This window comes from Lactuca virosa, chromosome 2 (genome assembly GCF_052849685.1).
Source record: "Lactuca virosa cultivar CGN04683 chromosome 2, Lactuca_virosa_CGN04683_v6, whole genome shotgun sequence".
NCBI lineage: Eukaryota > Viridiplantae > Streptophyta > Magnoliopsida > Asterales > Asteraceae > Lactuca > Lactuca virosa.
This window is the reverse complement of record NC_136427.1, coordinates 252,745,405-252,817,298: the sequence shown is the minus strand read 5'-3', so window position 1 is coordinate 252,817,298 and position 71,894 is coordinate 252,745,405. Positions and strand designations below refer to the sequence as shown.

Below are 71,894 nucleotides of genomic sequence, written 5' to 3'. Positions count from 1 at the left end.
CCAAATAAGGAAAGATTCTCATCACCCAAGGTTCAATTGGACCGAAACTTGGAATCATGCAAGTTGTATAGTATGATGAATGAGAACTTTCAGCTTGGAAAATTAAGACTAATTCCTTATGTGAATAAGGAAAGGACTAAGGAATCGAGTACACATTCTTGTGCACTGGTCAAGTCCACCACAAAAGATCAAGAAGACTATTCGTCATGATTTACTTAAGTTCAGTAAATATGATTATACTTATAAGTTTAAGTATAAGTCTGTAACATTGGAGAAGTTTCAATGTGAGACAGAACGAATAAGAAGAATCAAAGTATGGCAGAAAGATAAAAGTTTCTCACATCTGAAAAGATGGGTGAGTACTTTAGTATCATGTTTATGATCATCTTAATGATTAAGATACCATATCACAATTGGTCCTCTAAAGTCATCTTAGTGCATTCTTATGACTAAGAAGAGGAGTCATGAATTGTTGAAATGGTTAAATCAAAAAGATGAGTCATACTTCGTTCCAAAACAATTCTTAGAGTCATACTCCAAGATTGTAACTTGAGTGACATATCTTAAAGAGGGTTTGTTAACACTAGTCAAATGTAAGAGTAAAAGGTTATCTACTCTTGTACATTTGAAATTGGTAAGTTGTGATGTTTTGGATAAAAAAGAGACCAACTTAGGCCAATTGTGTAAAGTGTTAGTCTTGATAAAGAATCCGCACTATCTCTTGAATATTTGACAAGGGAGTCTTATATGTCAAGAGGACAGTGGGAGTCTTAAAGCTCTTGAAAGTTTCAAGACTTAATCAAGAATAAAACCTAAAGTCCTTCACTAGCACACGACTTGAGGTTTATAACCTATCGTGTTGAAATTTTTGTGCCTATTCAAGTTGGCTTTGCATAGGAGTTCTGAGAGTTCTCAATTGGTTGCACAACTACTTGGAAGCAATGGCAGGCACCTGAGCTGCCAAATGGCAAGAATTTAAGATTGCACAAGTTTAATCAATATGAGTTTGGATTTGTCACTAACCTTGTCTTGTGATCATGGTTTTGACAAATTCACATGGATAAGAACACATACACTATTAAATCTAAGTGTCATAAGGTTTCTCTCCGATTCATGAAAATGATGGTGAGGAAACACTTTCACTAAGTAGATTTTAGCTAGATAGCAATTGTGATATTGGCATTCTCAAAGTCGTTAGTGGAGCGTGTGTGGTTTACCGGCACACTAACATGGACTTGTGAAAAGTGGCAAAGGTCTAAACAATTGAGACTATGATTACGACATCCCTTTTCATAGTTCTAAAATTGTTTAGACACATATGTGAGCTATATAAGAGAGGTGTATGATTTTGATAAAGTTTTATCAAAACAATCTAGTATCAGAAATCTGAACTTTGGTAAGAAAGTCAGCTGATTTCTGAGTACATGTCAAAGCTAGTGGGAGCATAAGTGTTATGCTAATAATCATCATGTTAGTGGGAGCATGATAATTATGACAAAGGTTGCAAGTTAGCAATGTTAATTATAGAAAACAATAGTTTCAATTCGTGAGGTTGCAGGGGTTGAAAAAGTTGTTTTGCTATAATTAAGGGAGAGGAAATTATACTTCATTTCAATTCTAAAAGCTTAGATTGAGATTTTAATCGTATTTAATCAAGGATATATATATATATATATGAATTTCATGTTGGAATGGCTCAACATAAGGAAATTCTATATATGGGTCCATTATTTGCGTTCTAAAATTCGATTATGATTACGGCATCCCTTTTCATAATCTGAATTTTGAGAACTTGGCAAATTGAAATGGAAATATTATAGCAAAAGACTGGTTTAGTCTTTATGTGAGACATCATGAATCGTGTCCCATATGCTTCGGATATAGGATCGATTACATGTGCTATATTCATCCTTTCTAAAATTTTCCAAATGCCTGGGGCATTATGAAGGGAAAAGGTCTAGAATTGGATATGACTAAAATGATTAAGCGATTGTCGAGGACAATCTAAGGTTTACCAAAGATTGGTTGCTCAAGGACAGTTGGAAGTATAATGTTAATTCTGGAAGGACCATATTGACATAATCTGTAAGGAGGCAACTCTTGTTCAGAAGTGATAGTCAAAATGGAATATGGAAATGTTTCAAAGTTAGAAATTATTCAATCTGTGTAAGATTAGGAAACTTAATGAAAGAAGGATGTTTCCAAGGAGCTGATCTCCTTTGGAATGCTCTGTAATGATTGTTGTCAAGTCTTTCTGACTTTGTGCATAATCATTAAGAGGATCAATGCATATAAGTTTAGAATCTAACAGATTTCAGTAAATGACATGAATTTGGAATTCTTGCATTTGCAGTAAGGATTTGGGACTGTGAAAAGAGGATCATTGGAGTGATGTTCAATTGATCTATTTTACAAAGTAAAGATCATACACAAACATAGTATGCATACTTGGTGTATGACATGACTAGTGTTTAGAAAACATAGTGTACATGCTTGGAGCATGGGACAACTATTGTTTTAAATTCAAGTATAAAGTTGATAAAACCGAAACAATGAATAATGAGTAATCAGTATGGTGATAAATAAAAGTGTTTATTTATATTCATAGGGTTTGATACCATATTTGATTCATTTATTCTTGTGTTTCACTTTGCATGTTTTGACTTCCAGAATAACTAAGTCGCTCTTCCTGAATGATTAAGTTATTCAAACCATCCACAGTCGATCATATGTTGGAAGTAGATATGAATCAAGACTGTCATGGGTTGGTTTGTAGAGGTCCAAGTTGGTGGATAAAGTGGTGCTATAACACTCATGAGTGCTCATAAGTTCTGAGTATTGGATTCAACCCGCGCTCATTTGAATCACTTCATGGATTTTATCACGAGTGATCATGAGACGATAATATCTTATATTCTTCAAACCTAGAGATATGAGTTGTTACTATGAGTTGGTTATACATTGATTGCACGAAAACGCATTGGTAACTCGATGTTATAAAACGTGCCTTTGTGTATGATTCAACAAGTAGTAGAACAAGCCATATGAGTCGAAGTTTATCCATTCCTTTTACATTCGGGATAAAAGCGATATCTGTGGGCCCCTCGATGATTTAAAGATGATACATGTGAGTGCTTGGCCAAGCCAGGACTGATTTGATTTGTTCAATCAGTCAGTCATCATGAATCGGAAATCGGGAAACAACAAATGGACAGAGAGAATGATTGATAATCCGTCTCAGTCCATATGATATCTAGAATGGAGGAATATATGATCCCTTATCTAATGGACAAGTCATTGACAAAGGTCAGAGTTCATCGACAAGGTCAGAGTTCGACAGAAGCTTTTGAGAGCTACGATTGTTGATCGGTTCCTGAAGTCATACGCAATAATAGTTTTAGACTTATCCAAGTGGGAGACTGTTGGATTAATGTCTAAGTCCATAACTATAATTGGTAAGACTTGACCCGACCCGGCATGGTCCATTTGGGTTGCATGGCATCATGCATTTGGATAGACTATAATGAGAGAAATAACACTTAAGGTTGGTTAATATATTATAAGTTCTAATATATTAATAAGGTTGTTTAATTAGTATTGATCAAGAATTAATTTGGAATTAATTAAGTGATCAAAAGGAGACTAATTAAATATATGGGTTGATTGTGTAAATCATTCATTCTTATATATGTGGGCTTGTGATCCAAGATTCCTTATGTTGGACTAAGTCCATGGGGTGACCCATGGATACTCCATGGAGGTTAAAATCCATGGAGCATAAGGAATGGGTAAAGTTATGAGTTACATGGTGTAACCCTAATAGCCACCATATAAAAGAATCCCATGGCTCAAGAAATCGTGCACTAATGTGTGAGTGTGAGGGCTAGACGATTTCAAGGAGTGTTCAAGTTTCTCTCAAGTTATTCCAAGTGTATTTGGTGTTGTGTGAACCATTTGAGGTGTCACACTTGGGGCACTAGGCACTCAAGCTTCATGAAGACATTCTACATCAAAGAGGTATGTATTCTATCTTATATTTATTATTTTGTATGCTAGATTAGGATAATACCTTGGATGTTCATAATTGTATGTATAATAGAGAAAACATAGATCCAAGGTATTTAGGGTTGCATGTACACTTAGGAGTGTTAGAATGCTCATAACCCAACAGTGGTATCAGAGCCTGGTTTTTTTTGTTATACTTGCAAAAGTAGCTGAAAAAATCGAGTTGGATGCATATATTCGATTGTTTTGGCTGGAATTGGACTAGGAACATTACCCTAAGATGTTTTTGGACTTATAAACTTGTTTTTGATGTGGTAATGTTCATGCTAATCCAATTTCTAAGATAATTGTCATAGTTTCAAGATTTGTATTAGTTTGTATGTTCATGCTAATTTCTTGAAGATTGATGATTTGAATTATCTTGTTCTTATGAGGTTCTTAGATTAATAGAAAAGTTGTGTGAAATAGTTGTTTTCAATCCATTTTAATCTAAGAGTTGATTCCAAAGTGTGTTTTTGTAACTTGTCCTCAAGTTATATGAAAAGTCACATTTAAGAATCATAAAACTCATAAAAGTTGGCAAAGGTTACAAAATGAAGAGTCTAGTTCTAATTAAATGGTTTTATGACTCCATAACTTGTCCTCAAGTTATGGAGGTTCAAGAGTACATTGCGGCGAGCGAGGACATGGAAAAGTTCCAAGCAAGAAACCGTAGCTGATTCAACGTGCGAATCAGAGTACATTGCGGCGAGCGAGGCGTCAAAGGAGGCTATATGGTTGAAGAACTTCATTGGAGACCTTGGAGTTGTGCCATCCATAAAAGAGCCCATGGAAATTTTCTGTGATAATGAAGGAGCGGTTGCCTTAACCAAGGAACCAAGGGATCATGGCAGATCTCGTCATATCGACAGGAAATACCATTTTATTAGACATCGAGTAGAAGAAGGACTCCTCGTTGTGAAGAGGGTATCGTCAGAAGATAACCCAACAGATCCCCTCACGAAGGGACTGAGTAGGGTTAAGCATTTGCAGCACGCTAGGAGCGTAGGGCTGAAGGACGATATTAGTTTAGATTAGATAGGTAGGAAACTTGTAATGGATGATCATGTATTCAACATTTGATGATTAAATAAAGGTGTGTTGTTTATAAGAAAGCTTCTATCTTGTGTTGATTATTTATCTATTGTTTCAATTTTGCATGTTTTGACTTCCTGAATAATAAGATTATTCGAACAGTCCACAATCGTTCATATGTTGGAAGTAGATATGAAGGAAGATTGTCATAAATTTGTTTGTAGATTGTCTGAAAAGTTTTAGACATAGCAAAGGTTTGCTGCAAAGTTTATGAGTGCTTATGAAATTTGTATTGAGCATTGGAATAGACCCACACTTGCTGGTATCACTTCATGAATGTTATCACAAGTGATCGCAAGATGATAATATCATATAATCTTTAAACCTAGAGATATGATTATTGTTTGCTAGTTGATTATACATTGATAATGCGAAAACGCATCAGTAACTTGATGTTATAAAACGCATTATTGTGTGTGGTTTAACTAGTAAATGATAAAGGCATATTAGTCGACGTTTTTCTGTTCCTTTTATTCTATGAGAATAAAAGCGATATCTTGGCCACTTGATGATTTGGTTTGACTTATGTGTCGGGCCCGGTCAGGATGAAGTTGATGTGTTCAACTGAGTTCTATGTCGAACAAATCAGAGATCAAGAAATAAAATGCTAAACAATAAGTATTGTTAGCATGATATCTAGAACAGAGGATTATACGATCCCTTATCTGAAGGACAGATTATTGGTCAGAGTTGACAGCGGCTATTGAAAGCTACGATTGCTAATCGGATACGGAAGTCATATGTGAGATGTAGTTACTAGACTTATCTAAGTGGGAGACTGTTGGATTAGTGTCTAAGTCCGTAACTATATTTGGTATGTACTTGACCCGAGTGTGCATGGTCCTTTTGGGTTGCCTTCACCAAAGCAACTTGACAAGGTAATTTGATATGAGAGAGAAGATATTATGGTTTATTAATATATTATAAGAATAATATATTAAAGGAGAAATCATATTTATTTAATTAGTATTAGTCATAAATTAATTAGGAATTAATTTGGTGACTAAAAGAGATTAATTAAATAAAGGGGTATAAACTGTCAAATGTGTGATAGTTGAGTTTTGGACTGGGAAACCTAATGGACTAAGGGGGAACGAAATTATGATGAGGGATCATCATATTTTCGTCCAAGGGCCTCATTCCAGAAGGTTCCTTGGGCTGCTTGGTGGCTAAGCTATCCATTAGGGTTTAGACTGAAACCCTAGCACCCTACAGTATAAATAGATGCCCTATGCTTCAATTTTAGGCCACTTGATTCCAAGGGAAACCCTAGGGCCGAAATTAGCATCCTTCCCCCCTCTCTCTCTTAATTGCCTTCTTGCTTCAAGGTGTTTGTGAGCCATTAGAGGCACTACAATTGTGGTGCTTGCTTTCAAGAGTTCAAGAGATCAAGGAAACTAGTTGTTATTGCAATATAACAACAAAGGTATGTCTACTACACTTCTATATGTTTTTTTCGAAAATTATAGAAGCATCCTAGGGTTTATTTTGTGTTCATATAGTTGTATGTCTTATAGTGAAAACATAGATCCAATCTAGGGTTGCATGCACACATAGGATTGTTTGTATAAAACCCATCAGTGGTATCAGAGCCTTTGGTTTTTGTTTTCAATTTGATTTGATACATATTATGAATTTGACAAATTAGGGTTTATGGCAAGTAAACCCTAAGGCTTGGTGTTTTTCGAAAATAGGGTTAAGAAACCCTAGTTGGCGATTTTTTGTAGGGTTCTTAAACCCTTTTTGCCTAGCCTCCAAATTTCGAAATTAGGGTTATGAAACCCTATGGATTTCGAAAATCCCTTGCCCCCCAAGACAAGATCCCAAAATTTTAGGGATTTGGATAATGCCATCTTTGTGATTATCAACTTAATTGTTTGAACTAGATAATTGAAGATCTTGAATTATCCTTTCCATAAATTTCGAAATCTAGGGGATAAAAAGGATTAGGATAAATTAATTGTTTAATTTTATGATAATCCTTCATGATTTAATAATTTAAATTAATTGTTTAATTTTGATAATTATTAAATCAAAGATTTTTGGTGTTTAAAATTTTAAATTAAATTGTCTAATTTTCGAAAAATTTTAAATGCAACAAAGACACTAGTATTTTAAAATGTTTTAAAATACACCCTTATACAATTATGATATTATAAGATTAATTATTATATATATGTATAAGAATAAGCTAGTCTTATCGCTAGTAGGCCTCATTCACGAAGCCAGTCTATAAGGTGGGTATAAGGTTGCTGCCTATAAAATGACGCTTAATGGATGTACACTCACATCTACCGCTTGCTTGACTGGTGGAGGGTCGTTAGCCGAACGGATAGGATAGGGCACTTAATTCCTCATTATAAGTATAATGGAAATATTAAAGTAACTACATTGTTTTACAAATTCCCACTCTTAGTTACTTTAGGGTAAAATGTGAAAATGATGCTATTCCATGGAATTACACTTTGTACCCCTGTCAAACGTTAGTGGAGCGTGCGTGGTTAACCAGCACACTAATTTGGGATTGACATTGGTGACAAAGGGTGGCTCGATGTCTTATCATAGATCAATGGAGCGTGCGTGGCTAACCAGCACATTGATTAGGTGATGAAGACATTGAGTGCACCATGATGATTCGCATGGTTATTCACAAACTTGTTTGCGATCCTCGGCATCCCAGTCGCAAATTTGAAGTGCATATCGAGATTTAAACATGCCATTGAAATGTTCAATGAATCTCAAAAATAAATCTAGGAATTTTCAAATACATTTAGAACTTAACCTCTTTCGTTTTTCATGGTGAAAATTAGTGAGTCGTCATTCACTTACCTTCAAATTATTTACTTTTAGATTACGGCATCCCTTTTCTAAGTTGTAAATAATGTTGTTGGATCCTAGCCCTAATTTCTCATGTGGGTGTTTAATTAGGGATTCATTCTAATCAAACTTTGTTCCTTTCTATTTCAGATGTCAAACGCAAACGCAAACAACAACACTTCTGGGTCATTCTCGTTGATGAACCTGTGTCAAAAAGTGACATTTGATGGTTCGAACTTCAACGAGTGGATGAGATACATTCGCATGATAACTCGTTATGAGGACAAAGAATATGTCCTAGACGAGAAGCTTGAAAGGATCAACCCAGAAGAAGCTACTCCTGAAGAGATGGCCGCCTTTGAGGCCCACGAGCGTGATGCAACGAAAGTTCATTGCATCATGTTGGCCACCATGAACCTCGAACTCCAAAAGTCCTATGAGGACATGTATCCATATGAGATGCATCAAGATTTGCTGGACAGGTACCACCAGAGCGCGAGGCAAGAGCGCTATGAGATCATCACCAACATGATCACCGCTAAGATGGGGAGTGGAGAATCCCTAACTGCTCATTTGCAAAGAATGCAAAGATATGTTGATCGTCTTCTCAAACTTAATGTTAAGTTTGATGAGGATTTGGCTATCGACATCATCCTCCACTCCTTGCCTTCCTGCTACAGCCAGTTCAGAATGACCTACCACATGAATAAGGAAGAGGTCACCCTAAGTAAGCTTCAAGGGCTCCTGAGGACAGCTGAGAGCAACCTCAAGGACAAATCTGTTGCATCATCCTCTACTGTAGCTGCTCCTGTGTTGGCAATTGGCCAAGGAAAGGGAAAGAAGAGGAAGGCTCCTTACAAGAGCCACCATAAGGGTAAGACCCAAGATGGTTCTTCTTCTAGTGGGACCAAAGCAGGTTCTGTTAAGCCCTCTTCTGACCCCAAGGAAGCAGAGTGCTTCTATTGCCACCAGAAGGGCCACTGGAAACGAAGCTGCCCTAAATATCTGCAAGATATTAAGGATGGGAAGATAAAACCCACCTTCGCAGGTATGTATTTAATTAAATCTAATAACTCATCATTTGCTACTTCATGGGTTCTTGATACAGGGTGTGGTTACCACATTTGTTCTGATATGCAGGGCCTAAAAAGAAGTAGGGAAGTGGAGCATGGAAGGATAAGCTTGATCATGGGAAACAAGAAGTCTTCACCAGTAACCAAGATCAGAGTTTATTCCTTAGTGTTGAGTAATGGGTTAGGGCTAGATTTAAATAATTGTTGCTATTCGCCAGATATGGCAAGAAACATCATTTCTTTTCATGGTTTGTTTAGACAAGGTTTCAGATATTCATTTGATAATAGTAATGGTTCTATTAATGCTTATTTGAATGGTGTCTTTTATTTCAATGCATTACCTTGTAATGGGATTTATGAATCTGTGTTAGTTATTGATAATTTAGGAAATGATGTTTTGAATATTGATTCGTCCACAAGTTTGGACAAAGCATGCTTGTGGCATTGTCGCCTTGGCCATGTGAACAAGAAACGCATAGCCCAACTCCAAAAGGATGGAGTCTTGGAGTCTTTCGACCTTAGGGACGATGACGTGTGTGAGTCTTGTTTACTTGGGAAGATGACCAAGTCACCCTTTACTGGCACATGTGAAAGGGGTGAGGGTGTATTGGATCTCATACACACAGATGTATGTGGACCCTTTAGATCCACCACAAGGGACGCTTGTCGCTTCTACGTGACTTTTACAGACGATTATATCAGATATGGATATATCTACTTAATCAAGCAAAAGTCAGAAACTTTTGAAAAGTTCAAAGAGTTCAAGAATGAAGTGGAGAATCAGTTGGGCAGGAAAATCAAGATGCTTCGATCTGATCGAGGGGGAGAGTACCTAAGTCTTGAGTTTCACGACTATCTGAAAGAGTGTGGAATAGTTTCACAATTGACGCCTCCTAGAACGCCACAATTGAATGGTGTGGCTGAGAGACGTAATCGAACCTTGTTGGACATGGTTCGCTCTATGATGAGTCGTGCTTCGTTACCAATCTCATTCTAGGGGTATGCCTTGGAGACTGCCGCCCATATCCTTAACTTAGTTCCCACCAAGAAGGTTACCAAAACGCCTCACGAGATGTGGACAGGGAAAGCTCCCTCGTTAGCACATATCAAGGTTTGGGGTTGTGAAGCTTTCGTAAGACGAGAGACTCACGACAAGCTAGAACCTCGTAGTGAGAAGTGTTATTTCATCGGCTATCCACAGAAGTCTTTTGGTTATCTCTTCTATAGACCAAATGACAATGTTGTCTTTGTTGCTAGGAGAGGGGTTTTCAGATAAAGAGAACTCATAAGCCAAGGAGACAGTGGGAGTCAGATTGACCTTGAAGAGCTTCAAGAGTCAGGAGAAGAAGGAACCTCTGACACTGGCATGCAACCTGAGGAGGAAACTCCTGTTGAACCTATTGACCAGTCCTTACCTCTTAGACGTTCAAGTAGAGTTGTTGTTCCACCCCAGTTTTATGGTTTCCATATTACTACTGACGGGGATACGTTTATTAGTGATAGTACACTAGTAAATCTGGACGAACCTAACAGCTACAAGGAAGCCATGGCAGGCCCAAAGTCTGTTAAATGGAAAGAGGCAATGGATAGCGAGATTCAGTCCATGTATGACAACCAAGTTTGGAATTTGGTTGACAATGTGCCAGGTCGTAAGACGGTCGGGTGCAAGTGGATCTTCAAGAAGAAGACAGACATGGATGGGAAAGTGCACACTTATAAAGCGCGATTGGTCGCGAAGGGCTTTACTCAAACTCCTGGAGTTGACTATGATGAGACCTTCTCACCAGTTGCGAAAATAAAGTCTATTAGGGTAATGCTTGCGATAGCTGTGTTTCATGATTATGAAATTTGGCAGATGGACGTAAAAACCGCTTTCCTAAATGGGAAGTTGGCTGAGGATGTTTACATGAATCAGCCAGAGGGTTTTGTCGATGCAAAGCATCCAAATAGAGTGTGCAAGCTTGAGAAATCCATTTATGGATTAAAGCAAGCGTCTCGCAGATGGAATCTTTGTTTTGACGAGAAGGTCAAAGAGTTTGGCTTTCTGCGAAATGAAGATGAGTCATGTGTATATGTCAAGGCCAGTGGGAGTATAGTGAGCTTCCTCGTATTGTATGTCGATGACATACTACTCATAGGAAACGACATCCCAACATTGCAGGAGGTCAAGTCCTGGCTTGGGAAGTGTTTCGCTATGAAGGACCTCGGAGAGGCTGCATATATTCTGAGAATAAGGATAGTGAGAGACAGAAGTAAGAGACTGATAGGACTCAGTCAGGATACATACTTGGAAAGGGTACTAAAACGTTTTAGTATGGAAAATTCCAAGAAAGGGGAGTTACCAATCCAATGCAATACCAAACTGAGTAAGACTCAGAGCCCGAGTACAGAGGCATAAATAGTTGATATGAGCCGAGTACCTTACGCTTCCGCAGTTGGCTCAATTATGTACGCTATGACCTGTACTCGCCCTGATGTGGCTTTCGCTTTGAGCATGGTCAGCAGATATCAAGGGAATCCTGGTAGGGCACATTGGATTGTTGTCAAGAATATTCTTAAGTACCTACGAAGGACTAAGGAATGGTTTCTAGTCCTGGGTGGGAGTGATGACTTAAGGGTGCGAGGGTACAGTGACGCTAGTTTCCAGACAGATCGGGATAATTACCAATCGCAGTCGGGCTGGGTCTTTACCCTGAATGGAGGAGCAGTGACTTGGAAAAGTTCCAAGCAAGAAACCGTAGCTGATTCAACGTGCGAATCAGAGTACATTGCGGCGAGCGAGGCGTCAAAGGAGGCTATATGGTTGAAGAACTTCATTGAAGACCTTGGAGTTGTGCCATCCATAAAAGAGCCCATGGAAATTTTCTGTGATAATGAAGGAGCGGTTGCCTTAACCAAGGAACCAAGGGATCATGGCAGATCTCGTCATATCGACAGGAAATACCATTTTATTAGACATCGAGTAGAAGAGGGACTCCTCGTTGTGAAGAGGGTATCGTCAGAAGATAACCCAGCAGATCCCCTCACGAAGGGACTGAGTAGGGTTAAGCATTTGCAGCACGCTAGGAGCGTAGGGCTGAAGGACGATATTAGTTTAGATTAGATAGGTAGGAAACTTGTAATGGATGATCATGTATTCAACATTTGATGATTAAATAAAGGTGTGTTGTTTATAAGAAAGCTTCTATCTTGTGTTGATTATTTATCTATTGTTTCAATTTTGCATGTTTTGACTTCCTGAATAATAAGATTATTCGAACAGTCCACAATCGTTCATATGTTGGAAGTAGATATGAAGGAAGATTGTCATAAATTTGTTTGTAGATTGTCTGAAAAGTTTTAGACATAGCAAAGGTTTGCTGCAAAGTTTATGAGTGCTTATGAAATTTGTATTGAGCATTGGAATAGACCCACACTTGCTGGTATCACTTCATGAATGTTATCACAAGTGATCGCAAGATGATAATATCATATAATCTTTAAACCTAGAGATATGATTATTGTTTGCTAGTTGATTATACATTGATAATGCGAAAACGCATCAGTAACTTGATGTTATAAAACGCATTATTGTGTGTGGTTTAACTAGTAAATGATAAAGGCATATTAGTCGACGTTTTTCTGTTCCTTTTATTCTATGAGAATAAAAGCGATATCTTGGCCACTTGATGATTTGGTTTGACTTATGTGTCGGGCCCGGTCAGGATGAAGTTGATGTGTTCAACTGAGTTCTATGTCGAACAAATCAGAGATCAAGAAATAAAATGCTAAACAATAAGTATTGTTAGCATGATATCTAGAACAGAGGATTATACGATCCCTTATCTGAAGGACAGATTATTGGTCAGAGTTGACAGCGGCTATTGAAAGCTACGATTGCTAATCGGATACGGAAGTCATATGTGAGATGTAGTTACTAGACTTATCTAAGTGGGAGACTGTTGGATTAGTGTCTAAGTCCGTAACTATATTTGGTATGTACTTGACCCGAGTGTGCATGGTCCTTTTGGGTTGCCTTCACCAAAGCAACTTGACAAGGTAATTTGATATGAGAGAGAAGATATTATGGTTTATTAATATATTATAAGAATAATATATTAAAGGAGAAATCATATTTATTTAATTAGTATTAGTCATAAATTAATTAGGAATTAATTTGGTGACTAAAAGAGATTAATTAAATAAAGGGGTATAAACTGTCAAATGTGTGATAGTTGAGTTTTGGACTGGGAAACCTAATGGACTAAGGGGGAAAGAAATTATGATGAGGGATCATCATATTTTCGTCCAAGGGCCTCATTCCAGAAGGTTCCTTGGGCTGCTTGGTGGCTAAGCTATCCATTAGGGTTTAGACTGAAACCCTAGCACCCTACAGTATAAATAGATGCCCTATGCTTCAATTTTAGGCCACTTGATTCCAAGGGAAACCCTAGGGCCGAAATTAGCATCCTTCCCCTCTCTCTCTCTTAATTGCCTTCTTGCTTCAAGGTGTTTGTGAGCCATTAGAGGCACTACAATTGTGGTGCTTGCTTTCAAGAGTTCAAGAGATCAAGGAAACTAGTTGTTATTGCAATATAACAACAAAGGTATGTCTACTACACTTCTATATGTTTTTTTTCGAAAATTATAGAAGCATCCCAGGGTTTATTTTGTGTTCATATAGTTGTATGTCTTATAGTGAAAACATAGATCCAATCTAGGGTTGCATGCACACATAGGATTGTTTGTATAAAACCCATCATTTTAATCTAAGAGTTGATTCCAAAGTGTGTTTTTGTAACTTGTCCTCAAGTTATATGAAAAGTCACATTTAAGAATCATAAAACTCATAAAAGTTGGCAAAGGTTACAAAATGAAGAGTCTAGTTCTAATTAAATGGTTTTATGACTCCATAACTTGTCCTCAAGTTATGGAGGTTCAAGAGTCTCTTCATTAAATTAAAAAAAAAAAGTGTAACCTTACTTAGTTCCATAAGTTACAATAAAAAAAGTTATTTTTTTTAATTAGTTTAAAGTCTTCCATAACTTGTTCTCAAGTTATGGAACTTGAAGAGTTTTTTTTTTTTTTTTTTTTTAAATTAAAACTACTTTAAACTCATAAGTTATGGAATTAATTAGTTTTGAATAGTTTCAAAACTTGCCCTCAAGTTTTGGAATTTGAAAAGTTTTCACTTATGAATACTTTAATTCCAAGTTAGCCCTTAGAATTTTAAAAGTTAAAATTCAACCCTTATACTTTATAATATTATAAGTTAATAATATTTATATATATGTATAATAGTAAAGTCAGTCTTACCGTTAGTAGGCCTCATTCACGAAGCCGGTCTATAAGGGGGGTATAAGGTTACTGCCTATAAAATGGCAGTTTAATGGGTGTCCACTCTCACCCACCGCTTCCTTGACTGGTGGAGGGTCGTTAGCCGAACGGGTAGGACAACGACTATAATTCTCCTTTCATTAAAAGTATTAATGATAAATACTAAGTAACTAAACTCTTATTAATACCCAATCTTAGTTACTTAGGAAAATGTGAATTTGGTGCTAACCCATGAATTTACACTTTGCACTTTGCTTAAGTCGTTAGTGGAGCGTGTGTGGTTAACCGGCACACTAACCTGGACTTAACAAGGTAGGCAAATGGTAACTTAATATTTATCATAGTATCGGTGGAGCGTGTGTGGTTAACCGGCACACTGATTAAGGGTAAATATTAAGGGTACCAAGTATATTTGCATGGTTATTCACACCTTGTTTTGTGATCCTCGGCATCCCAGTCACAAAACCTGAAGGGCACACTCGAGATTGAAACATGCCTTTGAACAGTTCAATGAATCTCAAAGATCTAGGACTTTCAAATCCAATTAAAACCTAATAAATTATTTCGTTTTTCATGGTGGAAATTGGTGAATCGTCATTCACCTACCTTCAAATATTTTATAGCTTGGATTACGGCATCCCTCTTCTAAGTTATAAAATAGTTTGTTGGGTCCTAGCCTTAATATTTCATATTGGGTGTCATATTAAGGACTTTAAATCAACTATCTTGAATATCTCCCAAAAAGATGTCTGGTCTAGACATTTATGATCTTCCCAAATCTCTTGAAACAAGCTTTCCTAAATGAAGATGATGTCCCATGGATATCATACTTCTTTCACCTCCTCCAATTATTCTCCCTAACCCACAAGTTCCTAAAAATTTTAAGGTCACTCAAGCCAAAGTGTGTTTTAATCCATTTTAATCCATTTTAATCTAAGAGTTGATTCCAAAGTGTGTTTTTGTAACTTGTCCTCAAGTTATATGAAAAGTCACATTTAAGAATCATAAAACTCATAAAAGTTGGCAAAGGTTACAAAATGAAGAGTCTAGTTCTAATTAAATGGTTTTATGACTCCATAACTTGTCCTCAAGTTATGGAGGTTCAAGAGTCTCTTCATTAAATTAAAAAAAAAAGTGTAACCTTAATTAGTTCCATAAGTTACAATAAAAAAAGTTATTTTTTTTAATTAGTTTAAAGTCTTCCATAACTTGTTCTCAAGTTATGGAACTTGAAGAGTTTTTTTTTTTTTTTTTTTTTTTTTTTTTTTTTAATTAAAACTACTTTAAACTCATAAGTTATGGAATTAATTAGTTTTGAATAGTTTCAAAACTTGCCCTCAAGTTTTGGAATTTGAAAAGTTTTCACTTATGAATACTTTAATTCCAAGTTAGCCCTTAGAATTTTAAAAGTTAAAATTCAACCCTTATACTTTATAATATTATAAGTTAATAATATTTATATATATGTATAAGAGTAAAGTCAGTCTTACCGTTAGTAGGCCTCATTCACGAAGCCGGTCTATAAGGGGGGTATAAGGTTACTGCCTATAAAATGGCAGTTTAATGGGTGTCCACTCTCACCCACCGCTTCCTTGACTGGTGGAGGGTCGTTAGCCGAACGGGTAGGACAAGTTCCTAAAAAGTTTAAGGTCACTCAAGCCCTATTGGCAAGGCAAGGTCTAGGTGTGATCACATCTTGGAGATGTAGTCACATATTGACAAGCCGGGAGAGTTGGGTGTCAAAGTCTTGAGAAAGTTGGTGGCTCAACTACTTTCTAAGTCACATAGTGAGTTCTTTTGGGAATCCTATGAAACAGACTAAGACAAGACCCTTAATGATCTTATCTATTTGCTAAGATCAACTTCCTAAAACGCTATGGACATTGACAATGATGACATTGGATATCCAGTAAAGCTCTCTCTTCCCAATGGAAAGGGATCGGCTATAGTCAACTCGGTTGACCCAATGGTAAAGAGAGAGGCGAAGTCTGAGATAGTCCCATTATCAAGGGTCCATAGGTAACTATTGCCAAAGGAAGGGGCATTGGTTACGAAGCTGCCAAATTTACCTAAGGATGTTAAAGTCAATAAGTTTGGCTCTACTTCAGGTAAAGTCCATTGTCTAACTCTATTAAGTACATGCTGATTCTGATCGCGAAGATGGATTTCAATCGCATGGTTCGGTGATCAGAATTTTGGGCTATTACTTAAGAGTTATGATATTTATATTGCTTAGGAATAGATAACAACAAGGTTTTCATATGGATTGTAAGGATAAGTTTTTCCGCAAAGTTTTAAAATAAAAGAAAAAGGTTTTGATTTTATTTATTTTAAGTATCCTTACAATGGCATTTGTGAAAAGTTGTTGCTTATAAGATTTCATTGATAGCAATATTGGAAAAATGGATTTGATTCTTTCGGTTGTGGTAGTGTCTAATATTACCAAATAAGGAAAGATTCTCATCACCCAAGGTTCAATTGGACCGAAACTTGGAATCATGCAAGTTGTGTAGTATGATGAATGAGAACTTTCAGCTTGGAAAATTAAGACTAATTCCTTATGTGAATAAGGAAAGGACTAAGGAATCGAGTACACATTCTTGTGCAATGGTCAAGTCCACCACAAAAGATCAAGAAGACTATTCGTCATGATTTACTTAAGTTCAGTAAATATGATTATACTTATAAGTTTAAGTATAAGTCTGTAGCATTGGAGAAGTTTCAATGTGAGACAGAACGAATAAGAAGAATCAAAGTATGGCAGAAAGATAAAAGTTTCTCAAATCTGAAAAGATGGGTGAGTACTTTAGTATCATGTTTATGATCATCTTAATGATTAAGATACCATATCACAATTGGTCCTCTAAAGTCATCTTAGTGCATTCTTATGACTAAGAAGAGGAGTCATGAATTGTTGAAATGGTTAAATCAAAAAGATGAGTCATACTTCGTTCCAAAACAATTCTTAGAGTCATACTCCAAGACTGTAACTTGAGTGACATATCTTAAAGAGGGTTTGTTAACAATAGTCAAATGTAAGAGTAGGAGTGTTAGAATGCTCATAACCCAACAAGGTCCCGTAGCGTACAAACTCCAGCGCTTAGCAGCGTTCATCCCATCTTCCGCATGTCGAACCTAAAGAAGTATCTGTCCGATGAGACACTTGTGATTCCACTCGATGAGATCGAACTACACGACAGCTTACACTTCGTGGAAGAACCCGTAGAAATCATGGATCGGGAAGTCAAACGAACAAAACAAAGTCGCATCCCGATAGTTAAGGTTCGCTGGAATGCCAAGCGGGGACCTGAATTCACTTGGGAGCGCGAAGATTCAATGAAGCAGAAGTACCCCCATCTCTTTCCAAGTTCATGATGGTACTCTATTCTTGAATTTCGGGACGAAATTCTCTCTAACGGGGGGATGATGTGACAACCCGATTTTCCTATCTTGTTCAACCATTCAATTCAGTCAAAGTCAGGCTTGTTTAGCTAACTTTTAGCACTGTTTAGAGTCTGTTTGAGCATTCTAAGCCTAGTATATCAAAGGGTTAAGTGTTAGGATATAGCTACTGAAGTTCAAACCATCAAGCAAAGCCATAAACTCCATCATGTGGAGTTTACGGCCGTAAACTCAACCATGGCCGTAAACCCTTCCTATATATATAAGAGCACTTCATTTTCCTCATTCTCTTCCTTCCTTGGCCGAAAACTCTTCAAACTCTCTCAAGTATCATCAATTTCTTCATCTAGATCTTCACATATGTAAGTGATCCCTTCCATCTATGTGTTAATACATCTCTTATTCTTGAATCTCCTTTGAATTCACCCATGAATTCCATCTTTTGAGTCTAGATCTTCAAGATCCTCAAGAACACCAAGAACACCCTAGTGTTTTGGGCCGAAATCAACCATTTCAAGCCTCTATATCATAAGTACTCTCTCCTTAGCTTGTTATCTAGTTGAAACACCTGGTTAGAACCTTAAAATCATCAAGAATGCATGAACAAAAGGAGTTTACGGCCAAGCAATCTCCCTTGGCCGTAAACCCTAGTATGAAGTGCAAATGGACCTTAAACTCTTCCTAAGGCTTGGAATTGAGGCTGGAACACCCCTTGTGCTTGGTAAGACCTTGAATCATCACCAAACTCATCATTTAGAGAGTTTACGGCCCAAAAGTAAACACCCTTGGCCGTAAACTCCAATTATGGTCAAGCCTTGGACCTTAAACACACCTAGGCCTTTGCTAACCTTTGGGACATCCAAGCCTTTGAAACTCCTTACCTTTAAGACCCTAAATGTGACCATTTAGAGAGTTTACGGCCGAGAGTAAACTCCCTTGGCCGTAAACACCTCAACACTCTCCATTAAGTTGGTCCTTTTCATCATTGTGTAGAGCAAAAGTCCCTCAAGCTTCCCTAGTCTTCAAACACCCTCGTATGCATGTTTGACCATGAGTTTACGGCCGTAAACTCCCTTGGCCGTAAACACCAAACCCATGGCCTTGAACTCCATTGGTGGCCGTACACTCCCCTTAGTTCAATCACATGTGATTCCAACACTTGGTCCAAGTGTTTCCTAGTCCCGTGAGGTGTTTCCTTGCATTTGGTTGCTTCTAGACACTATATTCATGTCAATATATGCCATTATATGTCATTTAGGACTTGTTGTGTCTCGGGACTTCATTCGTGGAACTTCTCATCCTTACGCGCGTATTCGTTGAATCACCCACATCAGGTGAGTTCATACCCCTACGCTTTTCCGAGTTTTTCCATGTTTTCAGGAGGGGGGGGAATACAAGCAAAAGTACAAGGAAACTTGTGCTCAAAGTATATTATTTTATGTTCAGAATGCTTTTAATACATAAAACAGTTTTACCAAACGATTAAGAAATCAACTCGTAAAAACAGTTTTCAAAACTAAAGCAACGAATTTGTGAATCATATTGTAAAATGTGTTATTTTATAAAGGATTCATACAAAACGTAAACATGATTTTTAGTATTATTACATGCAAATTGTTAGTCTAAAGTTGGAGACACGTCCTTAGTAACACCCCCACAGAAACTGGGTGTAGGACTAGCACTTGTAACCAAAATCTCTTGTAGGGAGAGCGTGACTGTTGTGTATAGATCTATACGGGACCGACTATCCCGCACCTTACTGCTAGCTACAGTTGGACCGATAGATCCAGGGGTGACAAAGTCATAAAAATATACTGGCCCCGTTACGTGCCATATCAAGTCTAAGTACGATTATGACACTCACAACCTAGATAACAACAACATACATGTGTAATAATGAAATAAGTGAACTAACCTCAAAGTAATAATCGATTTGATTACTAGAAAGTATTAATAATACCCTTAGGACTTAGTTCACCACTTATTTATTAGTTTTATTTATGTAATAAGGCTAATACACCTCACAGCGAGTAAACAAGAAAACTACGTCTAACGATACAAGTATGGTAGATACTTGTACACCTCAGACAAGAACATATAACCAACTATCAACCTTTAAGGAAAATATAGGAATTTCCCGGGATAAACCGGCTATTCAAAACGGATTTGTTTTATAAACAACGGATATTCATATTCATTCCACGACACCTTGGATTGTACATACCTTGGTACGAATCTAGAAGTCATGGAAGGAATAGGTTTTCAAACATGCTTTTATTAAGAAAATATAGGATTTTCTTAAGGAACACTTTTCAAAAGGATCAAAGAACATTTCCTACTAAAAAAACTAAACGCTTATGAACTCACCAGCTTTATGCTGATATTCTTTCAAAACTGCTTGTATTCTGAGGGTATTAGTAGACAGGTACTTCCAGGAGTTCGGAGAAGTTGGAGCGTTAGAGTCACGTCTTTACTATTTTACTTTTGCTATGAACAAAACTATGTATTAAACAATGTAAACCTTTTCACATATGTATTCAATGTCTGGTTGTGTTTACTATGCTTGCTATGATACAATTGTTATGATACTACGCATGACGTCCTCCGCCCCAGAACGTTTCCGCCGTTCCGGTTTTGGGGTGTGACACATTATCACCACGCCTAAGATCCTTGTTGTCTACCAATTCCCATCGCTTTCCATACGTCCCAAACATTCCCGCTCCGCTAGACCCGAAAACCTGCAATTATGCTCACAAAATTCGAAAGTACCCGAAAGTGGCCATAAAATAACAAAAAGGAAAATATGCATGGAAATTATATAAATTATGAATGAAATATGCTAAAATAAACTATAAAAAGAAGTAAATAAAATAAACTATCACTTTTGGTGATATGTGATGCTTTTGGTGATATGTTATGTTTTGGTGATATGTGATGCTTTTGGTGATATATGTTGTTTTTGGTGATATGTTATGCTTTTGGTGGTACATGATGAATTTGTTGTTATATGTATTGTATATGTGAGTAAGGAGTATTTGTTGCTTAACGTTGTTATGTCATAAACTGAATTGTTGACCCATTTGGGAATCGTACGTTTTCCCTACGACTATATGCAACTTATATTAACTCACTCAGCAGGGGCTAACACTTGTTTCTTGTAGCTTGTGCCTTTGGCTCGGTACATGTAACTTAGAAGCATGGATTGGGTAGGTTGGGAGCGTTTATCTTTGGGGTAGTTTGATATTACTTAAACGATACCACTTAGACATGTTTTGGTTGTTACTTTTCAATAATGGTTTTCTTAAACTTAAGCGGTTTTAACCGGGTTGTTTCTGAAAGATGGTAACGTGTGGTTTATTTAAAGTGAATTTTATAAAAGACTTTCGTTGCATTTTCTGTTAAAAAGTGTTAAATAAAAAGAAAAATTTTGGGGTAAAAATCACGACGTTACACACCACAACCGAGGGCGTCCTAAAATTCTTCATCGACATCAGACTCATACACATCCTCGGTCAATCCATTCTAAAAAACGTCTAGCCTTTCGTCGCTCCCAAGAGTCTGATTAGAAGAAAACGACTCCCTTATGGTGTTGATACACCGAGTTTCAAAGAATTGATATCAAATCGAATAAGAATTGAGGAGATTTGATAATTTATTGGATCAAGTTATTTGGCGTTTCTTGAAATTGATAGTTGAATTGATTGAAACCGATATCAAATTGAATTGGCGTTGAAAATTTATTTGGCTAGATGGTGCTGATACACTGAGTTATGAGATTTTTGTTATGCTTGATTTTCGAGGGGATTGTTAGTTTGTGGGTAATTTGCACAACGATTAAGGGCGAGGCTTTGTTGAGGCGTCGGTCAAGGAGACAACGAGAAGGGGACCATTTGTGTAACGTTTGGAAAACGTATCCTAAAAATACAACTTTTTGAAAACCATAAGAACCATTTATGAAATTTTGTTTAATCGTAACTATTTAATTTAAAAGAAAAATGTAATATTGGTCTAGAGAGACATGCATCTGTCGATCTTTCAAAAGTAACCCTATTGTTATTGTGTAATTTTGCCTTGGAAAAGTAATCCACAAACACTCCTCTAGTTTCGCCCGCCTCCAAGACTTGCGCCACAACCCATAACACTAACGCCTCCCCTACCTTTTGCTGTTTGGAACAACGGTGAACCGATGTCTCCTTAGGTTAAAATCAATAAACGCAATCGATTTCACCCCCTTTTCCTTCCGATACTGAAGACACCCAGATCCCTTTACCCCTTTCTTACTAATGACCCTCCCTCCCTCCCTCTGTCTATTTCAATGGCAACGCAGTTTCGTCTTTGAGTTGAGATTGTCTTACTTCTTTTGCAGCGTAGGTAGATGAATTAAAGGTCTGTTTATTTTTCGTATCTGCTAGACTTACTATTGATTCAAATATCATGTTTGCTCTTTCCCCCTTTTTCTTTTTGGATGTCAATGTCATATGTTAATTAAAGTTTACCTCCATTCCTAGAACGATTGAAATGTTTATAACTGACATGCATGTTTCCGTTTTATAGCTTGAGAATGTACTGTTTATCCTTTAACGGAAATCCTGTTTTATAATATGCAACAAAAACAAATCTATCGAAGATTTGAAGCTAACAAACGAGCCCATTGGACATTCATGGTCTTTTCTGAGGAGTTGGAGATTAACTAAAGACCCATAAGCATAAGATATGGTATCGGGTTGAATGTCTTTTTAATATTGAGATAAAAATATTAGAAGTCTCTTGTTAGGTTTATCCGTTTATGCATCTGTTAAACTCAGTGTCACATTTTAGTTTTGTTTAGATGTGCCTCAGTTACTATCCCAGTTGTAATGTGATTGTGGAAGGCTGTGGTTTTGGTATAAATATATGTGAATTTTGGAATACGTATAGTTTTATATATGAACAGCTTGGTGTTCTAGACACTTATAGTATGAAACTTTATGTGGTACTTTTGGAATTTATATCTTACTTTTGTTTTGTTTCTTTGGTGCCCCTTTTTTAGGAAGTGAGATCCGAGTTAATAAGAATATCGTGGAACCCATTGCCATTATTGTAATCTACACAAAACGTGAGAGGCTCTAATGAATTCAATACTAAAGTACAAGAATAAAAGATGGGACCTCATGGTTCAACCATACAAGTATTTGACAGGTTCAAATTATTGTGAGAAAACCTGTTATCGATCTTTAACCCGAAAAACTCTTGTAACAAATCGGTTTTCTGGGAATATTATTATCAGAAGATATCTTTCAAACCCTTCAAAGTTTTCCAGCTCTGCTTCTCCAAGATTACTTGCAGGCTCATACACAAATTCTAGTGGTTCTTTTCGATTTTATAGCTCAGAGGGTGATGGAAGAAACTCAAGTGAAGATAAACACGTGCCCTTGAAAGACGCATTGAAGTCTGATAAGGGTAGTATCGGAAAAGAAAGTATCAAGGAGGATGTGAATCACCATGATGCACATGCTCGTTTAGGTGAACAAGATCAAAAGGAATGGCTTATTAACGAGAAATTGGCTATTGAAAGTAAAAGAAAAGAATCACCCTTTTTAACTAAAAGACAAAGATTCAAGAATGAGTTCTTACGAAGGATTATTCCATGGGAGAAACAAACTGTCTCATGGGATTCATTTCCTTACTATATACAGTAAGCTTCAAGATATTGTATTATTACATTGTTCTTTTACTTTCAAAGTTCTTACTTTTTTCATCTTATCACAGTGAACATTCCAAGAATCTTTTAGTTGAATGTGCTGCTTCTCATTTGAAAAACAAGAAATTTACCACAACATATGGTTCACGTCTAGATTCTTCAAGTGGGAGAATACTGCTCCAGAGTGTACCAGGTATGAATGAATTGAAAAAGGGTAAATTTGGGTTAAATTTAAAAGAAACTTTAGTTACTGAGTGTAAGAATGATTAATGATTGTGATGATGCAATGCAGGCACTGAGCTTTACAGAGAAAGATTCATCAGAGCACTTGCACGCGATTTACAAGTTCCATTATTGATTCTTGACAGCAGTGTTTTAGCTCCTTATGTAAGTTTAAATGTGCAATTGTTTTCTAGCTTTTGGATTCTTGAAATGATTGTGGTTGTGGTGGTTAAATGTTAATTGTTGCAGGATTTTGGTGAAGATAACTCAGAAAACGAGTCAGATGATGAACATGGTGAATCAGGTGAAGAGATGACATCAGAATCAGAAGTTGATGATGAAGCAAGCAATGAAGAAGAGTGGACTAGCAGTGGTGAGCCAGGGTCAGATGATGAAGATGTTGAAGCTCGTGCAGCTGAAGCCTTGAAGAAACTTGTTCCTGGGAACCTTGAAGATTTTACAAAAGTAAGACCTTACATAATAAGGGTACATTTGTAATTAGTTAATTACCTTTTTCAAAAACTTCATTTCACACTTCTATCTATATTCTGTAACAGAACATTGCTGTTGTTGGGGAGATTCCTCCTGAATCATCAAAGCAGGACACCGAGTGTTCTGAGGACACAAAGGAGCCTTTAAAGAAAGGTAGATTTTCATTTTCATTTCCATTTTCTATTAAGTAATTAATTATAAATTCATTTTTTGTTTGGTAACACCTAATTTATTTTTTATATGGTTTAAACCAGGGGATCGTGTGAAGTATGTTGGGCCTTCTGTCCATGTGGAAGAAGATAACAGGTTATTGTCTTCTTCTTCTTCTTCAGTTATCTCTCTCCCAATTAGTTGCTGCAAATGCAATTACTTTATTTGCTATTGCTTGCTGTGTTAAGTCTCTTGAATACATTAAAATCAACTCAAGTATTGAAATTTGAAACCCTAGTTGCTGTAATTACTTTATGTTCAATTAGTAGTTGAATGCATCACAGGATAAAATTGGGGTCGATAGCAACGTCTGATGGTCCCACAAATGCATATACCGTTATTTCACGCAGGTGGGTTGGTAAGTTGTATGAAATAATAATAATAATAATAATAAAACAACTGTTGATAAATGCATGTATATCAAGATTCCAATAGTTTCATGTACTTAAATCTTTCATTCTTTCTTGATTTGCTTTTGGTTTTGCTTGTTTATGATTGTGAATATATTATAAAACTTATCCTTTACAAATAGAGTTGTTGGTGTTAATCTGTTTCTGGTAATTTTTATTTTCTTTTTCAGACCTTTAGGCACTGGTCAACGTGGGGAGATTTATGAGATTAGTGGGGAAAGAGTTGCAGTTATCCTGGATAACACAGAAGACAATGATCAATCTGCAAAACCATCAATATATTGGCTTCTTGGTAATTTTCTTTTTGTATATCTAACAACATTAATGAATGCTATAATGAAGATGAAGATGAAAATGTTGGTGTTTATATGCAGTTAAGCATGTTGAGCGTGATTTTGATACTGAAGCTGAAGACTGTTATATTGCAATGCAGGCATTATCCGAGGTTGCATACATGCTTCTTTCTATAGTTCAGACCATGTTCATTATAACATAAAAAATGAAAAGTAAAACAAGTATTTTGTTTGTTTGTTAGTTTTCTTATTATGATTGGCTGCAGGTGTTGAAGTCTGTGCAACCTCTTATTGTGTATTTCCCAGACTCATCTTTATGGTTGTCAAGAGCTGTTTCTAAGTCAAACCGAAAAGAATTTGTGAATAGGCTTCAGGAAATGTTTGACCAGATATCGGGTCCTGTTGTTTTGATATGTGGGCAAAATAAAGTTGCTACTGGATCAAAAGAGAAAGAGAAATTTGTAAGTTTTGTTTTCTGTTGTCATGTTTCTTGCCTTTCTTATATCTTTCATACTAAATAATAGATTTGGTAATGCTTTTGTTTTGTTAGCAGACTATGATCCTTCCAAATTTAGGTCGCCTTGCAAAACTGGTAATTCTTTGATTTTTTTACTTTCTAAATACTCTATGTTATCACTTGTTTTTTTCCAAAACAAATTTATGCAATGACATTTCATTTTGGGACCAAAAGATGCAACATTTGACCAGAAACCTGTTTAACCATCTGAAAAATATAGTTACATAACACATAGGATAGGATACGCTAAAAACAAATCAACAGAAGTATTTTGCTATTTTTTATGAGTTGACATTCGTTAACTGAAACTGGAACTTGTATTCTTATTCAGCCTCTCTCTTTAAAGCGACTTACTGAGGGACTAAAGCCAACGAGAAGGCCAGAGGACAATGATATATACAAGATATTCACTAATATCATGTCTTTGCATCCTCCAAAGGTAATTAACAAACTGGAAGCTTAGTAGAATTCCATTTAACATATTTACAATTACATACTCATTTATTATTCTTGGTCTTTTTCATTCCAGGAGGAAGATCCACTTAGAGTATTCAATAAACAAATTGATGAAGACAGACGGATTGTGATATCAAGGAGCAATATAAATGAATTGCATAAGGTATATACATCCTCTCTCTCTCTCTCTCTCTCTCTCTCTCTCTCTCTCTCTTTTATAATGCAATAATTTCATGCATGCGTTACTTGTTTTTTATTAGTGTTTTCTGTTTATGGGTATTTAAAATACATATCTTTTTCAGGTTCTTGAGGAAAATGAACTCTCTTGTGTGGACCTCTTGCATGTAAATACTGATGGAGTGATACTGACGACAAAGAGTAAGATCTGTTTCTTTTTCTTTATTTCTTCCAGTAAGTGATGTCTGGATAAATGATGACTAAAAGATATTTGATAAAATGATAACACACTTGGCGAAATGGAAGGAAAATATAAATGTAGGGAAAAGTTGGGGCTAAATGGAGAAAGCCTCATTTCCTTGACTTTCTTTATTAAGTTCTTCTTTCTGCAATAAGTCAAAAAGAAACACTTATATTGGAATTCTGTTGTGTGTGTGTTTTTTTTTTTTTTTTTTTTTTTTTTTTTTTTTTGTAGAAGCGGAGAACGTTGTTGGTTGGGCTAAAAATCATTATCTGTCCACTTGTGATCTTCCTTCTGTCAAGTCTGATAGATTAAATTTGCCCCGTGAAAGGTATTATTTTCACTCTGTAGGTGCTTTTGATTAGTTTCATTTCTGACTTCCATTTTGTGGGCATTGACTAATGATGTGGGGACCACAAAGTAAAGTTGAAAAATGAAACAGTATTTGGCTAAATTAATCAGCTCACGTTATTTAACTGAATTATGTTTTGAAACATGAAGCCTTGAAATTGCAATTATGAGACTAACGGAGCAGGAATTGATCTCCAAGAAGCCTGCACAAAACCTAAAGGTTTGTTCTTTGCTTTATTTCATCTTAATGTATACATGCTTTTAGAAGGCCATACATATATGCTTTTCATGACAATAGAATAATTATAATCATGGTGTGTGTAAACATTCCTGAAGTTATATATTACTATTACTGGTAAGTAGATTGCTATTATAGTTAAAAAGATACTACTAGTATAGTATCTTTTTAACATGGATTTCCCATCCATATTGGTAGCACTAGCAAGAGTTAAGTATGTTGCTATCCCTGCAATTCGTCTTTTTGTACATACCTAGTTACAGTAGCATCTCACTTAGGCCATTTGGTAAAAAAACTTGAGACTTTTTCAAGTCATCATCTCAGCAATCTTTTGTTTTGATGCAAAAATACCAAACCATTTGGCATTTGGAAACAGGGAAATATTTTGCTTATCAATAACAACCAACATACTTTGCAAATGGTTTAATATCGTAAACCAAAATGTTGATGAGATGAGACACTGAAGAAAGTCAAATATGCTTTTTTGATAGATACATAAAAAATAGTTAGAGTGGATTAAATGGGACAAACGGATAGCATGTTGCTTGCTATTTTATAATGTATATATATGTATGACCTTATCTCATATTCAAGTATTATAAAATTATTTCGATAACCATCAGATAAATGGCATCATTATTTCAATTAAGAATGCTGTTTGCCAGTTATAAATAAAGTAAGCAGCTTATATACAGATGATGTATCTGATTTTTGATCACTACACAAAATTTTTCTTGTATCATTCATACACAATATAAATGAATGAATGCCACAGAACCTTGCAAAGGATGAGTATGAGAGCAACTTCATTTCAGCAGTGGTGCCTCCGGGTGAAATCGGTATAAAGTTTGATGACATTGGTGCTCTTGAGGATGTGAAAACTGCATTACATGAACTTGCCATTCTTCCAATGAAAAGACCTGAGCTTTTCTCTCGTGGAAATCTACTCAGGGTCTGTATTTTTAATTTTATTTTATCTTATTTTTGAATGGCTGTTGACTTTGTGTAGCTAGCTAACAAAAAAAGTATTCCTTTTCTTTTTGATTTGTTCTTGTTGTCAACCTTACCAACCAGCCTTGCAAAGGAATATTGCTTTTCGGGCCTCCTGGAACTGGGAAAACACTTCTTGCAAAAGCACTTGCAACTGAAGCAGGAGCTAACTTTATCAGCATAACTGGTTCCACACTTACATCCAAGGTACTCTACTTGCATTTCCACCCAATCAATAAATACCAAATAACCAGTGTATCTACTTAATTAGATATAGCAACACACTTACATCTCTATTCTCTACACATAAATAGCAACCTGTTCACTGATAATAGCAGCAATATGTAACAAATAAACTACATTACTATTACTTACTCAGGTAGCAATTAGGTTGCTATTATTGGTAAAAAAATATGTAAGTATGCTATTATTATATACATATATATATGGGTAAAAAAGTTAGTACGTTGCTGTTATGTGTAATAAGAAATTGTATTGTAATGTAGGTTGCAAGTGATATTTTTCCTTCTCTGGTTGGCTCCTGTTTTTCTGATATTTATTGTTATGTATCCACAGTGGTTTGGTGATGCGGAAAAGCTTACAAAGGCCCTATTCTCCTTTGCCAGCAAGTTGGCCCCTGTTATTGTTTTTGTTGATGAGGTGGGTAATGTTTATTTTTCAAATCAAAAACATCATATTATTACTGCACAGCACAACCAAAAAAACCCACTCATTCTTTCTGTGCAAAAGACAGACAGGCGTGAATGCCCTTAACATGATCCTTATGTTTAGTTTTTTTTTTTTTTTTTTTTTTTTTTTTTTTTTTTTTTTTTTTTTAACATTATTTGGTGGATGTGGATGTGGATGTTGAACAACAAACAAACAAACAAACAGGTAGACAGTCTGCTTGGGGCGCGTGGAGGGGGGTTTGAGCATGAGGCAACGAGAAGAATGAGGAACGAGTTCATGGCAGCATGGGATGGATTGAGATCAAAAGACAGTCAGAGGATTCTCATTCTTGGTGCCACTAATCGACCCTTTGATCTTGATGATGCTGTCATCCGTAGATTACCAAGAAGGTAACAACATAACATAACATAACATAACATAACATACCATACCATATTTAAGCTACTTTGGTGTAATGTAATGTTTGCTTATATTGGGGTGGGGTTGGGTTGGGTTTTTAGGATATATGTGGACCTGCCAGATGCGGATAATAGATTGAAGATACTCAAAATATTTCTTGCCCAAGAGAATGTAGCACCTGGTTTTGATATCAGAGCTCTTGCAAATGCAACTGAAGGATACTCTGGGAGTGATTTGAAGGTAATCAATCATCTAAATGTCATCTGTATTATAAATGATATGATATGATGGTTAAAAAATACTTGAGAAAATAAACAATGGGGAGCATTTGGAAGGAGCTAGACAGATAGATAATAAATGAGTTTGTAAAAAAGTTGGGACGATGACAAAGTCTCTTCTTTTCTTTTCTTGCTGTATTAAATTATGTCCTCTCCTCGTTGATTATATTTCTTTCTCTCTTCTTTTGTTTTGTGCAGAATCTGTGTATTGCTGCGGCATATAGACCCGTTCAACAACTTTTAGATGAAGAAAAGAAAGTAAGCTTTTTTCTTTCAGCTTTATAACCAACTAACTAACTCATTGTAGTCCTTTATATGTTTCTGTTTATTTTTTTTTTATACATCAATCCCATTCCCATTCCCATTTCACAGGGAAAGAAACACGACACAACTCCAGCAGCAGCATTAAGAGCGCTTAATTTGGATGATTTTATTCAATCCAAAGCCAAGGTTCTTTTCCAACAACTCAAACAACACTTCACTTCCGTTGTCTTTTCCGTTGGTTATAAACTTAAAATTGTTGGATGATATATATATATATATATATATATATATATATATATATATATAAAATGTATAGGTGGGCCCATCTGTTGCTTATGATGCAACAAGCATGAATGAACTCAGAAAATGGAACGAGCAATATGGAGAAGGCGGAAGCAGGAGGAAATCACCATTCGGATTTTGATGGATGACATGACAGATTTTCATATTAGGGCATTGCCATTTGCCAAAAATGGAAGATGGAAGATAATGTAGGTAGGTCGCGCAGACACAGACACACACAATGTTTGTTTGTACTTGTGGTGAAGATAAGGAGAGCCTTGCTTGCATAAGGAAATATGATATGATTTTATGTATTCTATCTTGTCAAATACTACACTCTCTGTTAAAGATGATAGATAGATAGATAGATAGCACCCGATGAAGACAAGACTAATAATTCCTTATAAAATTTTCCATTTATTTCATAAGCACCCTAAATCTTCCCATTCTCAATCCCATGATAATACAATTCTTTCTCAGAGTGAATGTGAATGTAGAGAATAATAAATACACAAACAAATAAATGCAAGTCTTATTTAGCCTTATTTTATTTAAGAAGGAAGACAAGACAAACCTCGGCCTCGACCATTCATTCATTGTTGGGCGATTCGGACTCTCATAAGTCCCAATTTGATGAGAATACTTGGCAAGAAGTTTGTCTGTGACAGGCCATTGGCTTTCATCACCAATACTCGAGTCTTGTCCCATTGTAGAAGGAGCGTCAACCCTTCTTCACTCTCTTTCTCCGAACTTCTCTTTTTTTGGTTCAAATAAATGGGAAAATGACCTTGGAGAACATTAATTAATTGTCTTTATTAGGTCCTTAATGTATTTCCTTTTTGCACGATAGGTCATTTATGTATGAATTCACGTGTCAACTGAACCATTTTGAGAAATGTGAAGCAATCATCCAATTTTGTTGATTTGATGATACTAAATATATTTTTTAACGACATGTAAGTAATTCGACATCGTTTAAATGAAGTATCGATATATTAATGTGGTATAGTTTCTTCCATCGGTTTGTTCCATAAACAAAAAAGTAGACCAAAAAAACCTAGGGTTTTTTCAAGTGTAAAAGCATCTAAGCAGTGGACGTGGCAAATCCGAATCCTGATGGAGTTTATGCGAAAGTGGAGCTCAACTATGATGGGGTTTTGTTCGTGATCTCTTCTCTTATGCTAATGGTTTCACCTTTACCATTGACGATCATGATTTTGCTGGTATGACCTACTTTGAGTGTGTGACCTGGCTTGAACGTTTCATGCAAGAATAGTGCAAGAAACTTTACTATTGTGAGTATGATGAAACATTGTTGGATGAGATTCTTCCATTGCAAATGATCTAGACTATGCATCTTTCAGTTTTTATGCTTATGAAACAAATGGTAAAATTTCTTTCTATGTGGACCATACTGGTGTTGGAATAGATGAATTGTTTGTTGATGAAGTCAATGAATAAGATGAACATGATCCATGCATCATGGGTGGGGAAATGAGAAAGAAGTAGCTAATATGGGTGAAGTTTATGTTGATTATACCGAGGAAACATTACTTATGAACATAACATCAAATGGAGAATTTCTGAGTAAATTGTCTGCTCAAAAGGGAGAGGACTTCAACATCAACAATGATAAAGCTGTTGAGGATGCAAGTGAGACTAGGTATATGCCATTTTTAATGAATCTTTACATTGGAAAAAGAAAAAGCATGTACTTGGTATGGGGTTTAAGGACCCAAGGCAAGTGAAATCACGTTGCGTGACTATGTTTTGGCCATTGAGTACCAACTTTGTTTCAAAATAATGATAGGAAAAGACAATTAATTTTGTGTTATAAGGGTTCTTGCACATTCAGGTTATGTGCATCCTGAATGAGTGATGAAGAAACCTTCTAGATAAAATCTTTGAAGAGTGAGCATAATTTTGCAAGAAAATTTAAGTTATGGTCACTATAGTAACTAAATTTTACATATGTAGAAGATTAGTGTAAGGAAACTTAGATTGAAAGTAATAAAGAAGTTTCGTATTCAAGTAAGTCTTGGACAATGTAGAAGAGCTAAAAAGTATGCATTGCAACTTATTGAAGAATATATTGTGGAACACTATGCAACATTATGGTCCTATGATGAAGAAATAAGGAGATCAAATCCAGGGTCTTTTATGAAGCTTGATGTCAATTGCATGACAGGCAGGAAAAACTATTTTAGTAAATTATATGTGTGCTTTTAGGGAGTAAACAAGGGATAGATGGAGGGTTGTACAAAAATAATAGGTCTTGATGGGTGTTTTCTAAGGGGAATTTGCAAAGGAGAATTGATTAGTGCTATTAGCGGGGATGCAAACAACCAAATTTACCATATGGCATGGACAATTGTTTGTGTAGAGAACAAGGACAACTGGAAGTGGTTTTTGGATAATCTCGTTGACCTACAACTGAATTTAGGAAATGACTATACTTTGATGTCATATCAACACAAGGTAATCGTTAATTTTTAGTTTTTTACATTTTTATTTTTTATTTAAACATGAGTTGTCATAACTTATTTGTTTTCTTAAAAGGGTCTGATTGAGGCAGTGAAAGAAATGTTACCCTTTACAGAGCACAAACATTGTGTAGACATATTTACGAGAACTTGAAGAAAAGATGTAACATCCATAAAAATCACAAGAAATTTAACATTTTAAAATCAACCCAAAATCATAAATGGTTTACAAATCATGGTTTTCAAAATATCTTCCAAATATTAGAGTCTTCCAAAATCACAAGCCATAAACAAGAGGATGTGTACGGTCACGCCTTCGCCTTCCCGCGATCATCCGAAGTACCTGAAACCATAACACAAAACTGTAAGCCAACGCTTAGTGAGTTTTCCCCCAAAGCACCACCACATAAACATAACAAAAAATAGCATGCATACGGAACCTTCAGCATGACTGGACCGCCTCACCGGGCCTTCAACCTATCTGGACCGTTCTCTGGGCCTTCGGCCTGACTGGTCCGCCTCAACCCAACCGCACATAACATGTCGGCATATACATAACAGATAAACATATTGGGCCCAATCTTCCAAATTGGGCCCGGACCCATCATGGGCCTAAAATCCAAGGAAGCCCAACATGCTAGTCCAAAGCCCAAAAGCCCTAATGTCCCAAGGCCCAAAATCGACCCATTGGGCTTCAGCACAGAACGCCTAGCGTTCCTCCCTACAACGCCTGGCGTCCGAACATCGGGCGTTCCCATGCGAACGCTTGGCGTTTGCTCGCTATTCACCACCTTCCAAACTAATGACTTAATGGCTTAAGATATCCAGTCCAAACTTCAGATCCAAACATAATGCAACACCTAAAGCCATAAAGTTGCAAACTTTATGGCCATGGATGGCTACAATGAGCCCAAAAGCTAAAACTCCAACTCCTTAACCCATTAAGACATCTTAAAACTTGCATGGAGTGAAAGGAAGGTCCAAGATCACATTTTTATCACTTAATCTACCCTAAAACGTCCAAAAGGACAACTCCTTTGGTCTAAGGTAGCTCCTACCCTAAAAATACCAAGAAAATGGGGGCTAATAAGCATAAACTTCTAACATAATCAAGATCTAGAGATATGATGATCAAGTTCAGAGCTTTATACCTCCTGGAGGTTGCTGGGATGATGAAGATCCCATATCTAAAGCTTCTACAAGCTTCCAAGCTTTACCACCACCTTCTTCTTCCTTTGGAACACACAAAAACAGACACTAAAGCTTCAAAATGTAATAATAGGGCTAGGGTTTGCAAGATGGGTCGTTCTAAAGATGGAGGCTGGTGAGAGAAAGGGTTTTGAGGCCATAATGTTCTTTAAATAGGGTGCAAACCCTAAAAATTAGGGTTTGATCTCTGCGTGCAAACGCCTGGCGTTCATCATAGAACACCTGGCGTTTGAACGCCAAGCGTCTCGTGCCAAACGCCTGGCGTTTGGACCAATTTGCCAAAAATCATCAGGATGCACTATACTTCAATTTTAGGGTTAATAATGAAAGTACCTTAAATCGTATGTTATAATTCTCCCCCACTTGACTTCGACTTTTTCCTAGAAGTCTGCTGCAGTGAATAACTCAGGATAATGCTCCCTCATCTCAGCCTCCGGCTCCCAGGTCCACTTGGAGCCTCTCCGATGCTGCCACTAAACCTTTACCAAAGGTATTTCCTTGTTGCGTGGGACCTTCATATTTCTTTCCAAGATAGCCATCGGTCTCTCAATATAATTCAGGCGCTCATCGACCTGAATATCATCCAAAGAAATCATTGTCTCATTGTCCAACACACACTTACGCAACAGAGAGTCATGGAAAGTGTTGTGGATCTGACTGAGCTCGCTAGGCAAATCCAACCGGTAAGCCACCCTGCTTACCCTGGCGATCACACGGAAAGGTCCAATATACCGGGGGCCCAACTTCCCCCTCTTCCTGAAGCGTATCACACCTTTCCAAGGTGAGGCCTTCAATAATACCATATCGCTGACCTGAAACTCCAACTCTGATGGGCGTCGGTCGGCATAGCTCTTCTGGCGACTCTGAGCGGTCTGCAGCACAATATGTCTGATCCCTCCAGAAACTGGGACCCAAACTTGTCTGCATCGAGTTAACAACCCTCGACTATCGGTGACAAACCTGTCGATCTCACCCCTGATCCTCTCCTACTTCCAGTTCTCTTTTCAAACTCCCTCTGCCCGAGCCTCTCTGATCAAACCCAACAACGGAGAATCAACGGATATCCTCATACACATCTCCCCAACTGAAGACTCAGCCGACTTGCGGCTCAAAGCATCCGCTACCACGTTCTCTTTGCCCGGATGGTAAAGGATCTCGCACTCATCATCCTTGACCACGTCCAGCCACCTGCGTTGCCTTTTCTTCAGGTTCGGCTGATCCATAAGATATATCAAACTCTTATGATCAGTGTAAACAGTACAATGGACCCCATAAAGATAATGTCTCCAAATCTTGAGGGCAAACACCACTGCCCCCAACTCCAGATCATGTGTGGGATATCGCGTCTCATGCGGCTTAACCTGCCGCGAAGCATAAGCAATCACCCGCCCTTTCTGCATAAGGACTGCCCCCAAACCGGTGATGGATGCATCACAAAATACCACAAAATCCTCTACTCCCCCCGGAAAGGTCAATACCGGGGCCTCACATAACCTCTGTCGAAGAGTCTCGAATGCCGACGCAAAGTAATCACAATTCTTGTACCTTGTTTGACAACGAAGGAGACATAGATGAATATTAGGGTTTATAGAAAATAAATAAGGTTTTGTCCAAACAAAAAATTAGGGTTATTACAAAAAAATTCACATTTTTTTGCAAAAAATTAGGGAACCAAAATCGGAACCTCGCCGGTGAGTTTCAACAGTTCCATAAGTGACATACATGGTTATCCTAACTCCAAGAGGTTCGTTCCTTGGCAAGAAAATCACATAAGCATTTCTTAATGTCTTTATTCCTTAATGTCTCTGGTAGTGGTTACAACTCATAGTGGTTACAACTTATAGTCGTTGATGAGAGGAAGACGAAGACATCGAGCTAAGTATTTATGTAACATCCCAAAAATCAAGGTAAAATTTTCATTTTTTCAAAACCAACCAAAAACCATAAATGTTTACAAAACATAGTTTTGAAGTGTCAAAATCACAAATGAGAGCATCCCAAATCAAATCTCATAAAATCTGGAGGATGTGCATGATCAAGCCTTCACCTTGCCCCAATCAACAGAAGTACATGAAACATAACACTTAAACTGTAATCCAAAACTTAGTGAGTTCCCCCAAAATACCACCACACGACATAACATATACAATCATGCATGTTGGGTCCAATCAGTCATCAGACTGGAATACCCTCGGGTCCACAGCCATCGAGTTGGATTACCCAGGCCCAATCAATCATCGGACTGGAATGCCAATATGCAACGAGTCCAATCAGTCATCGGACTAGAGTACCCCTCGGGTCCACATTCATCGGGCTAGATTACCTATGAGCCCACATGATGAGTCTAGCTGGCCTTCCTGACCCACAACTCATGTTTGGATTGCTCCCACGTTTGTTAGCCTCCACACAGAGCAGTATTGTCTCAACCCAATCGTATTATGTCGACATATGCAACAGCTAAAACATATAACAACAACAAATAAGCAACATCCTAAACCATGATACACAACCTACTGGGCCGACATTGGTGCCTTCAACCCACAAGTACAGTGAGAAAACCCACCTCACAGTCTGAAATGTAGTTGAACCAAACATAGCTCCTTCTGCTGACTCCATAGGTCACATTGCAACAAACAGTGACCTAATCTGAAACTACTGCTCAAAATACCCAAAATGGCCCTAGGTCAAACCCCAGGTCAAAGGTCAAAGTCAAATAGTCAAAAAGTCAAGGAAAGTCAAGCTGACTGAGTACGCCCTACGTACTCAGTCACTACGTTGGGCGTAGTCGTGACTCATCCAAAAGACAAGTTTCAAACCCAGTATGTGCAACGTACCCCTTGGTACGGCCAACGTACTCTGCCTGGGTCCAAATCTTCTCATTAAGTGTTTATTCCTTAAATACCTTTCATCCAAACTCAGATCTAGACCCAAAACATCATTTTAAGTCATAAAGTTTCCACCTTTATGACTTTCCATGGCTAGAGAAGGTCCAAAAGCTAAAAACCTAACTTAATAATCCATTAATACATCATAACTCTTTCATGATAGGAATACAATGACCAATATCACATTTTTATGGTTCCTAACACCTAAAAACGTCTGAAATGATAGTTCTTCTGGTTAGAGTATACCATACTCATGAACACCAAGCTTATGGGACCAAAAATGAATACAAACTCAAGGCTAGCAAGATCTAAGCAACAGTGGCGGAGCCAGGATCATAGTAAAGGGGTATCCCATTTTTTTTAAGGTAACCCAATTTTTTTTCCAGGGTACTAGGGTTTCCCAGGTTCGGTTTAAAACCCAAACCTTAATCGAATCTTTAGCTAACCTCAAGTTTTGTTGTATAAACATGAAGTTGAAGTATATTTTGATACTTGAATCGATGTGGGACTCAAAGTAGATATCAAATGAAGCATGAGTATAACTGGTTTATATAATAGACAAAAATGACTGAGTTTACATGTGTTTGGCGATGTGGGATAGAATAGCTGGGAAAATAAAACAAAAGTAAACAAAGGATATGTAAGAAGCAAGAATTGATCTTGAGACCTTTGCTTCAATAAGCCAGCGTCTTAACCAGCAGACCAACTATTTGTTTATGTTTATAAGTGAAGGGATGCATATATATACACTATACTGATTTTTGTTTTGAGGGATGCATAAACAAAAATTACACTACCGAAAAAAATTTGAGGGGTATCCCGGGATCCCCTTGGATCCGCCCTTGCTAAGCAAATAACTCATCAAGTTTCAGACTTTATACCGTCAAAGGTGCTTAAGGGTGAAACACTTCTGGATCCAAGATATGCCTTGAGCTTCCAAGATGATTTCCCTTCGTTCTTCTTCCTTCAAGAACACCAAAAATGCATTCTCAAGCTCAAAAAGGCTCACACAAAGGATTAGGGTTTGCTAGGAACGAACTGGGAGATGGAGGCTGATGAGGGAAAAGGTCTTGAGAAGTTAATGATGCTTAAATAGTGCTCAAACCCTAAGAATTAGGGTTTGCACTTTTGCCACGTACGCCCAACGTACTCACATAAAGGCGCGACATTCATTAACGAGCCATGGGGACCAATTTGCAATGGAAAATACTTGAACAATGGGTGTTACAATTTAGGGTTTTCACTTGCTCAAAAAAGGGGAATAATGAATGAGAAGGAGTACTGAATGGGGTTATAAGGTTGTATCGTGGAAACACGTCCATGAAGAGGTGGCAATGATGTGTCTAACACATGGTCTGTCGATTTCCATGTAAGCCATCCAACTAACCTTAGGTAACTTGTAAACCGATAAAATTTGGACTTAGTCCCCTATATTTGGTAAAAAAAAACAAGTTAAGTGAAAAATTCTCCGCAGCTTTCTTTGTTTGGTTCAAAGAAATAAAATAGTGATTCTGCATCGGATAAAACTTAATCTAAAACCAACGGTGAAAAAAACCATTTTTAATATAAATTTTTCCAAAACATAATATGTATCCAACATGATGTGTTTTATGGTTTTGAAATCTACGTTTATTTAGACAAGATTTTTCTCGTGCGATTCATTAGGTTATAGACGAGATTTTTCTTAATGGAAATTGGACTTCATCGAATATTGGTTCTTAGTCATTACATCTTCTCTTCGGCTATAGACGAGATTTTCTGCATGAGATCCGGGAAGTTATACCATGGTGAATGTTTTGTTATGGACAACATTGTTTTGGTTTTATAGACTAAGATTAAGCATAATGCAGGGTTGGATATCTAGAAGGTATCTTTGGAAGATAAGGGGCTACGGGTCATCACGGTTAGAATGGAATATGTATGTTGCAATTTCAGTGGAAAGCGGAATAGTGAAGGAGTAAAAGTATGTATTTGAGCAAGTTCTACAACCTATTGAGAGTTTCAAGTACATATGCTCTATAATTTATAAGAATGTGTATTGAGGATGACATCACAGGCATGTGGGATGGTTAAAGTGGAGAGCAACCATAAGAGTTTTGTATGACAAAACGGTTCTGCTAAAACTAAAGGAAAAAGATGTAACATCATAAAATGAGGTTGAACGTTTTGATTTAATGCCCATGTTATTATTATTATTATTAACTCGTTAACATTTGTTAAGGGTGTGTTGTGTATCATTAAGGATGTTAGAAATACAGATCTAGCATATGTACATAAGGTAATATGAAAACATTGAAAGTGTGTTGCTATTAACATATTGTCCTTAATTTTTGAAGAATTGTTGAAGTGGGTTGTGATTAGGCTGTTGATTCAAGGCATGGAACCTAGTATAATTAGTTAGAAGTCAAATAAATCTTCCCTGATTTTGGAGTAAGAAATAAATAAATGAATGAAGATATAAAAATTTACAAACCACATTTGGAAAAAGTTAGCCTATCTAGGGGTTCACGAATTGTATAACCTCTGTGGTTGACAGTTTTAAATATCAAAATTTTCATGGAATGAGCTTCTGGTTCATGGCGTCTTCAGTATTAAGTGTTGATGCTTCGGGAGGATTTGATTGTTCAGATTGAGAAAAAACAATGAGGATTTGCATGCAGATCATAACAAACAACAAGAGTATTGCACAAAATGTTATCGCTTCCCAAGAGAATGAACACCATTCGAAGAATTTAATCACTCCAAATAATAGAAGACATGACCAAATAATAACAACCTGTCCATATAAAAACAAAACCAAGAGGGTAAGGTAAGCAACCAAAAATAATAAATAAATAAATAATTAGTTATAAAGTCTTCTTACATATAATGATTTCTTTGGTCTACCAATGCCATGACATTCCATGTCACCAAATGTGTTTTCAGACTGATGTAGCTCCAATGAAGCATCCTGAAAATCCAAAACATTGACATGATTATTCATAATCATCATGGGATTAATCTTTGGTGAAATGTTGATAATACCTTTTCAAGAAATATGTCTCTACACCATTGTCTAATGTCGGCATCGGTATGTGGCAACTCACGAATCAAGTGTCTTTTGACATGCACATGTACCTACAAGAAATAATGACACTGGAATATGTGATAAGAAGTAGGAAGACTCCCAAATGGTCTTCTCTTGCCTTGTCCCATATAATAATCGCAACTAATTGTCAAAACTTGTGAAAATGATTTAAGCTAAAAGAACTAATTCAACTATACAAGGTAAAGTAAAGATGTCAATGTGATAAAAATAAATAAATAAATAAATAAAGACAAGTGTATGTATATATATATATATATATATATATATATATATATATATATATATATATATATATATATATATATATATATGGTGTTTGTAAAGTGTAATGGGTTTACCGTGGAAGATCTTCCTCTGAACATTCTCAAGATTGTTGGCAATGGCTCATTTTTAGGAACTGCCACTGTACAATTGTATATTGCTGGAACAAATGAGCGCAAGTGATTGACTGCAGCAACAAAACCCTGAAAGATACAAAAATAGCTACTTTTTAGTTTAGATGATACATCATAAGTATTAGTTTTTGAGAAGCAAACAACAGATCTCATATATTCAGAGTTTGGAGAGAAAAAGAAAATAGATTTTAACTAAACCTTTGTTCGAGGGATCAAAACATTCCTAGGAACAGGTGACTTTGTTGCAATAGCATATTCCTGAGCAGCAAGAAGCTTTGCATGTGTAAACCGTGTCCCTTCTACAAAAACAGCTAACCAGAAAGGCATTGGGAAATCTCTTAGGTTTTCAAAGCCTTCCTGTAGTTCATCCCTCCCCCCAAACAAAAACAAAAAAAAGAATATCATCAACACTCGTTATTCATTCCCAATTTAGATTATGAAAGATTCTTGAAATGATGAAATCTCACCATCAATATATTCTCATCTTTAGACCAGTTTCTTTCCAGAAAGATATATTCAGTAAACCACATTGACCAGCCAATAACCTGCATAAAAAAAAAAAAACACACACACTCTTTTTCTTATTTTGATGATATATACAACTAATTTAAAATGTATTTAAACATACCGGAAGGAATTTTAATGATTTTTTAACCAAAGCAAGAGTGCTACCAAGACAACCTGAACGCTGCCAATAACAGAAACAAAATTAATGAATAATATATTAATATTATATAGTCGACAAAGTCAAAGTATTTTTTTCAAACAATTACCTGAGCCAAGACCCATCCAATGAGCCAATCAATGTCACTTTTATGGTTGCAAATAAGGAGTACATGTTCCTTACCTGAAGATATATATAATCAAAATAAGCTGATGTGTAAAATCTGTTCAAAGGCTGCATACGAATGTTATAAGGTAACTATATGAACTATTGAAATAATACCACAAGCGGCTAAGGAGAGCTCTCACCCATTAATTCAAGTGTTTCAGAATCTATAAATAAATCAACCTGTAAAAGATGATCATAAAATTTTAGAAAATATATCCCCTATCTGGAAGTAGAGTTTGCAGCATGAGAGTAAGAAACAATGAATGAATAATAACCATCAAACTTCCAATACCTTAATGTGTGCCCACCAGTCGAAAAGCCATATGAGCTCCAACCACAGGAGTTGTGCAAGACAAGCATTGATCTTCCTGTACATATTTTTTGAACATGGACGAACAAGGACAAAGAAGAATGCCTGAAAAGTACAATCATAAACTAGTTAACCAAATTATTAGCATCAAATAAATAAACATGATCTGAATAAAGGTTCAGGTCTTCAGACTTAGCTACTACTCCCTTCTTCCCAAGATAATTGCAATGTTTGTCTTAACACATAGTTTAGTGAGATTGTTTGACTACCAATGAGATATTTGAAATGCCCTCCATAGTCCAGTATTTTGTTATAAGTATGATGTGGAATGAATTGAATTGGAATGGGATCTCAAGATTTTTACATAAACTCGTCAATTTGGAAGTTAAAACCAGTTGGTTTGACATTAAAGCTGAGTTGTTTCTGATTCAAGGCAACAATATTCTTAATTTTTTCCTCAATATAAAAGCATTAAATGGCTCCCCTCCCTTTAGGGAGAAGGGCTATACATACTAACGTGTCCCTAGAGACTCCATGTTATGTAGTAACCGTTAGACTTACATGTCACTGGAGAAAATAAATGAAGCATATCCTCCTAATTCCTACAAACTAAAGCAAATTAACACTAGAAGTGAGCATTGCCTTTGCGATTTACAGAATTTGAAACACAACACGAAAAAAAAAGTATAGAAACATAATTTGAATTCCGAAAATTCGACGCTCGATAACAAATTTTCTCCGTTGCTACCAAATACCGATAATTCCTCGATCTCCACCCCAACAACAAATCTTTCTAATTGTGTATCTAATCATTTATAAGCAATAGGAAAAGAAAAACACAAGTAAAAATCAAATTCGTATAGATTGGATGAATGAATTGAAATAATACCTGGAGAAAATTGATGATGAGTCCAGATAGAAGAAATAGTAAGCCGATAGGCAAAACCACCACCGCTGCGATGGCCATTGGTGTGGATTTGGACGGGAGAATGAAAGAAGACGTAAGGAGGACGAGAACGGAAAAAGGTTTGAATTGGAGAGAGATTGGGGAATGATGAATGGATGATCGCCCGACATTCTCGGCATCTGCTCGTTAACAGAGACTCACATGCTAATTTTGTTAGAATTTTTTTTTTTTCATAACTACTAGATCTAAAAACCGCAAATCAAATGCCAGGTTTTCTGTGAAATGCGCCAAATTTGAGAGGTTTGATTTTGGAAGCTTTGTGATTTTCGGTTGATTGGTGATCTTGGTTGGTATGCGCCAATTATTAGCTAGCTGATGTTGAAGAAAGATATAATTTTGGAAGCGTGTATTCAAAACTTGGTTGCCATTACTGGGAATTCATTCTCTTTGTTAAGTCTACGCTTCTCAAAATATAAAATGTAAGATTTATAAAAGACGACTTACTAAAAAGTCAAACAAACAATTTTTGTCCTAGTAGTAAACAGATAAAGAATCTACAAATGTAACAAACGCAAGATTAATATCTATAATTATCAACGCTGCAAAACTTCCCTTACATGTATGTATATTGGCATTGAGCCACAAGACAGCAACAGAGATTAAGAGCATCAACCTCAAGATGCTCCAAAACATTCTTTCACTCTATTATACTAACAAAAATATTCAAGTTGTTTACCAACTTAGTGTTCCTGATCATAATAAGAAAGAAATAAATGGAAAAAGTGCAACCAAAACCAAATTATTATCAAAATATAATCCATAAAAGAAACAAATAAAATATCCAAATGATTCAAGTACAGACAACATCAAGGCAAATAGCCTTACCCTTAATCAGAAACATTTGTGGAGAAAATTTCAACCATAAAAAGGTAAATAAGAATGTATTAAAAATCTGTGGTGTGTTGAATAATTTAAAGATATAAATTAAACTCATAATCACTTGTAGCCTTCCGTATCACATCACATATATTTGGTCAACCAAGGTAGTTCATTGCTGTCCTTGAGTGCAAAACTCACATCATCACTGCCATCATTCCACCATAAAAAAAAAAAAAAAAAAAAAAAAAAAAAAAAAAAAATCAGAATGTTTATAAAAAGTTAATTGATATAAAATCTTTTTAATCCTAAAGTTAATTACAATAACCAACCTAGGAAAGTTGAGCTGCAACTTCTGCAACCTGTGACTCGCCCCTGATTCACAAAGAACAATTCTGGATTCACCAAGCTTACACCTGCCAATAAAAGAAACAATCTTGAAATTATGTAAAAACAAGTTTTTATTTCAAATAAACATTTGAATATAAAAATCTGGCTTACCCAATTCTCAGTAGTGTGTCCCATCCAGGAAATGTGATTCCATTGCTTGTACACAGACATGAAACCGTTTGTGCCAGCTGTACCCACAAAACAAACATCAGAAAAAAAAAAAAAAAGAGAAATCTTCTTCCTTAATAAATGAAAATAATTTTGCCACATGTCATTCTCTCGTGCATTATGACACATGTCATTTTGTCATAATTTTGAGATATTTATTTTCCACTTGTCATTTACTTCATTTTTCATTATTCAATATATCATTAATTTAGTTTCCATAAATTAAAGATACCATAATGACCATATTAATTTCAAATTTCAAACTTCAATTTCAATTTTAAATATATTTACAGTTTAAACCTTCGTATTTAACATTTTGTTATAATTAATACATTTAGTACACGGGTCTGACAACTAAACATATAATTTTAATTTATTTATTTTTTTCATGTTTTTTTTTTCTCATAATTTTTACTTCTTTCAAATTTCAAATTCAAATAAACTTATTGTTTAATCATTCGTATTTAATATTTTGTTTTAATCAACCCGTATAATATACGGGTCTTACAGTTAGTAATAATAATAAGAAAAAGTCACGAGTTTATATATTTGAGGAATCTAATTAGTCAATGGTATGTGCACATGTTGATGTTTAAAATAAGCTCCATACATATATATACATATAATTTAGTCGGATTTGAAGTCAAACTTGTAACTTGCGGATGATATATATATATATATATATATATATATATATATATATATATATATATATATATATATATATATATATGAGATTTTTTAATTACTTACATTCCACATGTTATTATGTGGTATTTTCATTTTTTTGTTAATAAAAAATTGATCAATTCCACTAATTACCACCTCTATTATTATATATGTAAAGTATTTATTATATTAAATGTGTAGATCAACACTATAACTAATGAAATACTATTTATTACTTAAGATAAGGGTAAATAGCACAAAAGACATTAAGTTTACACCAAAATTCTAATTTGACAGTTTTGATGATGTGGCATTCTGGTACATGTCAAAATTGAATATTTTTTTTTCCACAAAAGACACTAAGTTTTCCCTTTTTTTCAATTTTGACATTAAGTTTAATTTTTTCTTTCAATTTTGACACTTGTATTTATACAAAAATATGGTTTTTAAATGAAAAAATATATATATTTATAAGGTCTAAAATGTATTAAAAAATTATTTATATGGTTTCAAATGGAAAATTGTCAACATTGAACAAAATTGGAAAAATGATGTTTGATTTGGAACAAAAAAACAGAGTGTCAAATTGAAAAAAATAAATAAACTTAGTGTCAAAATCAAAAAACAGTGTCAAATTAGAATTTTGGTGTAAACTTAGTGTCTTTTGTGCTATTTACCCTTAAGATAAATATATTTTTCTCCATAAAATGAATATAATAATAAATAGTTTGTTTTTTCTACCACTAAAAACATTTATTATGATTTTTTTGTTACATAAATTAAAATAATGAAATATTATAAAACAATATTGTCAAAATTGAGATATAATAAAATATATTTTGTTAGACTTTGAGATGAAGTAGGCATAAAAAATATTTAATGTTTACACCTTGATATAAAACTTTTATTCTTAATAAACCTGTGTAATACACGGATCTCACACCTAGTAGAAAAATATGCAATCTATGATTTATGAATCATCAAAAGAAAAGAAAAAAAAACTGACCTTTTCGAAGGTGGTTTCACTCATTCCTGTCTTATAAAGCTCATGCACCATTGCAGCTAAGAAAACCTTACTCAGTTTAGAACAATTTCTCATTACCTGAAAAAGGGCATAATTGGAATTTTAACTATATGACATGATAGGATTCATAATGATATTATTAAAGAGACATAAGCTTACAAATTTGACCAAAAATTCATCATCACTGACCTGAATATGAGGAGCCTGGAACATCTCCTGTATGGCTGCTTCCACATCAGCCATGCCTACAAGGGCTTTTCCTGCAAACATGCACCCACCATAGAAATCATGCTTCATAAAGGTACATTACATGAAGAAATCACATTTTGACATATTTTTTTATATAGGATTTGAGTGTTTGTGGTATAATGATATAGGTTGATAGATAAGGGGATGTTTATTTTTGACATAATGGACTTAATGGGTTAAGAACTTAGGCCTTGTTTCTTTTTTTGCATATTAAGTCTTGAATTGATGAATTAATAAGGCATACCGAATGAATAATGATATATGTGTGGATAAAGTGTTTCTGTAAATATTGAAATGAACGCAATGTCGGAAATCGGAATCTGAATAAATGACTATTTTACTCTTCTATTTAAAATTGTCAAATAACAAATGACCATTTATTTGATAACCATTGTAAAGGATCTCATTAAAAAACTAAAAATCAAAATAATTCTAAATTGTTTGAATCACCGTTTTATTGCATACCTGAAGTATAAATGTATTGGGGATCAAACAGATAAAAAAACAATCAAATGTGCATCATGTTTAAATCAAACAAACATAAACCAATGTTTGTCGATTAGTAACATCTAAATTCAAAGACTTTTTATCAAGCTCACAAACGTACTCATTAATCAAACAATTTGTCGAACATCAAAATTATACCAACCTTAGCATAGTATAAACTCAAATTTAGAACTAAAATTCCCTTCATTTTTTTCAATGTTCCTTTATAGCATTTGGTAATCATTAATCTTGACTATACTGGATCATTATAATAATATGAAAAAAAAAATGAATGCTTCATAAGAAAAGTTAAAACAATGTTGTTGGTGTATATAATCTGATAGAAAGATAGCAGCAGATGAAGTAGAAGGTGTGGAGAGGAAAAAAAAAAAAGGAGGGTATAAGTGGAAAATGTAACATCTGAAAATCGAAAGTGACCTTCCCACTTTACCCACTCAGACACGTGTTACACTTCTAACTTCTAAGTAGGCCTGGGTTTAGTCTTGATAGTTGTCTTCAGTTAGTTACTAAGGGCAATATGGTCATTAATCATTATCTCGTTAGATAGATTAGGTCAGTACTTAGTATAAATAGGTGGTTAGGGATATCTTGGATTTATTTCTGTTAGAGTGAAAGCTCAGGGAGAGAACTAGCCTCTCGAATTCTAATGGAAATGTTGTAATTTTTCACATTTACTAGTAAAGTAGTAATTATTCGGTTCTTATTTCAATCAGTCAGTTCTAAATACCTAGAGTTCATGAACGTGTTTAATATGTTAAGTTAAAAAGAAACACTTATATATGTCTGATTAGCTTAAGTTTTTTACAAATCAAGTCCATTAAGTCAAAAAGAAACACCACCCTAATCTGGATAACTATATATAGTTGTTTCTTTTTTACTTGATCTACAAATAACGACTTAATGGACTAAGTCAAAAGAACCCAGACATAATGTATTCAAGCACTAACCATTTACCTATTTGCACTTCTTTTTCCCTCAACTCCTCTCACAATTAAATTGATGAATATTGTGATAATTGTTAGTTTGGCATGTAAGAAATGAGACTTATGTATACAGCACTGTATCCAGACAGACAGACACCATTACCACATACAAGACTTGATAGGAAAAACATCCCTAAAGTTGTTTTTGTAAGATTATTAAGGATTTATCTTGGAACACCATTATTGGGTGTGTTAGACATATTAGGCTTTTGGGTATTAAGCTTAAAATGGTAATTTAGGCTAGATTAATGGCTTATTATGTATGTGACTATGTTTTAGTAGAATATAAGAAATTAAGAATACTCGTGCATAGTTTACATGTTGGTGATATGTCAACAAGTCAACAAAATAATTCTTACCCGCTTTAGGAATCGAAATTGAATTCTTAACCCGATAGTCTGCAAGTTCTGCTGCACGACGACATATCTCAAGGGCACGACGTGCATCTCCTGAAACTGCTGCAACCTACATACGCACAATACACTGTATGTCTAAATCGATTTTCTTTTTTAAGTCAATTGCTAAATCCATTTGATGGCAATTAGTGTAAATACGGACCTTTCTTGAAGCAAACTCAATAGCTTGTTTCTCAAATGCATCAATTCCTTTAAGACGACACCCAATGATTTCTTGAAGCTGCATGTAGTTGTATGGAGCAAAACAAAGCCTTTGTATACCCATTCGGCTTGAAATTCTGGGAAGCAGCTTTTCTGGAAGATCCATGGTGTTTGCTATTCCAATTATAATAAGTTTGGAATTCGGCTTTGTAGGCCAATCAAGAATGTTGTACAACACCTATGAAAAACAAGTATCAGAATCAATCCAGGGAAGATTTTAGATTTATGGTTATGAGCCGTTGGTTATACCGATTGGTTTCTTGTGACTAGAAGATCAAGTTCATCAATGAGAAGAATACAAGGGCGATCATCGTCTTTGCTGCTTTTGATCCCATTTGTAAACCTGTCATTCAGTAAGTTGAGAGCTTTTTTCCAGCTGACCCTATGTCCTGTCAAAGCTTCATAAATAACCTGAAAACAGCCATGAATTTGGTTTTAGCCTTTTAGGAAATGGATATAATGTAGAACAGTTAAAATTCAGTAACATCTTAAAGTTACTACAGATCAGTACTCTGTATATATTCTCTGGTGTAGCCAATTTCAAACCATTTATCTCCACAAAGGAGTAAGGTTTAGTAATTCCTGCATCAACTTCAGATCGAAGACCCCGCATCACAGAAAGCACACTCATTGTCTGTAAACAAGGGCATATTAGTATTCGGGATGCATTAAAGTCAACAATGTAGTCAAACATCATACTTATGCAGCAAATAAATTCTACCTTCCCAGTTCCAGGAACACCATGGATGTAAAGGCAACGACCTAGACATTGATCATCACATATAGCACCTTTGATAAATGTAGATATTTCTTCCATCTCTCTACATATAAGAAAATGTAAATCATTCAACTTGGGTGGTGATAATGAGACTAAATCAAATCACTTCAAATATCACTTACTTGTTCCTACAAGGCAAAGATTTGGGTAAAGTTGCTAGCAGAAGTGTTGCTTTTGCCTTTTCAAGTTCAGTCTGCTTGTGAGATCTCACATGCTCTGGGATTCTTTTTGTCCCAATTTTCTGAAGTCCAAAGGTGCAGCCCTTTCGTGAGTTCTGCATAATAGAAAGTAATTTGCCTTAAAATTTTAATCAAGAACATGATTAAAAAGAGGGATGATAAAAGAAGTATCCTTACTGCAGCAGCCATTTTGTGAGTTGGGGTTGATTTATATGTATCTTCCTTTTCATATTCCATGTCATCATCTGTCTCAGAGTCTGAATCTTCATCACAACTCCAATCTTCATCATGTTCAGCTTCTTCATCATCCTAACAAATCAAAAGTGGTCAGGTCTTCTGATGTCTTCAAATTTCTTAATTCTTTAAATTACTTACCTCTTCATTGTTTGCTATTTCAGCAATTCGCTTGAAGCTATGCCACTTCACATCGTATTCGTATTCACATAAGAACACATCATCACCTTCATTTCCAGCTTTGGCATATTCATTTGGAGACATGACATAACAATGGCGAAGGATAGTTTCCATCTAGAAGACACTCAAAAGAACAATGTAAGCAATAATGAAGATACACAAAGTTATCAACCTACAACAGTATAACTTAGAAGACGCATTACCTCATTATCAGCAAAGTCATTGGTTCTATATAGCTCCCGTTTCAGATTATGTGGCTGTCTGCCTGCAGATGTTTCCTCGGGAATCATATACCATTGACCCCGAAACCAGTAGCTACCATCGACATCTTTCCATAAACTGATAAACTCCATGAATTAGAACACCAGATGTCTGATTGAAATTAACAAAAGGGTAAAACGAGTTGTTCGAGTTCTGAAATGAGTAATTGTACCTTTCAATACGGACTGCCCACAAATCGCTTGAAAGAAGCTTTTCTTTTGCAGTTCTACGTCTTCTCCTCCCTTTCAGCGCCGCTGGCAATTCTACTTTCTTCCCCAATTTCTTCGCCTCACAATACGCACAAATCCAATCCCCTTCAGGAACTGTTTTCAATGGCGGTTTTAAGCATTTCAAATGAAACCCGCCCAAACAATCATCACACTCGATCATTAAAAGTCGGCCAGCCTTGAAACACACCCTGCACTCCTCAATTTCTGGGTCGTCATCGTCTGAGCTCGCATCCTCTCTCCTCTTCACATACACATCGTCTCCAACTGAAAACAATCCCCCGTCATAAGACACCTTCTTATAATACACTCTCCGTTTGGGTTTTGTGGAATCTTTCTTCTTCCCCTTCTGTTTATCATTTCTCAAAACCTTAGCTTTTATTTCAACAGCTACATTCTCAAATCTACTTTTCCTCTTCTTCGTCTCGGTCCTATCAGGAGACACAGGTGAAAATTCATCATCGTCCTTGATCGAATCGTTTGAGTCTAGTTTCTTCTTCAACACATTGGTTTTTCGATTAACTGAACTTTTGGGAGTGTTCGCAGGTGATGTGGTTTGACCTGGCTGAAGTGGTGAAGAAATGAAGCGGGAGCAGCGCCGAGGTGATGCTAGGGTTTGTGGTGTTTGAGGAATGGGAGTTTTTGGAGACGAGTTGAGTGCTCTTTGTGTGGTTTGCCTGAGCTTCTTCGGTGTTTCCGCCATGGAGATATTGTAGCGTTAGGTAACGACGTCAAAAGAGGAGAGAGAGAGAGAGAGAGAGAGAGAGAGAGAGACAGAGAAAGAGAGAACTTGTAGAGAGAAAAATGGCGGGAACTTGAAGCTCCAATTTCCGCCATTCTTTCAATTACAGGCAACACAAAGAAGATGCCAACAGGGGGGCGATCCGCCGATACGCTGCCCCAAAGCCCAGACGGCTGTCAACTGGACTGTAAATTAATAGGCCCTCTACCTCTATAAACTTATATACTAGCCCATTTACAAAGCTACTTGAGCCCAGAGGCTTTATACTTTTTTTTTGTTTCATACACAACTTCAAAAACATTATATAAGCATTATTATTTTGTCTTTACTGTATTCCAAGCTTATTTGTGTTTTGTTTATAAAAAATAGTCAAATATATCAAAAGACAATTGGTTTGAAGCACATATGTAATTGTAAATTGTAGGGAAAATGACTTAAAAATGTAATAATGTTCCAAAAACGTACAAAAACACCATTATTCTTTTTTTAGTGAAAAAAATATCATTTTACCGGGTATTGTAGGTTAGTAGGTTAAAAGATTTATGGGAATATATGTGCCCTTACCCTTCGTTATTTCCCCCAAAATCAAGGGTTCATTTCTTTCTCTTTCGTTCATTCATCCTTTCCACAAAATCACCACAATGGATTCCAACTTGACAATCGAAGTAAATCATACAGGTTCTTTTGTCCCCAAACCGATTGTGTATTTCAATCCAGTAAAAGTGGTTGTTAGCAATGTCGATTTCAGAAGCATGAGTTTCATGGAGTTCATCTCGTATGTGAAGAAGTTGGTCAAGGATGGAAGAATCAATGTGTACTATTATCTTCCACAACGTTCACTGAGAGATGAGTTTAGAGCCTTGGAAGATGAAAATGATTCTGTACGTTTTCTTGGTGTTGGATATGAGAATAGGGGTATGATCAATGTGTACATAGATCACAGTCAGGAGACAGTTATGGAGTGGATTGAAGAAGAGATAGTTGAAGATCGATCGATAGATGGTAATACGGATGATGATGATGATGATGTAGATTATTAGTTAGATGTTGCAAAGGTGAAAAGAAGTCTAAATGCCCTTTTAGGTTGTGGGCAACTTGGATAAGTAAAGAAAGATCATTTCAGATTAAGTCCTTAATCTATGAACACAACTGTTGTAGGGCCTTCAATTTAGGTGCAATGGTCACATATAGTTGGATTGGAAAACAGTTAATGGAAACCATAATAGATAATCCAAAAATAAGTTACAGGAAAATGGCAACAGCAGTCCTTAGAGATTTTAATCTAAAAGTTAGTTTTGGTCAGTGTAGAAATGCCAAAAAAGTGCAATGGATGAGATAGAAGGGAGTTTGGTGGCACACTATGAAAAGCTTAGGAGTTATGGTTTGGAGCTATTAAGGACTAATCCAGGTTCCACAGTGAAATTTGATGTGGATATCATGCCTGATTCTACAGTCCATTTTTCAAAGATGTATATTTGCTTGAAGGCTGTGAATGATGGTTGGATTGAGTGGTGTAGAAGAGTGATTGGTGTAGATGGATGTTTTTTAAAGGGACTTTGTAGAGGTGAGGTACTTTCAACTGTTGGTATGGATGCTAATAACCAAATGTATCCTCCAGCATGGGCTGTTGTTGTAGTTGAAAATAAGGCAAATTGGAAAAGGTTTTTGGATCTATTGCTTAAAGACATTGATATGTGACAAGGCAGAGGACTAACCATCATCTATGACCAACACAAGGTAGTCAACAGTTTTTTAATAATACTATTTATATTTTATTTTTATTTTATAATGACATTCAAATGTTACTTAATAGGGACTGATTGAAGCAGTTAAGGAAAGAGTGCCAGAATGTGAGCATAGACAATGTGCTAGGCATGTCTATGCCAACTTCAAGAGAAAATTCTCAGGAGTTGGATACAGTAACCTTTTATGGGGTGCTGCCAAGGCCACAACCACCACAAAATTTGAAGATATCATGAAGGAGATCAAATTAATTGACATAAATGCTTATGAACACCTGATGGAAAAAAACCAAACAAATAGTCTAGGGCATTTTTTAGGGAAGATATTGGTAGTGATGACATTAAAAATGGTATATCAGAGTCATTTAATGCAGTCATTGTGGAAGCTAGAAAAAAACCAATAATAGCAATGTTGGAAGATATTAGAGTGTATGTCATGGAAAGAATGTTTACTCAGGAAAGGAAGGGCCTGAAGTGGAACTTGGAGATTTGTCCCTCAATTAGAAGGAAGACTGAGGACATGAAGAAAATACAGAGGTATATAACTATATTTATACATAATACATATATTGTGACAACTGGAAAATCTTGGAACAAGCAAGGTCTATGGTGTATCTATGTATAATGTAAAACCACATCACAACTTGTTGCAATAAAACTTTGAAAGCCAAAAGGGCATTGTTTGTATAAGTATATATAGGTAATTATACTTTGAAAATCATATTCATAATAAAGACTTGAAAGTCAACAAGTTATAACAAGTCAAGATAAGTAAAATAGTTGGAATCAATCATGAACTACACATTACTTTGGAGATTTCGATTTTGGGGACCCATGAACATGGGATTTTGGTCGTAGTGGGCCAAGAGCACAAGCCTAGGCCGAAATCACCAACCTAGAACACCCTTAGGCCGAAATCACCAACCTAAAACCACTAGGACCGAAATCACTTGGTCAAGCCATGCCTAGGACCGAAATCACATGTGATTTCAGTCATAATAGGGAGCTTTTAGTGGGTTTCGGTCAAGATAAAGAGAAGATAAGGAAGTTGACTTTATGATTATGTCACACCCCCGAACCAGACGGCGGAAACGTCCGGGGGCTCGCGTGACTATAAATTGAAATATCATCACAATGAATATACATGAAACATAACACAATCGTCACCAACATTATATATAACAACTGGCATTGTTCACATCAAGTACATTGTTTTACATTACATAATTCGAAGACATAAGTTGTACGATAATTGACATATGCATAAAAGAAATCCCAAAATACTCTCGACGATTCTTCAGCTTAACGATTACCTGAGAATACAAGTTATTTTGAAAACGGTCAACATATATAATGTTGGTGAGTTCATAAGCATGTTTGAATAAAAGTCTTTGTATCTTTTGTAAACCCAGAAAATCCGATATTTTCTGTAAAATGTCCGAAAAATGATGTGAAAATCGAGTATAAATGCATGTGTGAATTTCATAGTAGTAACATATAGAAATGCAGTTCAAATTTCTTTATATATTTTTGTTGTATGTAAGTAGTATTTGAATAATAGTATTTCCCCATAAAATCCGATATTTTCTGATTTATAAATGTCACGGTCCTTGTACTGTAGAAATGTTTTGTATCATTATGACTTACGATTTTTTAATTTTCCGTAATGTCTTAATGGGAATGGATCTCTATATGAGTCGTTATAACCATACATGATAGTGACTGATTTGCCTGTCTTGGCATTTTTCCAAATGCCGGATTTTCGTTCAAGGTTTTGTCACCTTAGACTGGCCTAGTCTAACTGTAGCGAACAGCTCAGGTGTAGGGGAGTCACCCCCGTATAGATCTATACACAAACTCTCGCTCTCCCTCCAGGAGACTCTGATTATAACTACAAGCTACGGTCATACACTCGATGGTGTCAACCGACACGTCTCACTAGATCCCATTTGTCTTCACATGAATTTGTATAATGTTATATGTATTTAGAAGTTCGAACACTAGATGATGTATGAAATGAAAAGATAATGCCCAACAAACATGAAGAAAAGGCACAATGGCCCATTAGACGTGTAAGTTATTTTCGGGCCAAATTAGCATGTAATTGGGCCACTAAGGCCCAATAACATGTAATGCTAAATTAGGCCCATTTAGCATGTAATTGGGTCACTTAGGCCCAATAAACATGTGATGAATACATTGGGCCCAATAAACATGTAATTAGACCACAAAGGCCCAATAAACATGTATAGCAAATACTAGGCCCAATAATCGCACCATTGTTGTATTTCGTTTGTTCGTTATAGTATAGTTTGTTATGTCATAATTATATAATTTGAACTTATTTTTAATAAAACTTGCGCTTTAAACCTCTTAAGAACTAATTTGAGACATTTAAAGGCTTATTTCACAAAAATGTCATTTTTGGTCTATTTTAGTTAAAAATAACATTTTAGCCCATTAATTTATAAAAGTTCTATATTTTCGGCCCAAATGTTTAATAATTGACAGATTTGACCCAAAAATACATGTATTGGCGTTTTCAGCCCAATTTTGCAGAAAATTACATTTTTGACCCATTTTTCGTGAATTTTACATTTTCGGCCCAAATTTCCAAAAAACTTTGCATTTTTAGTCCAATTTAGAAATAAATGTTATTTTCACCCCTAAATTCGGTTTATTTACATTTATGGCTCAAACTTTGATCAATTGACATTTTCAACCTCAAAACTCTTATTTTTCGCAAATTTGGGCCCAAAACCGTGAGGCCCAAATATTAAGCCCATTAGGCTAAAACTTACACTTTTGGCCCTTTGAAAAGTAGGGTTATCATAAAAACCCATTTTTATATAAGTATGACCTGTTTGATCCTTATAAAACCGTAAATGTCACTTTTTGCCCTTATCTTTTGTTTTCTTGACAAATATGACCCTTAACAAGATTTTAGCTTTAAATTTCCATATCTTAAACACGTAAACACTTTTAACTTGATGCTATAATGTATAAGGTGTCTTAGTTCATGGACTTTTACTCAATGTTGTTTAAGATTTCGAGATGTGTTAAGATCTAACACATTTTTACAAAATAAACTAAGAAATCACACATGACATGCATAAAACATATAGATCTACACATTTTACTTGTATTCTCCCCCAAAAATCATGTAAAACCGAAAACAAGGGGGTATGAACTCACCTTGTTTGTTTGATCTCGATTTGAAGAAGAAATGAGTGTGTTTTCGGCCCTAACAAGTCTTCTTGAGTAGATCTCGAGCTTATGGGGGTTTTCTAAGAGTGTGATCACCAAAAATGTTTAGGAGAAGTGTTCTTAACATAAGAATGAAGTTATATAACTTGGATATGTAGGAACTTACCAAAGAAATATGATTTTTTTGGTGGAAATCTCCTTGAACAACCCTAGATCTTCGAAAATTTGGAGAAGAGAGGAGGTTTTCTAGAGAGAGTGTTCTTGAAAGATTTTTGAAAGAGAATGAGGTGGTGAGGGTGAGGTTCGGCCGAGAAGAAGAAGAAGAGAGAGAGGAGGATAGTTGAAGTGATAGGTGCATGGGTACATGCACCCTTGCATGGATACCCAACATATAAAGATTATGTGTCAAGAGTTAAGAAATCCTCCATTTTCCCTATTTTTTTTGTTTTTCTCCTTGGGCCGAGAATGGGCTTGTGGGATGAAGAAAATGGTGTTGATCCCAAACTCCTGGCTTGATCGACTTTTATAGGCCCATTATAATTTTTCGTCCCATTGGGCTCATTAGATGGTTCACGGCCCAATATGATACAAAGGAATGAGTCTATGGTTCATTAGGGCTAATTAATTCTCTTATGGCCCAATAAGGCCCGTTAGGGTTAGAATGAATCATTCTAGGCCCAAATGGTCCAACATGTTGTAGATTTATGAATTAGGTCACATTAGAATCCAAATAGGGTTTCTAAGTCCAATATAGTTGAATTGAATGCTTATTGGTCCATTAGGCCCAATAAGGAAATCCTAGTCCATAATGAACTTGAACCTGGATCTCTAGGGCTTTCAACTCCCCAATTGACCATTTGGATACTTTGTGTAAAGTTTTGAACTTCACTTATGAACCTTGATTAAGTTTGTGGTCATAGAATGAACATAGTGTATGATATCAAGTTAGGGTTACAAGTATTATCATAAATGAAGTTTACATGATTACATAATTTTCCTGGCTAAAAATTCCAGTTGTGACAGATTAGGTATCTCACCCATTTCCCATGCAAATTCAGCAGTATCCCACACAATAACCCAACAAATATCTATGCATTATCCAGCAGATAACTAAGCAACTATCCTATCATCCCTTCTTCCTTAACTACGACAGATCACCCCACAAACCCCACCCATTCCATTTCTCTCTAAAGATACTACATACCCTCTCAAAGAACCAAGTAAAAAGCTTCCAAGGATTAAATCTCCAAGCTTAATCTTAGTATTTTGGTAAATTGAAGATTGCAAATCCTTTGCTCATATGTTTGATCATTTACATTTCATGTTCCCTCATAATAAAAAAATTAGGAGATTGAAAATTAAGAGAGAGAAAAGTTATTATGTTTCTAAAAAACAAAACTACAAAAATGATCGATGCTTGAGAAAAATTACAGAAATAGTTAGTGTAACAGAATTACAGAAACGATCATCGTATAAGATAAAGTCTCTCTATAGAAAGACGAAATTATAGAAATGGTTATTATATAAGAGAGTTACAAAATAATCCATGTCTAACAAAGCTACGAAAACGTTTCATGTGTAAAACAAAATTACATAAATGTTCCCTGTATCAAAATTTTTAAAAAAAATGATAAATGTGTAACAAAATTATATAAATTGTCCATCTTATCGTAGCAGGGACTTAAATTCCTCGTTATGTAAGATTAACCTTTTATACAACAATGTCAAGATAAAACTATTATCATATACAAGAGACCAAAACTTATAATGTAATTAAATATTGTCGATAAGATATTATACTCTACATTAGGGATGAGAATTTGGCTCGAAAAAGCCGAACCGAACTGAACCGAACTGAATTAGGCCCGAATAAGCAATTCAATTCGGGTTTCGGGTATCTATATTATGCTTATTCGGTTCTTGGGTTATTCGGTCCGGGTTACCCAAATAAGAGCTTATTCGGTTCTAAATACCCGACCCGAATAAACATTCCTCGTCCCCCTGCTCTGATCGACAGAAATCAAAATCACGATTCACACTTCTTTCCTCGTCGTTCAGAACAGAAAAACACCCTACGTTCTCGTTCTCTTCGTTTCAAAATTAACCAATATTCTCAACTATTTTCAAACTCGAAATCACTTCTGTCGATCCTTCATCTTGTTTCAGACTTTCAAAAATCGACCATTCCTATTGTCTTTAAGGATTCATGAATTCCTACTTTGTCTAGTCATGAAAAATTTGGCTCCAGACTTGTTTTAAGCTCAATGCTTAGGGCAGAGTTATGGCTTTACCCCTTCTTAATCTAGCATTGCTACTCTTCTTTGGGAACAGACCGACAACCCACCACTGGAACTCGCTTTGCTCTCGCTCGGCTCACTCCCGCCTGTCTTCTTCCAACCATAGTTCACTTTAAGAAAGATCCTTCATTTCACTACAGTTGGAACCAAAAAGCCGGAAAACTGTAAATGAAGCTTACATCACCTAACCTAAAAAGATTTGTGCATATTTTGAGTTATGCAGCAATGCTTCTTGTAAAGATCTGTTCAAGAAATTCAAGTAAGAAATTAATTCTTAGTATGTTAATCTACTATGTAAATGTTATTCTTTCAATACATTATTGTGTTATGCTAGTCTTCGAATGTTTTATGTGATGTATAAAAGTACATTGTTATTCTAGTATTCAGGTTATAGAATCCTAATACGGTTTATTCGGTACTTTTTGGTTATATTAGGTCCTTAATCATCTTGTACATTTTATTCGGGTTGTTCGAGTAATAACTAAACCTAACCGATTAATACCCGAACCGAACCGAACCGAACCCATTGGTTAATCGGTCCTACTCTACATAATCTATTGTTATAAAAGGGAACAAGTTACACTTAACCCACTTGACTAACAAGATGTATAACAATGTATTTATAACAAATGACATATACTAACTCGTCGTTCTAGAAAAAATGACTCATTTTATATCTTTCCACTAAGATTAGAATTTTTTTTTACGAAAATAATTACAAGGACACCATATTGATAACCCCAATTAATTCATCAACAATACACGATTAGGGAAAAAACAACTTACTCACAACTTAAATCATTGCTTAGAATTTCAAAGTAACATTTGCTGATATTTATATCCTTAGTCCCGGTCATTACATATAAAAAAACAAAATCACTTGCATTCACACGATTATTTAAATATAAAAATATTTAGCATACAATGACCATATTTAAGCTTTTTTTATCAATCCTATTTTAATAAAAACAAGTTTAATGTAATCATACCGCAACCCTGATTTAAGCAGTTGTAATTTTTTATTGTTCCATGGAGGATATCTAAACCCAAAATCAATAAGATATCCTCTCATCATCACTCCCTTCTGATGACTGAAATTTTCAAACGAGTATTTTCCATGGTATCTTCCAAACCCACTTCCGCCAACTCCGCCAAATGGCAGCGTGTCAACAGCATACTGTATTATTTTTTATATAAAACAAAAAAATGTTATTTTGACATGAACAATGACTATTAGAGCATCTATAATAGATGATTTAATGAGATTTTTGAATGAAGTGAAATGTCTAATTGGATTAAACTCCAAACATAATGGGATACCAAGTTGTCATTCAATGTGCTTGAAGTTCTAAGGTTTTTTAATTTTTCTTAAGTATAGTCTATTTAATTTAATTTTATAGAGTTCAATACATTGTAGAATTAAATGATTTTATAAAAACTAAACTTGAGATATGTGAATCCATTAAATTTTATAAATTCAATGCATTATAGATACTTTCATATTAATTTTAATAGTTACTTAGTGTCCATATTATATGGCCAAATAATACCGAACAATATATAAGTTATTACTTGAATGATGGCATCATTAAATGTAATGCTGCCCGATGATGTTTCAGAAATCATCCTTTTTTGAAGTTTTTCATTATTTGTGAAGCCATAAACAGAAAGTGGTTTTGGCCTTGCTCTTATAAACGCAACACTATCTTCAATATTCTCCAACTGCATCCAAAAGTCAAATGGTCAAAGGTTGATCATCTATTTGTACTCAAGGCATTAAGTATAGTACATTGCAAATTATCGATGATACATGAAGTGTATAACATGATGGAGACCGGGTTGTGTTCTTACTGTGATAATTGGAAGCAATGGACCAAAGATTTCTTCTGTCATGATGGCAGAATCAAGTGGAGGATCAAGCAATATTGTCGGCTCAATAAATCTACACCACATAAATCATCATTGGTATCGGGTTTATGTCATAGGTGAGCAACAAACTATTTTTTTTCAGTATACTCATAAAACACTGTGATAATTGGTATCGGGCTTAAAATGGAAAATTTCATTCACAAAAAAATCATTAAAAAAGGGTATTCAGTGAACAAAATGTTTTGATAGTATTTTTTTTAAGACAATGATGTTTTGTAAAAAAGAAATAATAATTTGTTACTCATTTACCACGTCAACCCATTAATATTTTACAAATTTTCCCTCTTGGTGATAGAAAAGGCCAATAAAAATTTGCTTACAGTTTTTCTTCGTTTGATGAACCACCAAAAACGATAGAAGATTTTACAAGAGGTTCATCTAGAAGTCCCTTCAATCTTAAGAAGTGTTTATTGTTTATAATCTTAGCAATGCTGTTAGATTCCATTGGATTGTCTCCGAAAGATTTCATGATGTATTTTTTCAACAATTCCACCTATATATTATAAGAAATACAAATTTATATCTTTTGATTGTTGTCATAAACGTAACAATATAAATTATTAAATAGAAAAAATCAGTAAAATATAGCTTCGATTTTACCAAAGTTGGTGCGAATTTCTTCTGTGTGAGAATATAGTCAATTCCAATACAAGCTTGCCCACCACACGCTCCAAATTTACCCCAAATAATTCTTTTCATTGCAATCTATTATGGAAATATAAACAAAATTTAAAATTTAAAATTTATAGAGCAAAATTATGTTACATGATGTAATTGTATAGATATGTTTGATTATTAACACAACTTAAAATTTATTTACTGACAGCCATCAAAATCTTGTTAAAACATTGTTTATACATGTTTTATGTTTAAAGACATGCATTTAAATATTAATTTTATATATTTTAAGTTAATTATTATAACTGTTTCCCCACTACCAAGTTTCTAAGCTCTACTCGTTCATACTCCATATGTTGAAACTTAAGAAAAATACCATCCCATGTCATGCATATAGAGGTGATTTCAATTCACCCACACGACCACAAGTCATATAAACCATGTTGTAACTTATTGATAATTGGTTAAACCTATAAAATACAAAAAATACTGTAAATGAAACATGTAAAATGAAATGAAATTAGCTTAAAATTCTTTTAGTGTTTATTCTAAATATTGTTATTAAAATAAATTATTAAATAACATTAAATAAAAAAATAAAATAAAAACTGATATTTTGTCCACCATTTATTTAATATATAAAAAATAGTATATTAAATATTATACCAAAATTGACCCTACCTTTCTATCCCATGTACTAGAGATGAAATCAACCACAGCAGGGCATTTTCCACCCAACTCCAAAGTCACAGGAGTTAGATTCTTTGCAGCTGCTGCCATAACAATTTGGGCCACTCTTCCACCCCCTACGATCATTTAATATAATCATGGTTAACATACATACATACATACATATTGATATACAGATACGTAACATTAAGTGTTACCTGTGAAGAAAATCTTATCAAAATTATGTTGAAGAAGTTTTTCACCGACAGAGGCTCCACCTTCGACAACCTTAATAGCAGATTTATCAAGGTAATCATGGATTGTCTTAACGAGAACTGAGGAACAAGCTGGAGCAAGTTCTGAAGGCTTTAGGATTATTGTATTTCCTGCTGCTATTGCGCCGATAATTGGTTCAAATGATAACCCTAATTCATACAACAACCATTAAAAATATAAATATATTTTAACAATTAACAATGATTATAGAAAATTTAATCCATCTATATCAATTATCAAATGTCTTGGTCATGGAAAGAGACATAAATATCAAAATATCAAATCCAATTATCCATCCATAACTACATATTTATTTGAATTTCAACAATTTAATGTTAAGAAAACGACGACCCTTTCCCTAATTGTTCCATGAATTTGGATACATTTATAGAAAGGAGTAAAGATACATGTAATTTGACTATTATCGTTGTCACCACTTGAAAAAGTTTATTGTGAATTTTGATTTTTGCACAAGCTAGGAGTCTATGACTATACTTTTATTTTTTATTTTTGTCATACGCTACTATTTGTTATACTTGTGCAAAATGTCATTTATATGTAACGTAAATGTAGTATGTATTTTTTAGAAGGACAAAATAGTCTTTTAACTAGTTTGGCCCATCAAATTTAGTACCAGTGACCCACTGTTCTGATGTGGTTTTCAAAAAGAAACATTCCTTCATAAAATCAATAATATTAGAAAATGATCTCGTTTTAATATGATAAACAAAGAATTTGTCAAAATTTAAAACTTTTGTGTAAAGTTATATTTAAAAAAGAAAAAAGAAAAAAAAAAAAGAGTGAAGGCTGACTTGACTAGAAAAGAAAAATTATTAAAAATATATTAAAAAAAAATGGTTATACTGATACATTTAGGGGAACAAGGATTTGGAAGAATAAAGATGACAGGTACATATTAGTTAGCAAGATTTAAATGGTCCAGAAAAATAAAATTGATTCTTAACATATCCATTTAACTAGTAACACAGGGGTTAATTATGTAAAAGCAATAAAACTTGAGGGTACCAAATGGAAAATTCCAAGATGATATGATGAGGACAACACCAAGGGGTTCATGAACCAATTTCGCTGTACTAGGGAAAGCAGCCAGTGGCAGTTTAACCTGTCGACACCAAAATTACTATTATACCCTCAAAACATATTTTTCCAAAACATATAAAAAATAAATAAAAGATTACCTTTTTGCTAGCCGTCCATTTGTTTAAGTTTCCAAGGGCATACTTAGCAGATTTTGCCACTGTTCCGATCTGTAATGAATATGAATATATACATATGTATGAGTTTAAGTTTTCAATTATGAGTATGATAAACCAATTTTTATAAAGCATAAACATGTTTTAATTTACGGTCTATGATAAAAACTTGTATTATATTTAATTTTTGTAAAGCTAGATATTATTAGAATACTTTTTTTTATTTGATTTCGATCTTACATATCAATAAAGATTACGTTTATATAATCGTTTGACACACATATATACCTCATCTCTAAAGGCTTCAACATGATGTTTGCCCAAATCTTGATTAAGAGCCTTGAAAATATCACTTTCTCTCTCTTTGAGAAGAGAGAGTATGGCTTGTAGTTGTGACTTCCTCCAGGAGATTTCTCTTGTCTTCCCACTATTGAAAGTGTCCCTCACTTCTTGTAATTCTTCTTCAAAATCACCCAAAAGTGACCCCATTTTGTGTGTGTGTGTGTGTTTTCCTCCAAAATTTCAGAATGAAGTTATTATTTCTAAATGTTCGTAGACAAGTTATATCGTTTCCTTGTTGGTAGAGACCTATATATATTGATAGTATGGCAGTAGTACACAGGCTTTTATTGGGTTTCATAAATATACTCACCCACCAAAATTCAAGTGGTTTGATGCATCACTCCTTTTTAACCAAATTTGATCATTGATCGGTGAATATCGCATAAAATAATTATACGATGTAGAAAAATATATTAAATCATTAAACGTTGGTATTTGTTTAGGTTATTGCCGTTACAGCCTAACAAATTTATGTTTATAGTTTTAAAATGTCCCTATTCTAATTTGCATTGTAGACAATTCTTGTCGTTAAAATTATTCTTTTTAGTTTTGAAAATGTCCCTATTTTAATTTGCATTATAGATAATTGAAGTCTATTTTTACGTGTTAAATTAGGTAATTTGTAAAATACAATCATGTTGAATTGGTAAACTTTATATTTATGATAAAATTCACAAAAAAATATTAAGTTTATATGAAAATTTGATTTAGACATTGTTTTATTTTTTGTTTCAAATTGGACACTTTATTTATTCAATTTGTTACAATTCTGACTACTGATGTGACATGTTGACATATTAGTTTCTGATAATGTGACATTTTAATATGTCAGTTTTTTATGATGTGACATGCTTATATTGCGTGAGACGTGACATTTTTGGTGATATTACATTTTGTGTTAAAATTAAAAAAAAACCTAAAATATAAGGCTTTCGTTATAAGTTTTCAAAATGTAGTGACTTTTATGCAATTTTGTATATTTATTTACATGAAAAAAAGAAAAAATAAAAATATTTTTTTTTTGAAATTTTTTATTTCAAAACTATAATTAAAAATTCATTGTTTATATGTAATATTATAATATGAATATGTAGAGTATTACTTATAAAATTATATCCCATGTCATATTTTAATAAAATATTAAATATTTTAATAAAATATTAAATATATTTAATATTCTAGTATAGTATTACACATAATTATATGTCACTATATTATTCTATCGGGTTATTGTTATTGTAGACCAACAATATTTAATATATTGATTTAAATGGTTCATCGTGATTTTTTTTGCCTTTGAAGGGTACGAGCTTGTTTTTTTAGGTTTTAAAAGGTCATTATGAAAATTTTGAAGAGGTCACCCGATGACCCCATCCTAATCATCAGTTTGCATATGCCACCTAGATGAAGGCCCACATCTTTCTTTATCTTTCTTGTCCTCCCTTGATCATGTCTCGTGTTTCTCTCTCTAAAATCCACATCTTTCTCAAGAAACCCAAAAACTTGCTCATCCGGAAGCCGAATGGATATGGTGGCTCGATGTAGATGCGGTGTTCACGGACATGGAGTACAAAATTTCGTTACATCGGTACTGAAAGGTCCAGTATGCTCAAAAGTCATATTAAAGTGATATTGTTAAATAACATATGATATTAATGGGTCACACTAACAACAACTTGATACAATTGATTATTTATTAGAAATTGATTTTAATAAATATTCAATAAAACTCTTATAATTAAATTGGAAATTATTTATTTAATGGAAATAATAAATTCCATTAGCAAGTAACTTAATATATATCATATGGTATGATTTATAAATCATGTACAAACTTTTGGGTTAGTTGAATCCTTTTGTCTTTTTCCTAAAAGACAAGGTTTATATTTTATAAAAGAGTTTATAAAAGTTTGACTTTTTTTCTTATTCTTTATGTAATTTTTGAGATATGCATAAAAAGAAGAAGTGTATGATTTGTCTAATCATGCTTTAAAGGCATGAGAGACATGTTTATGACAATGGGGATACGTTTGCTTAAAATGTTAAGGACTAATGGTTAATACCTTCACTTTTTGCATATAAATATGAGACTTGCATTCGGCTAGAAGGTTTATCCTTCACTTCTTGCAAGTTGCCGAAATCTCTTCCCTCTATACCATTCTCTCTAGTTTTGGTTAGAAAACTCGAAGAACACTTGCATCTCCATGCCCTCTTTAAGTTCATATTGGTTATGAACTTAAAGCTTAAGGGTTTAAGAGTTTTGGACTAGCATCTACATCAAGTTGAGTCATTGTTGGTGTCTTAAAGGTTCCACATTCTTCATCAATTTCCAAGCCTCCTAAGAGGACCCAAAGAACTACAAAGGTTGTTATTTCTTCACCTCTTCTTTGGTTGGTATTTTAATCTTTCTATAACTTGCAAGAAAATCTTTGGTGGGTATAAAATTTTTATGTTATTTCAAAAATTAAAGTCTTCCGTTGCCATATTTTTCTAGTTTATGAAACTATTTTTGAACTAAAACCCAACATGTACAAAGATTATAACTTCGTCGTCCATGGGTGGCCGAAAGAGGTTTACGAGAAGAAAAGCTGGTTGAGGTTGAACGTAGGTTCGTTTCTGATAAGAAATTGTCAATGGTCGCTCAAATTCTTGGATTCATGGGCTGAAATGGTACCCTAAATCTCCTAATTTCGACAAATAGGTTGGTTACGGTTAAACGCATGGTATTGGGTTTTGATCGTCGATACATTGAAGAACATAACAAAGAGGTATCTGGAGATTGAAACGATGACGACGATGTTACGACGACAACATGCGGAGAAGGTGAGTGAGCGATACAGTGTGTTACGAGAGTCATCGTTCACCGGAGCAAGTTGTCGGAAAGCCATGAACATGGCTTTGAACTTTGTTGATAACCAGGTGCTCCGGAATTATGAGTTTTTTCACCGGAATTTATTGGATCCTTCGGTTGTTTCGCCGCTTCATTTGTTGTTTGATAGTCGAAGATTTAGTTGCATATATTTTTTGAATTTTTTTCGCTTGTATTTTGAGTTGATACTTGGGAATTTTCAAGTTTCTCGAAAAACTCAAAATGTTATCATATACCAAAGATCTTACTATGGGTTTCTTGAGAAAGACGGTGTAGGGAAAATTCGGTCGTCTTCTCCGGTTACCCACCGGTCACCCAACTGAAATTGTCGTCTTCTTCGGTTACCTATCTTAAACGAACGTCTTCTCCGGTTTCCCTACAAGTACTCTGGTCACTGTCGACATTTCCCCTCCCCACCAACAACACTGTCAGTGCTTACCCCCGCCCTTTATCATCGTCTTGATGTATTTTTTTACGGCAAATGGAGAGATGTCCATACACGGATTGTATTGGGAGAGAAACAGAGATAGAGAGCATGTAGTCGGAGTTGCAGAGGATGCCGAAGAGATGGAGGGGTAGAGGGAGAGACCATCAAAGATGAAGCTATGATTTGAAAGAGAACGGACATATGCGAATGTTGAAGGAGTTAGGGTAATAACTCTTGGTTTACGTGGCAACGATGAGTCGACTCACAACTGAGTCATTGTTGACTCGTCTGCTTAGTTGGCAGTTGACAAGGCAAAAAAAATCACGATGAACCATTCATAGGCAAAAAAAATCACGATGAACCATTCAAACCAATATACAAAACATTGTTGAGCTACACTGACAATAACCATTTTTTAGAACAACCGAATTTATAAAAACAAAAATCAAGCAATATGCTAGAAAACAAAATTACAAAGATATAATATGGTCTTATAACGATATTAACAAACATAACTTTATAAGTAGAAGTAAATATATTATTTTAATATTGAAATTTAGTTTATATATGATTAGACTTTAGGTTTGATATTAATTTAACCTTATTAAACAACTTGTAATTATTATTATAAAGAAATTGAAAGTCACGGAAGTTTCAAATGAATGTGATGAAAGAAAAAATACATGTGAGTTTCAAATGAATGTGATGAAAGGAAAAATGCTTTAATTATAAATATATAATGATACTCCGGTTAATCTTTTATTTTTAAAACAAAAAACAAGCCCAGTTGGAAAACCATATAACAATACTATCAACCAAGGCAATCTTTCCGCATCACTTTCGTTCAAAAAATCACCACATCCCCATAAATAAAAAGCACAACACAACAAAATCTTCTTTGAGATGTACATGTATGGTGAAACTATAATATTTCTTTCTAATAAATCCCATCTATTATATTAGCTATTTAAGATAAGGAACTTAGTCCCCCCATCCCCACCCCCACCCCATCCCTCATTATTGACGATACTAGGGTTACTTTCGTTCATTTATATAACTCTGAGCCCAGCTTCTTTCAATCAATGCTCGACAATGGTAGGGGTCCAACTTGCGTTTAAATCCAAACTTGAAACTTAGGATACATAATATCATCTCTATTTCTTCGGTTTTGTCGAAGAAGATTTCCATGTATAAAGAATATTTAGGTCAACATTGTTATCAAACTTCTTCCGTTGAATACATGTCTCAAATTTACTTCATCGTTTATAAAATATATTTTATTCTTTAATAAAATCATACACATACATAATACAACAAACATTTAATTTTGAACATTGAGCCGTATTAAAGCCACCACATGTGAAGGTGTGAAGTACCACGACATGTGAATTCATTCCATTTGCCACTTTGCTTTTGAAGTTTTTTCAAATGTTTATATTAACTAGGAAATATGTTCGGGCTTCGTCCCAAAACAATGTTTTTTTGTTTTTTGTTTTTTTTTTTTTTTTTTTGTGTTATGGCTGGAAGGAATAATGTCACACTTGACACAGTCCACCTAAACGAGAATTAGGATTTGTCACACCCTCTCAATTTTTTGTTATTTACAAGGCATGAGCTGTCATTCTTGTCATATTCATTTTTTTTCGAAAATTATTTAAAATTAAATTTTAAAATTTCAAACATATTATTTTTATAAAACCTAAAGATTCATTAAATTGGAAAATAAAATTAATATAAAAAAACAACAAACATACTATTTATTTTAAAAACTAAAATTTCATTAAATTAGAAAAGAAAATTATAACACACCACTGCAAATTAAAAACATCACAGGACCATTAGAAATTCAAAAACATCACACTTGAAATTAAAAAACACCACACTAGAAATTTAAACACACAGCCCACTAGATATTAGAATCCAACGACTTTAAATTTGACGCCATTTTGGGCACTGCCTCACAATTTGCCAATTTGCCAAAACTCAACAAACCAGAAATGTTTGTCAGCTTCAACACGGTAAGCCTCAAACAAAGTATTTTCATTTTCACCATTTTCCGCTTCATGCATCACCCTACGAAACAAAAGTATTTTCAAATACTCTAGCAAAGTATTTTCATTTTCACCATTTTCGACTTCATTCATCACCCTACGAAACACATTGTTAAAATGAGTTGCAAGTACGTTTGCATGTCTCCATTTGAAGAAGAGTTGATCTATACTTCGAGGAACACGTGCTTGACAGTTGTATGTTTCGGCGACTCTCCCCCAAAAACTACGCGCATTGACTTTAATGTTGGTTGGTTCTTCTGTTCCATTAATCCATGAATGAGCCAGTAAAGTCTCTTCTTCAGGGACCAAATCCGAACCATTTATTGGTTTTTTCAAAAAGTCAATAAGTTAAAAACTATTTGGATAGGAGAAAATCACTTTTCAATTTGGCTTCTTGGTAAGGTTAAAAAAACAAGTTTCAAGAAGTTACAAATACTTGGCTTTTTGGAAAAATCATAAGTCAATAAGTCATTTTACATATATAAGTTGTCAAACACTTTTTAACTTATTGACTTTAATCCATACACTTTTTCAAAAACTCATTTTGGAAAAGTCATAAATCATTAAGTCTTGTTGCCAACAGTCATTTTGGTGTTTGAGATTTCATTTTGAACTTCAAAAATAATTTTTAGCAAAATGACTTATTGACTTATGGTGATAAGAAAATGAGTTTTTTTAAGTGTTTGGACTAGCTTTTATGGTGGGAAAAGTCAATAAGTTGTTTTTAAAAAATGTTTGCCTTAACTTATACATATTTTAAGGGGTTTTTCGTTTACAATCCAAAAAGTTATAATTTGAAAAATTAAAAATCATAACCTATTGAAATATCATTTTTGAAGGGTTAACGGGAAGTTATTTTAAAAATCTTTCTCATATTGTCAAGCACTTCTTTTTTATTTGTTGACTTTTCAATAAGCCAATAAATCAATAAATTGTTTTTAGATGAAATCCCAGACACTAAACAATCCAAACACCCTAAATCGTCATTTAGGTTCTACTTTCATTTGGAGCTCCAATCTTTGGGGGTTTCTTTGGTTTTACTGCTCCGTTGAAGGATTGAAGCCGAAGAGACGAGGGACACCTATCGTAAAGGATACAATCATTATTCCCTGCTTCTCTTTTGTTTCACTTTTATCTTTTGAATTTTGTTCCTCTTAATATTTCTGCTTCTAGCGACACTCAACCTTTCTTTGTTGGCGATTTCACGACCAACTTCTCTATATATAATGTCATCCTCTTCGCCACCTCCTGCTTCAAAGGACCCATCGAGTCTACAACTTTTCCACATGCTGTTTTTGAAATTCGAATCGCAAGTTTTGTTTAATCGATTTGAAGTTCTAGCACACAGTTGTTGACTCTTAGCCCAAGTAACAAAATCTATTAGGTTTTCAGTTTGACGGTTTCTCATGATTGTTATTTTATTTATGTTTTACTCGGAGGATTTCTTTCTTCTTCTCCTTATTCACACAAAAAATTAAAGGTTTGATTATTTCTTAAATTTTTGGAATACCGTTGAAGATTCATCTTCTTAAAAGACGCAAATTTTGTCAGGTAATTGGGATGTGGCCACATGAAATTGCACATATACTTATTAACAGGGTGTTTGACTAAGCTTAAAAAATGATTTTTTTTAAATTATTACCGGCTCCACACCTGTATGACTTAAAAAAGAGTGTTTGTGTAAGAATTTTTTAAAAAACAACTTATAGTTGTTTGGACCTCCAATAAGTCATTTTCGATAAGTTAACTCTTTATTTCATCATTTAAAGGAATCGTAATCCCTGATAAAATTGCAAAAATGGTCCATGTGGTTTGTCAATCTCTTTATGTAAGGTCCAAAAAAGAGTTTATTAGCAAAAAAGGTCCCTATTTGGTGGCTTTGTTGTGGTTTTGGTCCCTACCTCGTCAAGTTTAACATCTTGGTTGTTAACTTTTTGAAAATGACAGTATTACCACAATGGACCATTTATATAGTTTTATCTTTTTACCGAACTACAATGACCATTTCTACCTTTTTTCTTTTTCATTTTATTGAATTATTGTACTTTATTCTTTTAATTATTTTTTTAATTTCTTTCTCATTATATATTTTTTTTGGATTATTATATATTAATAAATATTATTTTTAATATATTATATTTATATATTAATAAATATTACTTTGGTTATTATTATTTTTTAATTTCTTCTTTATTGGATTATTATATATTAATAAATATTATTTTTAACATATAATATCTATTTATTAATAAATATTACTTTATTGGATTATTAATTTCATTTAATTGTTTTTTTTTTAATTTTTTTATTGTGCTAATTTTTTTGTTGGATTATTACTTTAAATTTATTATTTTTATTTATAATAAATATTATTATTTTTAATTGTTTTCTTTATTATTTTAAATAAAAATCTCAAAAAATCTCACCCACCCCACCCTTCCTACTAATATATTTTGGACAGCACCACCACCATCCTCACACCATCTCCAACCCTTGTTACTATATATATATATATATATATATATATATATATATATATATATGTATGTATGTATATATATACATGTATGTATGTATGTATGTATATATATATATATATATGTATGTATGTATGTATGTATATATATACACCACCACCATCCTCACACCATCTCCAACCCTTGTTACTATATATATATATATATATATATATATATATATATATATATATATATATATGTATGTATGTATGTATGTATGTATGTATATATATATATATATATATATATATATATATATATATATATATATATTAGATTTTCAGCAATTATTCACGAAGTAAGATCATCGTGTGTATTTTAGTTTTTGTGTATTCACATTTATCAAATTTTGTTATATATTTCAATAAACTTATGATTTTATCTTATAGTTTTGACATATATAATTTCCCTAAAAACATTTCTACATGAATTATCAAATCCAAGTAGTCGATACTTGGCAGTCAGACGAACGAATACCGAATAACAAGTTGTACAAGCTTGTCACCACCTGTAGTGACTATTGTGGTTTGAAAACCCTCGATCTAACATTATCGTCATCGATGGCGGTGTCGGTAATGAATGGTCGGCTGGAGGCTGTATGTTTTCTGGGGTTTGTTATGTATATATATATATATATATATATATATATATATATATATATATATATATATATATATATATATATATGTATGTATGTATATATATACATGTATGTATGTATGTATGTATATATATATATATATATATATATATATATATATGTATGTATGTATGTATGTATATATATACACCACCACCATCCTCACACCATCTCCAACCCTTGTTACTATATATATATATATATATATATATATATATATATATATATATATATATATATATATGTATGTATGTATGTATGTATGTATGTATATATATATATATATATATATATATATATATATATATATATATATATATTAGATTTTCAGCAATTATTCACGAAGTAAGATCATCGTGTGTATTTTAGTTTTTGTGTATTCACATTTATCAAATTTTGTTATATATTTCAATAAACTTATGATTTTATCTTATAGTTTTGACATATATAATTTCCCTAAAAACATTTCTACATGAATTATCAAATCCAAGTAGTCGATACTTGGCAGTCAGACGAACGAATACCGAATAACAAGTTGTACAAGCTTGTCACCACCTGTAGTGACTATTGTGGTTTGAAAACCCTCGATCTAACATTATCGTCATCGATGGCGGTGTCGGTAATGAATGGTCGGCTGGAGGCTGTATGTTTTCTGGGGTTTGTTATGTATTGTGTGGGTAGTCGACCGGTGTAGTTTTCATTGAGAATGCCCGACTATAGGCGATGATCGACGATTTTCCAACGAGATGATACGATGACGCAAAGTGGTAGAGGGAAACGAATGGAGGAACTGAATAAGAGTGTTTGGATCGGACCTCCTGGTGGTTCAAATGGTGGTGGTTGTAGCGGAATACGGTCGGCTTAGTGATATATATGGAGGATTCCGGTAGATTGTGAAGAGGTTGTCGCAGGTGGCTACCAACGACATTGGGTGGATCAAGTTGGTGGGGTTTCCGACGAACCA

At 34.6% G+C, this 71,894-nt stretch overlaps 5 protein-coding genes and 1 non-coding gene across 9 annotated transcripts; 2 read left to right on the top strand and 4 right to left on the bottom strand.

Annotated features, from left to right (window-relative positions):
- Nucleotides 1-21,819: 21,819 nt before the first annotated feature.
- Nucleotides 21,820-30,365, top strand: LOC145160774 (uncharacterized). Of its 4 annotated transcripts, none has more exons than XM_079080095.1 (25): nt 21,820-22,133; nt 22,777-23,421; nt 23,496-23,620; nt 23,720-23,814; nt 23,899-24,114; nt 24,207-24,294; nt 24,396-24,447; nt 24,636-24,701; nt 24,932-25,053; nt 25,136-25,206; nt 25,321-25,515; nt 25,605-25,646; nt 25,903-26,010; nt 26,101-26,190; nt 26,330-26,405; nt 26,680-26,776; nt 26,947-27,016; nt 27,810-27,986; nt 28,109-28,231; nt 28,601-28,684; nt 28,919-29,103; nt 29,215-29,353; nt 29,590-29,649; nt 29,764-29,841; nt 29,972-30,365. In XM_079080095.1, the coding sequence occupies exons 2-25, from the start codon at nt 22,856-22,858 to the stop codon at nt 30,077-30,079; spliced, it is 3,033 nt and encodes a 1,010-aa protein (XP_078936221.1). In that variant the 5' UTR covers nt 21,820-22,133; nt 22,777-22,855; the 3' UTR covers nt 30,080-30,365. The 4 variants fall into 4 exon arrangements, with proteins under 4 accessions (XP_078936221.1, XP_078936222.1, XP_078936223.1 ...); XM_079080096.1 differs by having other exon boundaries at nt 21,821-22,133; nt 25,608-25,646; XM_079080097.1 differs by lacking the exon at nt 24,636-24,701 and having other exon boundaries at nt 21,821-22,133.
- Nucleotides 30,366-38,937: 8,572 nt separating this feature from the next.
- Nucleotides 38,938-42,426, bottom strand: LOC145156923 (1-acyl-sn-glycerol-3-phosphate acyltransferase 2-like). The gene is made up of 11 exons (XM_079076133.1): nt 42,029-42,426; nt 41,122-41,244; nt 40,970-41,009; nt 40,771-40,844; nt 40,626-40,685; nt 40,465-40,542; nt 40,196-40,354; nt 39,941-40,066; nt 39,539-39,631; nt 39,378-39,464; nt 38,938-39,290 (listed from the first exon to the last, which is right to left on the bottom strand). Exons 1-11 carry the CDS (start codon nt 42,104-42,106, stop codon nt 39,069-39,071), a joined length of 1,140 nt encoding a protein of 379 aa, XP_078932259.1. The 5' UTR covers nt 42,107-42,426; the 3' UTR covers nt 38,938-39,068.
- A 440-nt stretch (nt 42,427-42,866) lies between these two features.
- Nucleotides 42,867-50,228, bottom strand: LOC145160773 (origin of replication complex subunit 1A-like). The gene is made up of 15 exons (XM_079080094.1): nt 49,334-50,228; nt 49,104-49,239; nt 48,862-49,014; nt 48,664-48,795; nt 48,430-48,581; nt 48,251-48,350; nt 48,041-48,163; nt 47,779-47,940; nt 47,471-47,707; nt 47,272-47,377; nt 45,363-45,433; nt 45,156-45,251; nt 43,424-43,500; nt 43,255-43,338; nt 42,867-43,130 (listed from the first exon to the last, which is right to left on the bottom strand). Exons 1-15 carry the CDS (start codon nt 50,089-50,091, stop codon nt 43,067-43,069), a joined length of 2,451 nt encoding a protein of 816 aa, XP_078936220.1. The 5' UTR covers nt 50,092-50,228; the 3' UTR covers nt 42,867-43,066.
- On the bottom strand, nt 48,877-48,954 carry LOC145161826 (small nucleolar RNA snoR28). Its single transcript, XR_013738698.1, has one exon. It is a non-coding gene; the product is annotated as a small nucleolar RNA snoR28 (small nucleolar RNA).
- A 7,930-nt stretch (nt 50,229-58,158) lies between the features above and the next one.
- Nucleotides 58,159-62,675, bottom strand: LOC145160772 (aldehyde dehydrogenase family 3 member F1-like). The gene is made up of 10 exons (XM_079080093.1): nt 62,371-62,675; nt 62,068-62,136; nt 61,895-61,991; nt 60,811-61,017; nt 60,605-60,729; nt 59,906-60,010; nt 59,626-59,798; nt 59,228-59,318; nt 58,949-59,098; nt 58,159-58,553 (listed from the first exon to the last, which is right to left on the bottom strand). The coding sequence occupies exons 1-10, from the start codon at nt 62,569-62,571 to the stop codon at nt 58,311-58,313; spliced, it is 1,461 nt and encodes a 486-aa protein (XP_078936219.1). The 5' UTR covers nt 62,572-62,675; the 3' UTR covers nt 58,159-58,310.
- Nucleotides 62,676-63,763: 1,088 nt separating this feature from the next.
- On the top strand, nt 63,764-65,616 carry LOC145158405 (glycosyltransferase 6-like). The gene is made up of 5 exons (XM_079077311.1): nt 63,764-63,809; nt 63,916-64,012; nt 64,472-64,479; nt 64,961-65,094; nt 65,179-65,616. The coding sequence occupies exons 1-5, from the start codon at nt 63,764-63,766 to the stop codon at nt 65,614-65,616; spliced, it is 723 nt and encodes a 240-aa protein (XP_078933437.1).
- Nucleotides 65,617-71,894: the final 6,278 nt, after the last annotated feature.

Excerpts from the sequence above, each read along its gene's own strand:
- LOC145160774 (XM_079080095.1), top strand. The coding sequence starts at position 22,856 with ATGAATTCAATACTAAAGTACAAGAATAAAAGATGGGACCTCATGGTT. Across the intron at positions 26,406-26,679 it reads AGTGATACTGACGACAAAGA|AAGCGGAGAACGTTGTTGGT; the intron begins GTAAGATCTGTT and ends TTTTTTTTGTAG. Across the intron at positions 26,777-26,946 it reads TTAAATTTGCCCCGTGAAAG|CCTTGAAATTGCAATTATGA; the intron begins GTATTATTTTCA and ends TGAAACATGAAG.
- LOC145156923 (XM_079076133.1), bottom strand. The coding sequence starts at position 42,106 with ATGGCCATCGCAGCGGTGGTGGTTTTGCCTATCGGCTTACTATTTCTT. Across the intron at positions 40,355-40,464 it reads AAGATGAGAATATATTGATG|GAAGGCTTTGAAAACCTAAG; the intron begins GTGAGATTTCAT and ends GATGAACTACAG. Across the intron at positions 39,632-39,940 it reads TCAGAGGAAGATCTTCCACG|GTACATGTGCATGTCAAAAG; the intron begins GTAAACCCATTA and ends TATTTCTTGTAG.
- LOC145160773 (XM_079080094.1), bottom strand. The coding sequence starts at position 50,091 with ATGGCGGAAACACCGAAGAAGCTCAGGCAAACCACACAAAGAGCACTC. Across the intron at positions 49,015-49,103 it reads ATGACTTTGCTGATAATGAG|ATGGAAACTATCCTTCGCCA; the intron begins GTAATGCGTCTT and ends AGTGTCTTCTAG. Across the intron at positions 47,941-48,040 it reads CACCAGAGAATATATACAGA|GTTATTTATGAAGCTTTGAC; the intron begins GTACTGATCTGT and ends GGCTGTTTTCAG.
- LOC145160772 (XM_079080093.1), bottom strand. The coding sequence starts at position 62,571 with ATGGGGTCACTTTTGGGTGATTTTGAAGAAGAATTACAAGAAGTGAGG. Across the intron at positions 61,992-62,067 it reads AATGGACGGCTAGCAAAAAG|GTTAAACTGCCACTGGCTGC; the intron begins GTAATCTTTTAT and ends TGGTGTCGACAG. Across the intron at positions 59,319-59,625 it reads TCATCAAACGAAGAAAAACT|ATTTATTGAGCCGACAATAT; the intron begins GTAAGCAAATTT and ends TATGTGGTGTAG.
- LOC145158405 (XM_079077311.1), top strand. The coding sequence starts at position 63,764 with ATGAAAATTTTGAAGAGGTCACCCGATGACCCCATCCTAATCATCA. Across the intron at positions 63,810-63,915 it reads TGACCCCATCCTAATCATCA|AAACCCAAAAACTTGCTCAT; the intron begins GTTTGCATATGC and ends ATCTTTCTCAAG. Across the intron at positions 65,095-65,178 it reads TGGATTCATGGGCTGAAATG|AACATAACAAAGAGGTATCT; the intron begins GTACCCTAAATC and ends GATACATTGAAG.